Source organism: Gallinula chloropus (genome assembly GCF_964237585.1).
Source record: "Gallinula chloropus genome assembly, chromosome: 3".
Lineage (NCBI taxonomy): Eukaryota > Metazoa > Chordata > Aves > Gruiformes > Rallidae > Gallinula > Gallinula chloropus.
Window position 1 is genome coordinate 65102164 of NC_140087.1, and position 72089 is coordinate 65174252.

The 72089-nt window shown below is 47.0% G+C and overlaps 1 protein-coding gene across 1 annotated transcript; it reads right to left on the reverse strand.

The window, feature by feature from the left end:
- Positions 1-25799: 25799 nt before the first annotated feature.
- On the reverse strand, positions 25800-51287 carry DUSP10 (dual specificity phosphatase 10). The gene is made up of 4 exons (XM_084261312.1): positions 51200-51287; positions 48708-49553; positions 31293-31670; positions 25800-28126 (listed from the first exon to the last, which is right to left on the reverse strand). The coding sequence occupies exons 2-4, from the start codon at positions 49507-49509 to the stop codon at positions 27861-27863; spliced, it is 1446 nt and encodes a 481-aa protein (XP_084117438.1). The 5' UTR covers positions 49510-49553; positions 51200-51287; the 3' UTR covers positions 25800-27860.
- Positions 51288-72089: the final 20802 nt, after the last annotated feature.

Genomic DNA, 72089 nt, shown 5'->3' on the forward strand with positions numbered 1-72089 from the left:
CTAAATGTTTATATGAGACTGTACATCTCAAGGACTCTCACAGAGAAGGTATTGCAAAAGTTATCACTGACTGCCTCAATGACTGTAGAGTCAGTAAGTCATTCGAAGTTAAGCGTGAAATATTCAAACACATACCTTGTAGACAGCAGTCTCCTTAAAACATCAGCAAAGCAGGTTATGATAAAGATCACAGGAAGATAAATTTTCATAGAAAGGGTTGTCTTATTTAAGCACCAGACTAACAAAAAAATCAGAGGTGAGAGGGCTGGCAGAGAGATGGAAAGAAAGATCATGCCATTTTCTGAAGGACAAGTATGAGATGCAAAAAGAAAAAGTTCTAGGATAGCCCATAAGACTTCTGAAGGGACTTAGGCTGGCAAAGGCATTTATTATTGTCTCTAGTCTATTATAGTCCTTACTTTGATGATGAGTCACTTGATTTTGGAGCCTGAGAAAATGCTGCAGATATTTATCAATCCTTATCCATAATTGCTACTGTCCGTAACTGTGGTTAGTTTAAGGAAGGATGAATAAATTACCTTGAGGGAGGAAAAGGGCTCATCACCCATCCTTTGCAGGTGGACTAACTCTGAGAAAGGGAAATTGAAATGAAGATGCACTTAGCAACTCCAGACAAGCAATGCCTGGAATCAGGTTAGAATTGAGACCCAGAAAACATACAGAAACTAAAACAGGTAGGTGAGCATCTATCCTTCAAAAGTGCCCCAAGGGCATTGCCAAGACAATGTTGCCATTCCAGTGCTATGGGTTTGTATTTGGCAAATTAGTCCATGTTTCTTTGTTCACAGCAGCCCCATGTCCCAGCCACAGTTTGCCCCTCCTTGGGTCTGATTCTCTGCTGAAATAATTCAGTTGAGCATATGTCTTTGAGATGCTGCAGAAAATAAGAGATTAAAGCTATTGTATAATAGTAATCACTTAAAAAAATTGTCAGGATTGGTACTTGCCTCTGAAGAGATAATTGGAGATCTTAAAAATCAAGGCTTGCTTGACAGGAAAAGTGATCTAGAAAATGAAACTCTAATTGCTTTACTTCCTCATGTTGAAGGGAGAGCAGTGCCAATAAAGGCAGCCTTTTTAACATGCATAGACTTCATACATATATAGCTCTGCTGCTATAGATCGTGTATGAACACTTTGAACGTCAAGGGTAGAGTTTTCATGTACACACCTAGCCTACTGCATAAAAGACTCCTTGGACAGTGCAAACAAATTGAAAGGACAGAGCATATAAGTCACTGCCGATCTCCTCTTGCCCTATTAATTCAAGATTGCCCATCATGTTGATTTTTCTTTCAAAAAAGTGCATATACCTCCTATGTATTTTGTGTGCCTGGATATGCTGCTTCTCCTTGGCATGGTGAATGCCTGTTATTCCACTGTGAGTGATTTGCCGTGAAAGACCCAGCAGACATTTCTGTTGTCTGAAGGGGGAGACTCCTGCAAGAATCTTAGGCTTCCAGTCACCATTTCATAGTGGTGCTTCTGCTACATTTCAGAGATGAGGAAGTGCTAAATAATTTTTTAACAGACCTTGAGATGCAAAAGGTGATCAGCACAACTCTTCTCCAAGTTTTTGTGGAGCAACTCTCCCTGGTTTTGCTGCAAAACCAGAACAGCCACTGTCATACATCCATTGCGTATCCTCTGATAGTTCCAGTGAATTAACGGCCATTTTGGGCAATTGCAAATATGGCAGTAAGAAGGAAAAAAAAAAACCAAAAAAAAAGCAACAGCATGCATCTTTATATAAAGCTTCATTTAATGTCCTTTGAAATCAATGTAAAGTCTTGTATTGACGTCAGCCAGCTTTCAGTCAGACTCATACCACTGTAAATGTAAATTCAAGCTTTCCAGTAGTAGAACTTGAGTAATAAAACACATTTTTGATGTATTGAACAGTGCAATCAGCCTTTCCTTTGATCATCCACAGCAATCTTCTTCTGCGGGTTTTAAAGTGTGTCACAAAGGCAGGCAAGCATCATCAGCCCCAATTTGCAAGCGAGAAAGAAGAGGCAGGAGGAGACGAAATGATTAGCAAGGCTGTCTAATACATCAGTACAGAGATGAGAATATAGCACATGCTTCCCAACACCAAGATGGGGGTCTTATTTTATCTAGTAAGCCACACTGATAGAGGATCTAGTTTGTTACCGAGATATCAAAACAATCCTTCCTCTTTATCTTCCTAGGCAGAGCTTTCAGATGGAATGAGCTCCAAAGGCTTCTGACACAGATTCTGATCGATACAGAGGTTAAAAAAACCCACCCAACCAACTAAGCAAAAAAGACACCACCAAAGGTCATAACCAAAACTGAAATGGTGCAGAATCCCTATAAAACCTCACGTGACCTCTGCATGGTTCAAAATCAGGCTCAAGCCTGCAGTGAAGTTATGCATACAAGCCTTCCCTTTAACTAGACAAAGTTTCATGTGGGGCTATGATTTGGGTATCTCCTGGCTCCTTTCTCCTCCCTGGGATGGGCTTCCTGATAGGACAATGCTTTCCATGGCATATGGTGGTGTCTCTTCTTGCTGAACAGGTCATCTCCATGCCTCATTGCACATTCTCCTAAGAGGAGGTCGTCCCCACCATTCCAGCCAGCTGGAATTGCACCAGAAGTTAACTAGAAGTCAGAGAAGACAATTGCTCTGTGCCACCTCCTTCAACAGCTAGTGACTCCTCTGTGGTATTACCTGCATTATGCTCTACCCTTTGGGCACCAAAAACCTGCCATTGGACTAGTCAGCTGTGGCACTGCACAGCACCCCACGTTGGGGACCAACCTCAGGCTGCATGCCCACTAAGTGAGAAAAACACATAAATGACTAAAGAAAGGTAAAGAAAAAAAAAAGAGTCCAGCTTCACAATGGAAATTTTTCATGTTTTTGTGGTCAGGTGTGCGGACCTTGCCAGTGCCCAGGTGGAAAAAGGAGGAAAGCCCAATCAGTTTGTGTTAGGCCCAGCAATCATGTTACTATTCAGTTTAAAAAAATAAACAAAAAATTAGGTTAGTTCAAATAAAGCACCTATCTCATGCTTTACATGTCATTTCCCCTGCTCAAAACCTGAAGCACTGTCCTCCACCACTGTTGGTCATTTTCAAGTAGTTTGTCTTCCCTAAATTTCAGTGGGCATCCTGAGGGTAACAATATCAGATTGCTCACCAGAAGTCCTCATCGTTTATGCAGAGAAAAGCCCGGTCAATTAATCTGCCTCTATTTAAGCACAGAAGGGGAAGGGAAAGCAGAGATACAGAGTCACTCCAAAAGAACCTCTGTAAGGAAATGCTATTTTTAATGTAAAAGATTGGCTCACAGTGCAGTGTTCAAAGTCAGAAGGACTTCAGTCAGCCTTACTTCTGTTCCTGGAAAGGTTATGGAACAGCTTGTTCTGGATGCCATCACCAAGCAACTGGAAGAGAAGAAGGTCATGAGGTGTAGTCAGCATGGATTCACCAAGGGGAAATCGTGCTCGACCAATCTCATAGCCTTCTATGATCTCATCACCAGCTGGGTGGATGGAGGGAGAGCAGTGGATGTCATCTCCCTTGACTTCAGCAAGGCCTTTGATACTATCTCTGATGACATCCTGATAGCAAAGCTGAGACAGCATGGGATAGATGAGTGGACAGTGAGGTGGGTTGAGAACTGGCTGTTGGACCGAGCTCAGAGAGTGGTGATCAGTGGAGCAGAGTCTGTCTGGAGGCCTGTGACTAGCGGTGTTCCCCAGGGCTCAGTGTTGGGTCCAGTCCTGTTTAATATCTTCATTGATGACCTTGATGAGGGAATAGCATCCACCCTCAGCAAGTGCCAATGATACAAAGCTGGGAGGAGTGGCTGACATGCAGGAACACTGCGCTGCCATCCAGCGAGACCTGGACAGGCTGGAGAGCTGGGCAGGGAGAAAACAGATGAAATTCAACAAAAACAAGTGTAGAGTCTTGCACCTGGGAAGGAATAACCACTTGTATCAGTACAGGCTTGGGGATGACCTGCTGGAGAAGAGCTCTGTGGAGAAGGACCTGGGGATGACAGGTTGGCCATGAGCCAGCAGTGTGCACTGGTGGCAAAGAGAGCCAATGGGATCCTGGGATGCATCAGGAAGAGTGTGGCCAGCAAGTCTAAGGAGGTGATCCTCTCCTTCTACTCTGCCCTGGTCAGGCCCCACCTGGAGTATTGTGTCCAGTTCTGGGCTCCCTGGTATAAAAAAGACAGGGACCTCCTTGAGAGAGTCCAAAGAAGGGCTACAAAGATGAGTAAGGGCCTGGAACATCTCCTGGATTGGGAAAGGCTGAGTGAGCTGGGACTGTTCAGCCTAGAGGAAAGAAGACTAAGGGGGGACCTAATTAATGTTTATAAATATCTTAAGTATGGGATGCAGGGGGAATTGGCCAGCCCCTTTTCAGTGATCTGTGGAGACAGGACAAGGGGCAATGGCTGCAAGTTGGAGCACAGGAAGTTCCGCACCAACATGCGGAAGAACTTTCTCACAGTGAGGGCGACAGAGCCCTGGGACAGGCTGCCCAGGGAGGTGGTGGAGTCTCCTTCTCTGGAGATACTCAAGACCCGTCTGGACGCCTATCTGTGCAATATGAGCTAGAGAGCTGCTTTGGCAGGGGGGTTGGACCCAATGATCTCTTGAGGTCCCTTCTAACCCCTATGATTCTGTGATTCTGTGACTTAAAAACTATTTTCTATATCTGTTAGTAGAGCAGCCACAGTTAGGAAAGCTGGAGCCCACTGCTGCTCATGCATCAGCAACAAACCCGTTTATGTAAGCTGCCAAGTATTAATGCATACAAAAATTGCAGTGTGCACAGTCTGTAAACAGGCTGACAATGCCAGGGAGCTGGGGACACACACACACATGCACGTTTCACATCCTCTCCAAGAGTATGGGGAAACACCATGCACTGAACTACCTGAACTTTGCATTCAGAGATGCCTGCCTCCACAAGTCAAATCTGAAGCTGCCAGATAAATGTTCCCTCAGATGCATCTGTGCACATCGGGCTGACGTCTTGTGGCAGGTTTGGTTAGTCTCAAGCCCTTGCTCTTACCTATGCTTGCCCCTCACTCCCAGCCCTGGGAGAATGGTGGATGCAGGCAGCTATGTCATCACAGCCTGCCATGCTCAGGGTTGGAATAAAAGAGGGGCCCTTGCTTTAATCAGCTCCCGGATTAATTAGCATAATTCTGTCTTTTCTCACTTGGTGGTCTGCGTTGAACCCCTTTGATCGTGTCCCTTGCTGTGAGATGGAGGCAGCACCCTGAGCCCTCCTGTTATTCTCTTCTGTTTCTCTGCAAAAGTGCAGGTTGTGCTGGCAGATGTGGGGCACTGCCTCACTGCCTGCTGTGCATCACATCCCCTTCTAACGTTTCACACACAGATCCAGAAAGGGCAGTGCATTTGTGTGTCACGGGACATACACCACACAGCTAAGCTACCTTTACAGCCCCCCTCTGCAGCCATCTCTGTTTCTCTGGGGTGCTCTAACATTTAATCTTAAAATCCAGACCCTCTCCTTAGGTCTTTCCTGTTTATCCAGAGGGCCACTAACAATAGCTTTCCTCTTGTGCCAGAGGTAAACCTTTGGGTTAGGTTTTTGAGATGTGACTTGCCCATCTCAAGGCATCTCAGGTGGTTTGAAGACTTGGCTGGCAGCTTCACTGGCATGAAGTATGTAAAGATAGTATCCTGGATAAACCAGTTGGGTTGGCCATGTCTTTCCTAAGGAAGTCAAATTCTTAAACTGTTTTAGAGTCTGTTGAGAAGCAGCTAGCAAACTAACAAAGTCTGGGGAGCAGGGCCGTGTCCCTTTCTCGCTGGGTGGTGGTTATGGTGGTGATAGGGTCTGTTCACGCATCTCAGATGAGCAGTGTTTCCATTAAAAAGGGAATAAAAAACATCGGTATTTATTTGCAGGACCACTTTCATAAGAGCTGCCTGAAGCAGTATTAGGACTGTGTCTCTATGGAATTTGCTAATCATACATAAAATACATATGTCCTTCCTCTGGGACTCGTTAACAGGGCTCGGGGCAGATGGGGCTGAGATCGCACTTCTTGACGGCTATGCGGGAAAGGGAGCTTTGCCGGCTGGAAAGGCTCAAGAATCACTGCTGTAACAGGCTGTGATTTAATGCTAGGAAAAACTGCATCCCCTCAGTAAATGTACTCTGACTAGAACATATGTAAGTACACGCAGAAAAACCTTACTCATTCTTATGTCACTAATCCACACACCTCATAATTTGCACAGGGTAGGGGGGAGGAGAGGAGAATCAGCACGCTGCTGCTTGCCAGCCAAAGCATAACAATGATTTCTCACTATTCAGGCTTCAATAATTTTCTGCACAACAACAGTGGCGTATTTAATAATATAGACAAAACCATACACAGGCACCTGGAGGTATTTATTGCCTCTTTTTTATATCCACCATGGATAACTAGGTGTCTACTCACAGCCAGTGCTACACACTAATGGCCACAATGAAATGAAATGATACCAGTGGCTGTTATTTGGAGGCATCATCCCTCTTTTCCTATATGGCTGAAGGCCAAATATTTTGTGGATCAACATACAGCACCTTAATGCAGCGTGTCGTGGTTTCGCCCTGGCTGGAGGCCAGATGTCCACCAAAGTCAGTCTATTACTCCCCTTAGTTGGACAGGGGAGAAAATATACATATTAAGAGGCTCAGGAGTCAAAATAAGGACAGGTAGTGATCATTCTGTCATCAGTGATGTAGGCAAAACAGACTCAACACAAAGTGAAGAAGAGAAAAACTACTGTATTACACTACACTACAACTACAAAGAACAGTGAAGAAAACGGAGTTGAGAGCACAACAAACTTAACCAGATCCTAAAACACTTTCCCCCCACCATTCCCTTCTTAGCAGACTTTAGTCAGGATTATGCTCCCTTCTTCCCCTTGCTTGCAGTACAGGGGGGCAGGGACTGGGAAAAAATGGGGTTCTGGGTTACGTCTTCATGAGTTGTTTTCCTCTTTCAGAACTTAAAACACCTCTAACCGTGTCGTGTCCCACCTCCCCCCCCCCTGCCCCCAGCTCCCTTCTTAGCAGACTTCACTCTAGTCATGATTTCACTCCCTTCTTCCCCCCGATCACAGCACGGGGGGCAGGGACTGGGAGATGGGGGCTTCAGTCAGTCCCTTGCAAGTTGGTTCCCTTCTCGGGCGGGGAGGGGGGGAGCATTCATTCCACACCCTTCCCCTGCTGCACCATAGGGTCTCACCCGTAGGAGATGGTCCTCCACGAACTTCTCCAACTTGAGTCCTTTCCCCAGGGCTTTATCTATCACCAGCTGCCCTGGTGTGAATCACTACTATGGCAGGCAGTCATAAATCACAATGTCTCTCAGTCCCAGTCCCCTGTGGGGTCACCAGCCTCCCCCAGAAAACCTGTTCCAGTGCAAATCTCTCTCACTCGTCTCTGTGTCCCTGATTCTCCTCATGGCTGCAAGTGCTGGTAGGGGCTTGTTCACCGTGTCTTCTCTATGTCTCCACCTGCTCCATCCAGCGTGGAGCCCCTCCACAGGCTGCAGGTGGGGTCTTGGCCTTTTCCACGGGTTTCTACATGGGCTGCAGGGGCATCTTTCTCTCCGGCACCTGGGCCGCCTCCTCCCCTGCCCTGTTCCAGCCTTGGTGTCTACACAGCTCGTTACATCTTCTCGCTCCCTTCTCCGGTGGCAAAATGTAGCTGCTTCCGGGTTGTTTTCTCCTATATGTGATTCTCAGAGGCGCTTGACTATCTCTCAGGCTGCGACTTTGGCCTTGAATTGCTTGTTGTTTATAGTTTAGGCTGGCAGAAAACTGTAACTGCTGCTTAAAGAAACCATCTCAGCAGCACCATCTCACAAAACTGCAACAAGCGTCAGTCTTTCTTTGCATCCTTGTGCATTCTCTGTTCTTGGAAAGACAGTACAGTCATTGTTCTCTACAGTTTTCCATCCTTTCCTCTACCCACAAACACTTCAGAGCCACTGGGTAATTCAGTCACTGCTTTCTCATAGTCTGCTAAGAGAGCATGTTTTTAAACAAGGGGAGATAAGGAAAGAGCCTGTGAGGAGGTGAGGGAGTCCTCACATGCACAAAGTGCAGGGTCCCTTGATCAGCAGGAATACACACGCACCAAGCCCCCCACACCCCAACACACATCAGATCAACTGAGTCATAATGCAGGGACTTGGTGAGCTTCCACTTCATGAAGCAATAGATGTGTTTTTATCACCCACCAGCAGTACCCAAAAGAGCCTCTGCATAAACAGAAAAAGAAAATTAATTAGTTGCTAAACCTTTCCCAGGAACCACATTACCCTCAGACTCTCATCTCCTGGTTGCTGGCTTTGGGGTTCTTCTTAACAGCTCCCAGTTCTCTTGGTCCTCTTTCCCTGGGAACACTGCTTTTTCCATACACAGGCACATAAGTGTCAAGGCCAAATGGTAACATCCACTCTGTTCAAAATTACTGCTCTGCAAGTATACCATCATGCTATGAAAAAGTCCCAGGACCCACAAATCTGCCTCATTCCTCCTTAATTGGGCCCGGCAAGACTTTAGAACTGCAGATAGCAGGAAGGAACCAAACATACATACCCACTAAACAAACCCAAACAGAAACGTTTACTAAAAAAATTCCTAAATGTTCTTGCCCTTGGAAATTTTACTACTGAGTACCTTGTGGAAAGAAAAACATAATGTCCTGACCTCCCTGTCCCATCACTTTATGCTTGGAAGGAGAATCTCCTTGCCTCTTCAGCAAGGAGCAGCCAACCACCCAAATTTTGCTCTGTCAATCTCCTGCACCTGCAGCTCCCTCGAACCAACATTTGTCTCGCTCTACCCAGTAGCAGGAAATGGCTGATACCATCAGTTCCTACAGGACCTGGTCAGAGCAGCACCTTCATGCGGTGCAGGCATTGGCATGCTCATGTCTGGGAGACAGAGACAACTGTGGCACTGCAATTGGCAACAGCACCAAGCAAGATCTCCTCCCTCCAAGGGAAGTGGAAAAGGAAGATGAGGACTCCTCACTCTACACAAGATAAGCTTAGGAGAGCTTCAGCCTGCATGTTTACCCATTTGGTCTCCACAAAATTTGGATTCAGGATCACGAGAGCTTGCAGGAATGTCACCAGTGCTCATAGCTCTGGCTACCACAGCCAAAAGTTCACGTGTTGGAAGAGAACGAGCCATTTTGGAGACCCTCCTGAGGGAACCACCTCATTTGTTTTCTGAAAACAGGGCACCAGTGTATAGTCAAAACCCAAACCCACTTGTGGGTAGCCCACATCTTTCTGTCACAAACCTCTAAGCAAGCTGTGTCTCACCACTTCTGCTGCTTTAGCCATTTCTAGTAATGCAACCATGAAAACTGACACCAAGCTTCACATGTTGTACCCACACTGTAATTCACACTCTCCTGCAATCTTTGTCATGACATGATTTTTAGTCGCAATATTTTCATTCTATTACACCTAACTAGTTAAGACGAGACTTTATGAGACTGTACTTCACGCCAGTCGCTGGCTATTTAGTTTTATGAGACACACAGCATTTTATGAACTTTAATTCCTTTTTAATTTCATCTTTACACCAAGTTCATGCCACATTTATAGGAAAGGGCCATACTCCTGTGTACCCCTGAGGCTCCCTGCCTGTGGGCAGGCCCCTGAGATCAGGGGCCGTGCAGGAGCCACATCTCACCATCCTTACTTCACCGAGGTTCAAGTTAGGAGCCTCTGCAGACTTGCCACAGGGATGGGAAGCAAAGCACCTGGCGACACAGAGCTTGGTAGCTCAGCATTGGCACTTTGTAAGTGCATGAAATGGTGTGTCACCTTCCCGAGCACCTTCCTTTCTGAAGAAAAGGATCAGGAATGTCAGGACCTCTTAGAAAAGCTCGCTATCACCTTAGAATAAACCAGAAAAGCTATCACAGTTTTTGGCACAGACATTTTTGGGCTAGGTGCAGATGTTCCAGTCTCCAGATCATTTCTGAGGTCCTTTTTAAGTACCCTGTAATGATTGCGTCAAGCAATATATTTCCTCTGATGGAAACTGTCACTGCCAGCTGCCTATGCCCACTCCTCCCAGTCAATTAGAAAATGCTGTCTCTTGTGCAAGCCCAGTCCTAACCTCTGTCCTCTTAACCAAGTCCCCACCTCCGTGATCAGCCAGAGACAGATGTGGAGAGAGGCCTGTGGTTCTGCTTATTACCCAGAAAGCCACCTCTTTTTAAAAATGTCCTAAATTTCCTTCATCTAAGTTATTTAATTCAACACTTTCTCACCCCAAATTTTATGGCACTCCAACACCATTCATCCCTGCCTGGAGGCAATTACTACAGTGTGAATTCCTTTCAGGACTTATGGAAATACCTCCACAGACTCTGGCAGCGGACTTGTTTGTTATTTTTAAGCAACATTGATAGACTGCAAGTGACCACTGAGGCCGAGAGCGTTATCGCCCAAGAACTCCATCCAGGCTGGCAGCAGCACTATCTTAACTTTAAAATAAACAAAAGGAAAGGTAGCTCAGTTTCCCTCCCCGTGCAGAGGAACAAAGAACAGCAATGCCTCTAAATGACAACTATATGGACTGGGCTGCCACTCATTAAATCACTCACGTGGTTAAAAAAAGGGGTTTTAATGGAAGACTGCAGATCCCAACCTCCAACCGTGTTCTACCAGTGCTGACATCACAACTAATTGACGCATTTCACATATGCATCACAAGGAGACATGCCTTCATTCATAGACTTAGTGTGTCAGTTCACCTGTTAAGCAGATTTCTAGTGTTTGGGGAAAATAAAGCTTGAGTTTAGTATCCTATGCTTCATGCTATCTCATTCCATTTCAAAACATAGCAGTATTTAAGTAGCCTAAAACTCTTTGGTACCAGCTGAGAATCTACACCACCAGGTGTGTAAGAACAGTAGTTTCTGAAGACAAAGAATAATTTTATTTGCATTTTACCAACGGAAACAGCATTTTACCCAGCAAAAGCTGGGACTCAGAAGATACATTGTAATGCTATCAGAGCTCATCTCATGCTAAATTGGAGCTAAATTCATGGAATCCTGAAAAGGGTGAGGGTAATGTCAGAGACAATCCTGATGTAACGTCCATATCAACCTCTCCCACTCTACTCTGCCCTTGTGAGGCACCATCTGGAGTACTGTGTCCAGATCTGGGGCCCCCAATACAATAAAGATGTGGAACTGTTGGAGAGGGTTTAGAGGAGGCCACAAAAATCATTAGAGGGCTGGAGCACCTCCCCTACGAAGAGAGGCTGAGGGAGCTGGGCTTGTTCAGCCTGGAGAAGAGAAGGCTGCAGGGGGACATCATTGCAGCCTTCCAGTACCTGAAGTTACTTTTAAAAAGGATACATAATGGTGGGACAAGGGGGAATGGACTAAAGCTTAAGGAGGGAAGGTTTAGATTGGATATTAGGGGGAATTTCTTCACAGAGAGAATGGTGAGGTTCTGGAACAGGCAGCCCAGAGAGGAGGTGGATGCCCCATCCTTGGAGGTGTTCGAGGCCAGGTTGGATGGTGTCCTGGGCAACCCTGTGTAGATCCAGGCCCAGATGTTGGTGTCCCTGCCTCTGGCAGGGGGGTTGGAACTCTATGATCCTTGGGGCCCTTCCAACCCAGACCATTCTGTGATTCTATGATATGCCACAGATCTGTCTCAGCTTTTGGAAGATACCTGGCTGGACTGGATTTGAGAAGTGACCTTGCAATGTGGATTTAACCCATCACCCTTCTGCTGAGCCAGCTGATCACCAGAAGCTACAGAGCTAACACTCAAACTCAAAGCCAAATTAGTTTCTTAAGCAGAAACTTAAAGTCCATGCTGTCCATTAGGAAGGGAGGAGATCACAGGAACACACTGCTTCAGAAATTGAATTTGTCGTGTTGGAGTAGCTTAGAAGCAAGGAATGAAATTAACTTCCAAGTCAGAAAGAAGTAAACCTAAGATATTCACTGAAATTTCAAAATTCAGTGTTGCTATTGGGATCATAATGCAGTAAGAACATAAAAACCTCAACACAGTTAAGGTAAAAAGAAAAAAGATGTAAAGTACATTAATAAAATAATTACATTAAATAATTATCCCCTTATTTGCATTCAAAAAATCCTTTAAAGGATTACTGAATAAGCTTGAAATAAAGTTAGTCAATCAACCGGCTAATATGTGGTTAGGATGACAGAAAGCAGGCTAGCTAATTGTTTGTGCAAGGTTATTTCTGTAGCATTCAACCTCAGGGTCAGTTAAGGAGAAGATGATGAAGGAGCAAAGCTGTGAAAGAGCAAAACAAACAGCACAAACTACCAGTTGTGGGAGAAATGTGCTCTGGGTGGACTAGGGTGGGTCACTACAACCCACCAAGCTGGTGCTAAACATGATAAAGTTTGAAAAATTTGATTTATAAGTAGCAGCTTGCAAATAGCTACACAGATTTTGGCATGAAGTGCCAAAATTAGTGAGTAATTTTAAAAGTATGGGTACATAGAGGCAGATTTATTTTGTAATTGCTCCAACACCATGGTTTTGATAACTAAATTGGAATTTGAACTCTCGCCGTCTTATTTTCTAGGTTAGAGTGGGGCTGATAAGGAAGAAAATAGGACCACCTTTTCCGAGAAATATTGCATTCTGTCTGGAACAGGGAAATTGAGCGTTCAAAACATAATTAGAGGAGGGGGATATCTGGGGGCGTGGTGGTGGTGCAAGGGAGGGGAAAGGGGAAGGGGAGGGAATCTTTCTTGACAAATTATCTCTAAGTTTTCGTGTACAGAACACAACCAGAGCCTGAAGAGAGGAGCAACAGGAACCATGTGGGTGGAAGGAGCACCAAAGCCTCTGACTGCTTGAGAGCTTTGGGTAGTGTTCACAGGGCTTTTCAGATCAGCAGTTTGACAGGGTTTCACTTGGCAGAAGCTTAGAAACTTCAGGGACTTCAGCGCCTAGGTAGTAAAAAGGAAAATAAAATACTTGAAAGGAGCTTTGCAAGTCACCTGTCACCTGGAGGACACAGGGCTGTAAATGTAGAAGCACCAGAGTGTTTCAGCTACATCACTTCCCACCACTGAGATTTCCAGAGACCTGAGGATGCTCACGCTCACTTCACTGGGTCACCATCCCAACACATAGGATACCTCAGCCGCATTCATCTTCCCCGGTTTCTGAGCTTGTGTTTGCTCAGCTATGCCACACTAAAAATTTGGACAAGCCTAACTGTGGTCTTCCAAGAAACCACACATGTCTTTCTCAAGCCCACTGTTCCAAAACATGGAGAAGATGCGACAGCACAAAATACTTCCTTAAAAACTTATTCAAGCTGCTAATTGCAAGGATGATTTTGAGGAAATTAGATCGCTAATTTTGTGATCACAGGTCTGTAAAAACTTTGCTAGCGACTTTTAAAAAAATACAATGAACTTCTGGAAAAATAATCCAGAGGTGGCAATCCTAGTTACATCCATGCAAATCCAAAATAAGACATGAAATTCTGAAATTTACATTTTAATAGAGGAGTGTTGCTGGAAATGTATTTCAAATTATGCCTTTTACCCCACTGGTGAAATGAAGTGTGAAATAAAACTAATGCCCCTGGTAGCCACCCTGTGAACAACGTGCAGATGCTTTTAAAGGAAATAAGAGGCAAATTACCAAAGGAAGAATACATATCATATATACATATACCTGAATTATTAAGATATTAAAGTCGCTTTTTGGCATACTCTGCTTGCTTCTAAATAAACCTCAGATGGCAGCTTTGCCACAGGACTAGTTTCATCAGAATTATGAACCATTTTGTTCTTTTCAGCACATTTTCAGCTAATTTTCTTACATTGTGTGGCAGGCCTTTGTACCAGCTTTTACTGCTTGTTCTCTTTTATCACAGAGAAGCCAACTTTAACATGTTGCTTTCTTCCTTTCTCAATTTCCTTGGCTACACTAAACATCAAACCTCCTTTAATTTGGCACGAATCATCCCTAGCCTTTCGCCGCATCTCTGAATGACCTGGAACAATTATGCATAAAGTCATGGGGGACATATATCTGGGAAGGCGACAGGAAAGTTCTCCCCCCCTCTCCAGATTAATTAAATACTCTGAATTATAAAAGTCATGTTTAGCCTCTATCTCTAGACTGGTATTAAAACACACCTTGATTTCCTACTAGCATCTTGCAGTAGGAAAAATATGCTTTCCCTCAAGCTGGGAACAAGCTCGGCCCTTGAGGCACAAGGCTGTAGGCACAGCCAAGCACAGGAAAGCAGAGCTGAGCAAGTCAGTCATGGGCAACAGGAGGTCCTTCACTTTCAAGCATCTGAACTTTGATACCCTCTGCTTCTCAAATTGCTCTTTGGCAATTCAAAGCACCATATTGACTTCAGTTGCATAATGTTGTTTCTCAAACATATTAATGTTCCTGCTCACGTTAATAAGCATTCCTACCTCATTACCACAGGCAGCATCAAATGGTCTTCATGGTGAATTCACGGTGAATCCAAAGTGCATAGGCATTTGCTTCGCAGGTGACACCTCCTACTTCAGGTCCTCTAACCTAACTTCTTCCATCCACAGTCTCTGTGAAGAGCCCTGAGCCATAAGCAGTTCCTTCCTTTTGTTTTAGAGGTGACAAAGCTGAGGATATGAATTAAGATCACACTTCAGCACAGAAACACTGGCCTGCCCAGAAAGAGGACCAGAAACAAGGAAACCTCCCCTGATATAGCTGTCAGGTGAGACCCTGGGTCAGGGAGATCAGTTCCTGCTGTGCACGGGCTGGTGGCTTGCCTTGGGTCAGGATGTGCTCCAGAAAAGGCCTGAAGGAGCTCACCTCCCTTGGAATGGTGTTGCAGTTTTGTGAGATGGTGCTGCTGAGACGGTTTCTTTAAGCAGCAGTTACAGTTTTCTGCCAGCCTAAACTATAAACAACGAGCAATTCAAGGCCAAAGTCGCAGCCTGAGAGATAGTCAAGCGCCTCTGAGAATCACATATAGTAGAAAACAACCTGGAAGCAGCTGCATTTTGCCACCGGAGAAGGGAGCGAGAAGATGTAACGAGCTGTGCAGACACCAAGGCTGGAACAGGGCAGGGGAGGAGGCGACCCAGGTGCCGGAGAAAAAGATGCCCCTGCAGCCTGTGGAGAAACCCGTGGAAAAGGCCAAGACCCCACCTTCAGCCCGTGGATGGGCTCCATCCTGAATAGAGAAGGTGGAGACATAGAGAAGACGCGGTGACCCTACGCCGGAACAAGCCCCTGCCAGCACTTGCAGCCATGAGGAGAATCAGGGACACAGAGACAAGTGAGAGAGAGATTTGCACTGGAACAGGTTTTCTGGGGGAGGCTGGTGACCCCACAGGGGATTGGGACTGAGAGACATTGTGATTTATGACTGCCTGCCATAGTAGTGATTCATGCCAGGGCAGCTGGTGAATAGATAAAGCCCTGGGGAAAGGACTCAAGTTGGAGAAGTTCGTGGAGGACCATCTCCTACGGGTGAGACCCTATGGTGCAGCAGGGGAAGGGTGTGGAATGAATGCTCCCCCCCTCCCCGGCCAAGAGGGAACCAACTTGCAAGGGACTGACTGAAGCCCCCATCTCCCAGTCCCTGCCCACTGTACTGCGAGTAGGGGGAAGAAGGGAGTGAAATCATGACTAGAGCGAAGTCTGCTAAGAAGGGAGCTGGGGGGGAGGTTAGAGGTGTCTTAAGATCTGGAAAAGGAAAACAGCTCATGAAGAAGTAACCGAGAACCCCATTTTTTCCCAGTCCCTGCCCCCTGTATTGCGAGCAGGGGGAAGAAGGGAGCAAGATCATGGCTAAAGGGAAGTCTGCTTAGAATGGAGGGGTGGGGGGAAGGTTCCACCGAGAACCCCATCTTCCCCAGTCCCTGCCCCCCTGTACTGTGAGCGGGGGGGGGAAAGGGAGCATAATCCTGACTAAAGTCTGCTAAGAAGGGAATGGTGGGGGGAAAGTGTTTTAGGATCTGGTTACGTTTGTTTTAAGATCTGGTTGTGGTCTCAACTCCGGTTTCTTCACTGTTCTCTGTAGTTGTAGTGTAGTGTAATAGAGTAGTTTTTCTCTTCTTCACTTTGTGTTGAGTCTGTTTTGCCCACGTCAATGACAGAATGATCTCTCCCTGTCTTTATTCTGACTCCTGAGCCTCTTAATATATATTTTCTCCCCTGTCCAACTAAGAAGGGGAGTAATAGACTGAATTTGGTGGGCTAAACCAGCCAGGGCTCCAGCCAGGGCTAAACCACAACAAATGGAAACATGGCATCGCCACAGCAACACCCACATAGTTCGTTCTTGACATTGACTTGGAGTTGACAGTTTCCAGTTGACAGTTTCCATGCTGGACTGGGCCCTCGCATGGAAATCCAACACTGAATGCTCAGCTCAAACGTGTGCCCAGTGTCAATAGCAAAGCTAGAGTAGCACTTCCCAAGGCTACAAACATCAAACTTCTGTAAGGTCTTCTTCTACTGCTTTCAGGGTATCGAGTGAAGGCTTTTCCCAGTAACCTTAGCCGCATGCTTCTAGTCTGATTGCTCCAAAGGGGAGCAGGCAAACAAACATTAGGAAGGAAGAAAGAAAAAAATATCAGCCTAGAGTATCTTTTTAGAAACCATCATGTAGAAGGAAAGCTTCATTTCCCTCTAAGTCTGCCAGGCTGAAGAGACTGACATGGTAGTTTGGGAAAGCTGGAAACCCTGAGGAGCCCCTGTAAGTCAGTATTTTTTAAGATCGCTCATGAATGTAAGATTAACTTCATTATTTTCTATAAAGAGAATTTCACCTTCAGATTAAGACCCAATTCAGGGATACATGTTTATTTGCCCCCCTCAATGCATTGCAGTCTCATAGGCTTGGCAGAACAAATACATTGTCAACGCCTACCCTCCAGGCAAGACACAGCAGCCTTGCAAGTGCCATCAGCAATTGGCACGGACATCTCCTTTCCTCAAACCTAGCCCCATACAGTCTGGTTTATCAGGAGCTAGGAGGCCATGCTGCAGAACAAACTGCCCAAAGACAATGCAAACCAGACACAGAAGCTTCTTGCTGCTTTCTCTCTCCCAACAAAGCCAGGTTGGACCCTGCTCCTACCTGGCTTCAGCCATGAGCAAACTCTCAGGCTCACCTGGAAGAGCAGTAGCCATATTTCTCAATGGCAGCACACCGTTCTGACATCATTGAGCTGGGTCACACTCCTGGCACAGGCAGTAAAGGCAGTGAAGGCAGGCACAGTGCACCAGCGGTCCTACTGGTGACCCACACAGACCCCACACCAGTCCCTGGAGAGGCATCTTCACAGCCTCAGGGTGCTTTGAAGTCTGTAAAATGACAAGGTAGTCAGGCAAAGCTCTCTCTGCTCATATTTACTCTCTGGGATTATTGTCCTCTGGGAAATACCAGCATTCCTTGCTGGAAGAAACACCATCATTTCAAAAACAGCCTGCAATGAGCTGTTTAAGAAATGGTTTGTTTACAGATGACCAAAAAGGTTTGTCAAAAATCAAAGCACTTCTTTCCAACAGCAACCTGATTCTGTTTTAGATACGCATTCAGAAGATGAAGTCTTTTTGGAGCGAGCAATTGAGCGATTTCATTGCTAATAAGGTCACAGTGACACAATGACCTTATCAAAAGCGTTCCTTTCCAATTATTTTCTAAACAAAAACCTTATTAGAATTACATATTCTGTGCAATGCTTCACTGTTAATGAAATGAGTAATTTTCATAAAGAAAATGAAATTATTTTCATTTTCCTAATGAATACAATCAAAATGTCTTATTCTAGAAATTCTCATCAGTTCAATTGAAAAGAGAATTACGTGAGAACACAATGGAAATAGAGGAAAACCGCTTCAGATGAGTGCAGAGGGATGCTCAGCCTCGATACCCACCCAGCACAGAAAATTTTAGCCACTAATTAGCTAAGTTCAGCACAGTTCAACAACTGAAACCTGAGCCTCCTCACCATAAGCTCAAGGAAGCTGCAGTGAGACTAAGAGAGCCAGCGGGTGATGACAAAGTGCCCCACTCTGTGAGGCAACAGAATTTAACCTTCATGGTGAAAGGGTTTCAGAGAAGCCAAGATGGTTCTCAGATGTGCAAAGGTGCCAATGGGCCGGATGTCCACTCTTGTCCCCCAGCATCAGGATGCTAGTTGGACAACCAACTGTCCTTGACTCACCAGGATGCAGGTAGGCCCAGGCCCTTCCTGGGAAGCTGAAAACTCCGGGAGGACTCTGAAACCCTTGGACAAACACACAATGTCTCCATTGCCTTATGCAGGTATCCAATCTCAATCCAGCTTTCCCCACTGCACAGAGTGGGGACTAAGGTGAACTTTTGGCCATGCCCTTTCAATCAGGGTCACTGTTTCCATCTCTCTAAATGAGGCCAAAGATATTGGAACAAAATCTTTTGGTTTGCTCCAGCCCAGCTCCCAGGACCCGTTTCTTTCCCTGGATATCTATTCATCTCAAGAGGTCCAGCTACCAGCTGACAGAGGTGGTGTTCCTGATTCTCCACCACTCCGGAGAGATCCAGCATTGTCTCTCAAAGCCCAGTTTTCTCTGCATGTGTCTTGCTCTGCTTCTCAGCATCTCTCACAGATGGTACTTTTCAGCAAGGTGACGATGCTTTTTCCATCCTCCAATCATTAAAAGCCTGAATTTTTTTCACCTTAGAAGTGAAAAAAAAAGAAGCAGAGAGAAATGCCATCTCCAGCTGAAACAGAAAGGAGAATTTTAATAGGCAATCATTATTCTGTGGGAGTAGACCATGTGCCTGGAGTGCTACTGAAGGCATCTGGCAGACAGAAACATAGAACAGGAGTTATTAAAGAAGCAAAAATGCTGTAGTATATTTCCTTGGGATCTTAGGATGACCCAGAAATCCTTTTGCCCAGTTTCTCCATACACGACCCTTACTCTGACATTGCACCAAGTCATGGTTCTTCTGCTTCCTCGTGTACAACACACGTGCAGCCATCCCAGCAAAAACAAGGCAAAGGCAGCAGGAGTTTACTTAATTCCCAGGGGTTTATCTAGCCATATCCAGCCCAGTCATCCCAGGAATTTGGCTGGGAGGGATATTAGGTCCAGCGTACCGGGATTGAATGACTCACAAGAAGCAGCTCTTTGGGAGGTGATGAGTGGGAAGGCTCAGCTCAGCAGAAGCCCATCTAGAACCAGGCTAGTGCTGATGAAGCTGCTGCAGCTGGCTGCCAGCATTCAGCCCTTCTCATGGCACCAGGCTGTGCCATAAGAGGCTGCTGTCCAGCCATTCAGATTTCCCAGCTGATATGCACAGGTAAAATGAAGAAAATGGCTTTCAGCAGGTGCTGGCCTGACTGAAAACTGAATCCCCTACCTGCACAATACCTGGTGACCTGCATGTCATATGGGTGCAGAAGACTAAATCCCCGTTTAGCAGCCAAAACAGCGGTACTGTCACACCCGTGCCTGCCCTGCTGCTTGTGGTCTCTGTCTTTGCACGACTCTCCTCTGCCCTGTGACACCAGGTAGGCAGCACTCCACATCTCCTGAGGTGCTGCTCAGCCTCTGCCCCGAGCCGGAACATTTCCTGAGCCACCCTCTGACCCCAGCCTTGGCTTTCTCATCCCTGTAGTGCTTGACTCCAGGCTCCGGCCATGGGGATTTCAGGATGACTGCAACAACACCAAGCACTATTAAAGATTCAGGTTCAGCTTTCAAGAGTGGCTCAAACCATCTCCAGAGAAAACTTCTGCAAACATGGCTCAGACTGAGGATGCTGAAGAAAGCAAGAAAGCCCAGACTTGGCTTGTTAGCAGTGCTCCTTACAGCCCCTGGAGAAGCTTTGCAGGTGTCCAAGAAGAAAGGAGAAAAAGAGAAGGGAGAAGCACGATAGCATGGGCCCTTCACCCGCCAGCTCCCTCCCTCTGAATTACGTCCTCTTGCTTATAAAGCAGAGGCTGTGGCAGCGTAAAGCCATGCCAGCCGTGTCCATGGCTGGTGGCGCCAGGGAGCAGTTTCCACCACACAGACACTCCTGCTGCACAGCTGACAGCTGCTGTCACGAGCAGCAGTCCTGCCACCCCGCGAGCAAGCAGAGACGCTGGTGTGAAGGTTCACAGCTCAGCAGCATGACCACCTACGCCACGGGACCTGTCAAACCGGCGCTCTTGCTCAGTCTAAAGCCAGGGTTGCACCAACACCCGTGTGCATCCCAGCACTCTCCCAAAATGCTGCAAAGCCCCTCACCCCTGGATCATCTCTGCTGCGGAAAGGCAGCCCAGGCATGTCAAAGTCCCTTCAGCAGTGTGCTGGGAGCTTGACTTTTCCAAATACGTTGAAAAGAGGCAGCCAGGGCTGGATGCAGGTTTGCTGAGATCAGGGTTATTCTGGTGCAGACAGGCTATGTGCTGCTGATAGGGAGGATTAATGAGCCCGGCTGCTCATCCGTTGCAATTAGAAACAACACTACAACTGTTTTGGTGCCATTTCTCTGCAGAGTACTCAAACAGTTTATCGGGCCCTTCCATATCGCTGTGTCATCGCTGCTCTGTTAAATATAGGCGGGTGAAGTGCTGTACGCACGCATCGCTCTTCATTCAGGGCTCAGGTGCAGGGGCTGTGTGCATGCACAGCAGTAGCAGGGGGTTAGTGAATGGCACTAATAGGATTTCAGTATCACTTTGTTGAAGCTAAAATTGCTCTGGTATTTGCAGCGCATGTAGGACAGCCAGACATAAATGAGGGACCTAATTTGCTCTGGCTTCAAGGAGAAGGCACTCAGCATCTTGAAGCCATAGCTAATCACCACATTTATCAGTAACCAGGTAAAGCTCATTGCTTTGCTCTGCAACCATGGACATCCCCCTCATCTGCCCCAGCTGCAAAATGGGAGGGACAACACCCATCTAGAGGATGAAGTCTTCCCTTTTGCTTCCACAGCACTATTTACAGGCGTGGGTGATTCTTCAGTGCAGGAAGGACTCCAAAAGAAACCAAATCCTGTCTTATAGACAACATCCTATGTTTCACACAGGTCCTATAGAGCTGTGAAAGTTTAATCTGCCTAGAGTCCCTGACAAAGGCTGCGTATTCATGACTGTGCACTGAATCCTCAACACACATTGGAAATCCAGAATAGGAACTGGGCTCTCATTTCAAGCTTCTGAAGACTTACAGAAGCTACCTAGTCAGGAGTTCAGCCAAGTCAGCTGGCAGCAGCATCCCACCCAGTGGACTTGAGTTTCCCTTTGGGGAACCGCCACAGACCCCAGTCCAGAAAAGCCAAGCCCAGAAGGGATTTTCTATGAGTTGCACTCTAGCAGGATCAACAGCTGAAGCACAGCTGGACTCCATGACATGGCCCAACAGTTGTCGCAGCCCCTTGCCACTCAAGGAGCGCAGCTGAAAAGCGAGGAGGGTTTTGAGGAGCACAAAACATCAGTGTGCTCCTCAGCAGACTTTTGCTTCTTGTTAGAAAAAAAAGTTCCTACAAGCTGCTCTCAATAACTGCAGTAATCTGGTCCCGGGTGTCAGAGTATTGCAGGACAGAGCAAAGCAACATGGGGTGGATTCACAGCACCACATGGAAACTGGATGCCTTGGAGAAGCTTTTCCAATGGATGTGAGCATGGCAAAGCTTTGGTCAGGATTGTCAGACCTAGTTCAGACCTCTGAAAACATCAATGGCTCCAAGCAAGCTGCTCAGCCCAGCTCCAATCTCTCACCTTTTTTCTTGCCAGCATCCTCTTCCATCACCCCAGGAGACTTTAACAAAAGCCCAGAACATGCCCTTGGGGAAGCCACTGCCTATGCCTCTGGCTAGACATTTTGTACCTGCGTGCATCCTGGAACAGAGAGAGAAATCTTACGGATGCAGCAGTGCTCTGTGCAGGATTCCTGCATCACACAAACCTCTGTTTGCCCTTACAGCGACTTACTAATCTGCTCTACAGTGTGATCTCCTTTAAATGCTCCACTGGCATCTGCCAGAAGCGCAACTTGATACAAACCCCCAAGTGTCAGACAGCTTCTTCATCTTTCCATGACAAATAAATCTTCATAATAAATCCACGCTCTCCAGTGTCACTTCTGATGTACAGACAGTCAGAGAAGCCGAGGCACAGAGGTTTGAAGACAAGGCAGAGTGAGATTGCATTTAACCTCTGGTTTCGTGCTCTCTATCTATCAGAAATCATTCGTTACATGCTTTAACTTTATGCCCCAATTCATGTTAGGGTTTCTGTAAAGTGTGCCTGTGCAGCACTGAACTCCCCTCTTCCAGACACAGCCACTTTTACCCCCAGGAATAAAACTTCAGGTTGTTTTCCCTTGTAACTGAAATGAGCCCAGCCCTGAGGTAGGAGCTCCCAGGCTTCTGCCCTTATTCTGGCAAACTCCCATCACAGTCCGGGAACACACCAAATGCACAGAGGTGTCTCACTGTGGAGGATTTAAGCCAGACTGGATCTGACCAAATTCCACAGCAACTCAGACAGCTTCTGGGGCAAAGGGCCATGTCTCTACCTACGTGAGGATTCTGGCCCCACAAAGAGCAGATCGGTCGCCGGGACACCGGCGGGATTTCTGGATGTGCACAAGGTACATGGTGCTATAGGTCACTGCACGCCTGACAGACCTCCCCACCTCAAGCAGCACCAGCCAGGTACTGGGGTGCTACTTAGCAGGTTATCTGCAAAATGCAGTTTTGTCATCCCAATAACGCCCCTCATTGCTAGTGACAAGGTGGTTGCAAGCAGGAATAGCTGCAGGAGAAGGTCTCAGGCTCTGGTCTCCCTAAGAGAGATGCTGCCTGGATAATATCCAAATCAAACCATGAGCCCATCAGGGTGGCTGAAAACATTCTCCCTCCTGCAGTACACCTTGAAAATGACTGGCTTTAAATTTTTTTTCCTCTAATCTGAGGAATGACAGGGTTGGAAAGGATCATATAATATCTCAAGTTGGAAGGGACCCATAGGGATCATCGAGTCCAACCCCCTGCTCCTTTCAGGACTACCTAAAAATAAATCATATGATTACAAGTATTATCCAGATGCTCCTTAAGATGCAGAGGACATCTAAAGTGAGGCAAGAAAGGAGCCTGCTCCTCCAGCTCATGCTCCACTGCAACAAGAGTCCCACAGAGGGAGCAGAGATAGCGGGAGAAAGAAACCCCTCCACAAAAGGAGGGCCTGATGTCGCACCCAGCAGCGGGGGTATGCCAGGGACCAGTGGCAGCATGCTCAGGGGAGAACCAAAGGCTCTAATTATCAGCTGCTGATGTCAGGCTGTGCTCAAACCATCTGAAACCTGCTCATCAGTAACCTCCTCTGCCATACCTGTAGGAGCAGTAGGCGAACATGCCACAGTAAAGCAGGTACCTGCTAAGAAGGCAGCCATCAACCACTTGTTACCTCTCCTTGATTACCTCCTTAACTCAGTCAAGAGATAGCATGCTTTATTTTTGCCCTCCTTACTGAATCAGCATCTTGAGTTCCCAGAGCTTTCCCTGCTGCTGGTAGTGCACATGCTGGGAACCAGCTCCACCACAGCCAAGCGGGACCTGAGGCCAAAATGCTCACAGTCAGCTCAGCACTTTCCCACACCCCTTGTGGCTCCAATCTCAGGTCTTGTCAGCTCCTGTGTGTGCTCTGGAACACACCTTCCAACAAGGAGCCATCAGAAGATCTTGTGACCATAAGGTAACAATGCACATCCTACACAATCGCTTCATCTTGCAACACTCCTAGCCTTTATCTGTCTGAGCAGGAGAGGGAACTTTGCTGCATCCTTCTCCTAAGGACGTTGCACGTTGTGGAAGGTAAAGTCATAGGAAGCCTCAGAAAGTCAACTGCCAAGACAAAAAGGGGGGTTTGGTTCAGACTCCCGTGTGACCCAGAGGTACAGAGCATACAAGATACTTAGCACGGGAAGTTAAACATTCTCTTGCCTCTCAAAGTCCAACCTTAAACCAGGATAGCTTGCAAGATCAATGAATAGAATGGTTTCAGCCTTACTAGAGATTTAACAGCAGGTCTTAACCACCCTCACACGACCATCGCCCACTGCTCTGCAGAGTTCCCAGTGTGTAAAGAGAAAGTAAATTCACAACCAGGAGTGGCACTTGCTTCAAACACCCTGCCCTGCTTCACCAGTTGGGTATTGGGGGCCTGCTCACAAGGCTGTGGTCTCCAGGGCAATGCTTTTGGAAACAAGCATTCAGGGCTCCTCTCCACTCTCCCAAAGGGGAGAAGTGGAAAACGATTCTGGAGGTAAGGAATTTTCCAAAACGAAACCTGTTAGCATACCTCGTGCATGAGCACCCAATGCTGGCGCTGAGTGGGGAAAAGCAGGTCCTGTCCTCACTGACACCCCTCTGGCCTTGCTTCCTCCTAGAAATGTGGGGAAAATCTCTTACTTCTTTGACTAGGAGCATGCGATGCTCAGACAGGGTCTTTCTACTGATACACAGGCATGTATTTGCAGTACATCACAGTCACTACTGGGAAAGGAGCCATCTCCAGCACACATGCACACAGGCAGGGCTCCCAGGTGGTCTAACCTTCACTGAATTTCTCCCACCCTCAGGCACAAAGATCTCAGGTTATCACATGCTAGCTCTGATAAATTCTGCCTGAAAAACAGTCAGCATTTCTCCCCAGCCCTTTCCTGGGCTGCCATTTCCCTGTGTTTTCTCCAGTGGGACATCATTCTCCTGAGCTCCTCTCCTCCAGCCCAGCTCCAGTCGCCTCTGAGGGAATGGGTTCCCAACAGAGGATGGGTTTGATCCAGCCCCTCTCCACTACCAACAGACTCAGAGCAAACCTTCCTCACTCACAACCTCCTGTTGCCTTGCCCCATCTTGATCCCACTGGAGCACAAAACCAAGGACCGCTTCTTACTGTGACAAGCAGAAAGGCTGACAGGGTTTCTGCAGCAGGGTATGAGCCTTCCAAACCCCACACAGCTCAGCCTTCCCAAGGCAAAGGGATCAGATCCTCTCCTGCCAGTAACTCACAGAGGGCAGTGAGAGCTATTCTTTGGCTTGAATGGGAACAAAATACAAGAACTTACATGGCTGCAAACTGGATCCTGATCCTAGGCAGTGTATGGCAGCCAAGGCTGAAGCAGGGAGGACACTGGCAGACCCTTCCTCCTGCTAGGGATGTTCCTATCAGGCAGTTAAGAGGGAAAACCAATTTTGAGTTTAGTCCTCCTTACCCTTGCAGTGGGAGAGCTGTGTCCCTAGTAGGCAGCCCCCACACCCCCCCACTGAATAACTCATTTTCTTAGCAGAGCATCAGCGTGGTTACATCCTGTTTACAGCCACAAACAGGCTGCAAGGACGAACTCTTCAGCCAGCACTCAGCCCTGTTGCTGTCTTTGCTTCTCCAGCAAGGAACAAAGAGGTATTCCAACCTCCTCCCTGTTACCTAATGTCCTGCACCTGCAGCTCATGGAGAACAGCTGGAAGAGGTAGAGCCTGAACACACAGAAAGGAGACCACCTTTGCTAAGAGACTTTCTGGACCTCTCTGCTAGGAGTCCTCCTGAAGCATGAAAGCTCCTGACCAGCAAACAGTGACTTCTCTGTCCAGCCACTCTCTCCTTTGTCCCTGGAGCAGTCACAGCCTGAGAAGTTCTGCCTGCCAAGGGTGTCTCAGCAAAGGAACAATATTGAGCATAGAAAAGAAAAAAAAAATTTAACAAAAAATCCATTCCAGTAGAAAAATAATTTAATAAAGGGATAAGTTTCAAGAAAATAGCTGTATAGTAACAACATTTTAAGTAAAATGTCCACAAAAATATACATGTCTAATGTGATTATACATAAGTTTTCCGACAGGTCCCGTTTTAAACTTGGTTCAGTCCATCTGGGTTTTCACCTAGAAAAAACCTTCACTGCTACCAGACTTCCTGGGATATATCAGTTTGCACAAAAGAATCATACAAGAAATGGTTTCTACCTCATTTTAGGCTCACATAAATAAACTTTAGAGTTGGTAACAGTTCAGAAGAGATCAGGTTATACCATAGCATTAAATAAAAATTAAAAAAAAAGTAAATAGCAAGCAAGCAAGCAGAAGTCAGTTGCCTAAGGGACACAGTCAGGCAGAAACATCAGGCCTACAATACACACCACACTGAACACTGACACAGCTGGAACAGGAGGGGGATGAAGGAAAGATGGTCAAGTGAGAGAGGAAAAAGCTGGGGAGGAAAATTCCCGGGATTAGTGGAACTGCTAAAGGAGTGGGCTGTAGGGAAGCCAGGGAAAAGCACACAGGAGAGCAATGTATTTCTAGAAACTGGTCAGCTTCGTAACATAGAGGATAAGCTCATTGCGGAAAGAAGATAAGCAATCAGGGGAGTGTATTTATTTCTTATTTTTTCCAAATAGCTACTGAGCTGCAGAAGTAACAATCGTGTCCCAAAGAGCCCATGCCAACAGCACCAATGCAGCTGAACAGCTTCAGAGCTGATGCAATTCCAGGAGAGAAAAATCCAGTTACAGAAATCAAAGGAGGCAAGGATACAGTAGAAAAGAAAAGGTGTCCCACCAGCATAAGAAAGGAACGAAACACCAAAGAGGAAATGCCAAACAAGACATATCAGGTTTGTCAAAGGGAGACAGTCACCGCAACGAAACACAGACAGGATAAACCAAAAGAACAAAAACCCATCCCACAGAAAGAAACTGCTAAAGAAATAAAAGGACACACAGTTTCCAAAAGATTTGTTTTATAATCAAATTATCTTTTTTTTTTTTTACATAGACAACTGAAACACACCAATATTTTGTGTGAAAAATATTTTAAAATTAACTTTGCTCGTTCTTGATTTTTGTACATTCTGATATACATATGTAACAAGGTTGATGGCACTGTAACCAGGATCAAAATCATACAAAGGAACGAAATAATTGCTCTCATTTATTCTTTCTGAACCAAGACGGCTGCCGTTGCACTATTAGACTTTTAAAATTATTATTATTATTATTTAGGGAACAGCCAACTCTAATCAGTTTGAACACTCAAAACAAACCCCAACTTATTATTGCACAGGAAGCCAGTGAAGGCATATGGCATAGAATGATCAAAGTCCCTTGACTGCTAAAACCTTACACCCAAAAATAGAAAAATAGAACTGGAACATGAAACACGCCAAATACACTTTTTTTTTTTCCTTCTTTAGTTTGAGTCAGGAGTGTGAAAAGTGCCTTGCAGCCTTTTTAAGCTGCTCCGATTTCCTTTGCATCGGTGAGTGTTTAAGCTAGGTTATCTTCAGCAAAGCCTCTGCAGAACGAAGGCCCTTATGTTTGTCTCAGGGAGGGGTTTTTTTCAGCTTTGTTTTGGCTGTTTTGTGTTTCTTCTTCAGCTTAGGTCTCTTCAGTCTATGAACCTGCACAGACTACTTAGCCATGAACTCTTTGAGTAGCTGGAAAGGAACGAAAAAATAAAAATAAGCCAAACATATCTTCTTGTTTTAAGTACTCCTTTTGCTCTGAAGCCTTCCTGCTCTGCCAGCATCTGTGAAAGAAATCACAACAGCATCCCAAACATGGTGAAGTTCTTGGATCTCTTTAAAAAAAAAGAAAACAAAACAAAAAACAACCTTTCCTTACAAAAAAAGGGGTTTTATTCACAAAAAAAAAATTGCCACAACCCCCCCCTTGAAAGCTAAAAAGAAAAACCCACAACAACCCACCCCTCAACTGCCCCACATCAGGTGAAGAATAGGTTAACCCCTTTGTTGACCGCCTCCTCGCAGCTTTGCCATCACACAACAGTTTCTACGCCGATCAGCTTTGGTGTGAGGATGCGAGGCGTAACGCCATTGTTTAGATCTTCTTCAAACTCCAGTAACTGCCCCATAAAGTTAAGGTTGGGGGAAATGATTGGTCGTTTGCCTTTTACAAATTTATAGGCATCCGTCATGGTCATGCGTGTGTGCTTCATTAAGTATGCGATAACTATGGTGGCAGATCGGGAGACACCAGCCTGGCAGTGGATGAGGAGGCCTTTTCCACACTGATGAGCTTCCTCTGCAAGAGACAGAAGAAAGGTTTTTACCAGATTGTAAATGAGGAAAAGCTCCGTGCAATTAAGAGCAACTTAATGAGAAAAGTATTTGGTTACAAGCACAGGGGTATCTCCTCCCCATGCCCCCCAGCCCATCTTCCTTCAGGGTTTCAGTGTTACTGCATGTGAAACACACGGGCCGGTCTGACATCAAAATCTTCACGTTCACCATTCTCTCTACTAGGTGAACATGACAGAGACATTGGCTGCGCTGCACCCCCATGCTGGCAGAGAGCATTTATTCAGGAGGTCGAAGCCCATGATGAAGCAGCTCAGGCTCCACCTCCATGCTGGCATCTCAACTGCCTGGTCTTTCCAAGAAGGACACCACCCTTTCAAAACACAGGTATTTTGAGGTTCAATTTGTAACATCTGTTTTGACACCCTATTTTTTTGAGGCTTTCACACAGGTACTTTAGAAGTGAGCTTCAACAGGGCACTCTCCTGCCGTGTCTCTGCAAAAGCAGAAGCTGGGTCTGGTTTACACCTCAACAAGACTTCAGAGGTAGGAGACCTCAAATTCCATCTTCCTCACTGCCTGCATACCAAGCCCTGGGTGTTCTGACTCTGTCACCTTCAGCAGTATGAAGAGAGGGCATTTGGCACCCCTGTCTCTCCAGAATTTGAGCACAGCATCGCATTCTACTTGAACACTACCTCTCCACAAAAACTCACTGGAAGCAAAAAGGGAAAGAACAAGGTGGGGAGGGAGGGAAATAGGAGGGAAATGACAATACAGAGTCAGACACACTCTCCACTAGATGCATCACTTCGATGCAGGATTTAGTGAGGACAAAGCCCCTGGAACCACATGGCAATTGGACAAAAGAAAGAGGAGAGTCACTAACATACCACCCTCATTACCACAGCTTGCTTTCAAAAACAAGGAGATAAAACTTTCAAGATGTGACACTTCAGTCTATTTCTTTTTGTTTTGATCCACAAGAGGAACATGAATCTAGTTCGCAAGTTCTGGCATTAATCCAGCCCCACAAACAGTATGCTTGGACATGCAGGGTAGGACAAACCTGTATTGTGAAAGCATAAGTGAAGCCAACTTCCCTCCAGACATTTTTATCAGTTCGCCTTTCAGAAAGCTGAATCCCTCTAGTGTCTTTTGAGACACTTTCCCAGAGAGTTTTTGATGATTTCACTTCCTATGGCTTTAGTCTTAGCTAAACCTAGGTATGGTTGTGGTTTGGGTTTTTTTTCCCCAAAACATATTTAAAGAAACATAGGCCAATGATCTGTTGTTTAAACATTTCTAAGTCTTCTCAAATGCAATTTAAAATTGACCCTGAGGAAGGGAAAACTCTGACTAGTTACTTCTCCAGCTGGTTAAATCTGCTATGGAGGAAAAACTCTCAGTGGAGAAATATTTATTGAAAACAAAGGCAGACCCTCAAGCAGCAATTATTAAAAAGGAAAGTAAAATGTGTTTTGAAACACTTTCTAAACCTCCTCAAAGCAAGGGTTCTTTCTCTGCCCTTGGTAAGGTCATCAGCCAAACATCATCGTTTAGTGGTTTCGAGAGCTCTAATGCTGCAGTTCACAGGGATGCTGGGTGCAGGAATTTCCCTCCTACCTCAGAGCTTTGCAGTTTCTTTCTGTAAGCTTAGCTTATTGCATCTCCCCATCTTACTGAATTAGAATTTTAAGGTTTTGATGGATTTCTTGGCCCAGCTTTTCTTCCCAAAGGACCAAAGCATTGTCCCCTCTCCCCTGCCCTCAGAGAGGCTTTCCCTTCACCCAAGAAGGTGCATTTGCCTTCTAATGCATGTAGCAATCAGCAGCTCTGGAAGCTGACAGCACTAATGGTAAAGCCAAAGTTTGGTTAGGAATATTGGGGAAAATGTTGGTTTCAGTAGAGATCCTCTGGTCCTCTACATTGCAGAGGACAAGCCCAAGGGCTCCTGGTAGGTCTCAGTGGTTAAACTCAAGCTTTAATGCTGCACAGTCCATCCAAACTGCAATGTAAGCAGCGATTTGCCTATTCACCTTCACTAAAGCAGCATCACTACCAACCACATGAATCAGCACACAGTGACCCCCCACAGGCTGAAACGCAGCCAGACGGGGCCAAAGAGTGCTCTGCTTCAGAGACACAAGCCCCTGCTCAGACATATGGCAGGGGCAGATGGGCTCAGAAGAATACGCTGAGCTTGGAGCTCCTGCTCTGGGTCCCGATTCTCGCTGCGCCCAAGACCACCTAAACAGAGCCAGCACAAGCAGACTTGAGTTTCCAGAGTCAAATACCCACCGCCCTGACTCAAGGGCTGTAGCCACTGAATGCCGGAGGGCAGGGACAACAACAGTTCTGAGCCCATTTCAGCATGGGGTCACAGAGGGGCAAAGGAAGATCCTTAGAAGCTGTTGATATCATGTGCTGATGTTCTCACTGAGCAGCCCTGTTTCAAGAGAATCACAGAATTCTCTTCTCAGAGGCCATCTGGCTTTTGTCTAGGTTACCAGAACCAAATGCACCCCTAAACTGGGGTGAATGTTGTGCTGCGTGGATTGGAGCGAGGTTCAGAGCAACGTGGGTGATGTTGCTGGGATATTTCTTCAGCCATCTCCCTAACAAGCCTCACATCTGCAGTAACCTCTCACACAGTGCATAGGGTTTAGTGGCTTATTAATACAGGTTTTCATCACAATCTACTCATTCACATATACACTCTTAAGTTATAAATCCTATGTTAGAATGAGTGAAATAGGAAAACTCATCATTTTTTCTCATGAAATTAAGTTAGGGAAGACCCAGCCACCATTAAGGACAGTTACTATGAAGAACTGGCTGGAAGCCAGTAGGGAAGCTCAGACTGCAAACGAATCAAGATGAGGGGATAAGAAAAGTCCCAGTTTTCTGGGGTTTCCTGAATTTGGAAGCCTGGAGGCAGGCATCACTATGAACAGATAAAAACTGTACCCCCAGGTTGCTTAGCTGAATATGCCAGAGATGAGTATGAGAATAAATGTGAGGTGCTCAGCATTTCTGACAACTAAACAAAAGTAACCATGGCCTTATGCAGCCTTCAGGGTAGTTTGCAAAGCAGAAAACTCACTCTAGATTCTTACAACAGGTAAAAAAAAACAACCCAAGGAGTATTTCCAGTCAAGGGTAATTACCGATGAACTCAAAAGCCTCTTCAAAATACTGCCTGAGATTCTGCTTGTTGCTGTCAGTGGCCGGGAGCCGCTTGTAGTTGAACATGCCTTTCTCGTAATGGTAGAGGGGTAGGTGGGTGGTCACATTAATTACGTAGCCTATGTTCATCCTCTGCATTTTCTCCAAGTCCTGAGCATCATGCTCATTTCCGAGGAAGAGGAAGGGCAGGATGGGGGTGAGCTCAGCATTCTCGATGTCTGGTGTGGTAGGGATGGACTGAGGTAGCGTGGGGGGCACAGTGGATGCGCCACCCCCTCCTCCCCCCTCTGGGCACTCTTGCAGCTGGAGGGAGTTATCGCAGAGGTTTTCATGGTTCTGCTTGAAACCGCTGAGTCCTCCTGAGAAGAGAGACCAAGGAGATACTGTGGTTAGACACCCCATGGGCAGTAACGCTTCAGACCCACCTTTCTTCAGAGCAAATGCTGGGGCCACCAGCACTGTAGCTGGCTCTGTTGTTCCCACCTGGTGACCAATGCTGGTTGGAGCTGCCAATGGCAGGGGTGGCATGAACCAGCATCATGCATCGCCCTCCTTTCCACAAGGCTGATGGAGCCAAGGAACAGGCTTACAGACAAACGCATCACTGTGCTGGGGAGAGGAGGCAAAGGGAGGCAGCAGGGAAAAACACAACCCCAAAAACAAACCACCAAAAGGTATTTTTTCCAAGAAGGAAAACATTGACAAAACTGCAAGCAACCAGGCCAGCAGCAAACCAAAGTAAAGGCCAGCTGGGACTGTATTTTAGCTTTACCTCCATTTCTGTGGCTGAACGAAAAACCGCTCCTCATAACCTAATAGAGACTGAGGTGCTGGCTTCACATGTGGCAAACAGCTCTCCCAGTTCTGCCCCCATGGCCTGAAAATATCTAGCAAGTTATTTTTAGTACTTTAATATGGATTGGAAAATGGATTTGATGGGGGGGATGGTGAAGTCACTTTTTAGGCTCATGCCTCCCTGGCTCTGGTGCACATCTTGCTGGTGTTTTAAAGCAACATTTTCCCTTTTTTGCTGTTTTTTGTTTTGTGGGGTTTTTTTTTTTCTCCTTTTTTTCCTTCTCCAGGAGGGCGGCTCCGCAGAACTGGACCAAGAAAAGCAGACCTTCTTTCTACACCTCATTTGGCAATTACATCAGCCCTAGGCTCCCCACCTGCCTGGTTTCCATAGCGATTACACAAAGCACACAATGACATCAGCTGGCATGACATCAGCTCTTTGAGCGCAAACAATACAAGAAGAACTACTTTGTGTAAGGCCTTTGGTAGGAGGCAGCATTCCTGGGAGCCGCTGATGTAATGCTAACAGGTGGCTCCTCCAAAAGAAAAAGGCGGAAAGAAGGGAAATGCAGTGATATATATCCCCCCCCTCCTCGCCTCACCCACAAACACGCAGGTTTATGTTGTACCAGGATGCCTGGAGTCATGCACCGCATTGAGACAGGCCAAGTGTTCAGCTCAATTGCACTTTGTGAAGTGCAAGCCAAAAAAACAAAGCCCTGACAAGGGTGGAGGGGGTAAAGCTACGCTGAAGTTACTAGAAAGAGCTACAAGAGCCAAAATAAATGCTGAGTGTCACCATCCAAATAATGTTATTTTTGATAGAAAAGGGAAAAAAAAAGTTCTTTGTCTTTTCTGTGCTCTAGCAAAGGGAGGTTTTAAAGCAAAACACACTGTCTCATGGGCTCTGGATTAGACATGAAGGGCTTACTTAGGTGCCTACATCTTGAGTGCTACAACTCCAAACGTCCACATGCCTGCCTGGAGAGTGCCACCCACCCATGGATCACTTCTGTGCCCCACACACCACTCAATGGGCATGAGGCATCCTGACCAGGTTACAGCTACCCAAGCCCCTCTAATACAAGTGCTCTTTTTGATGACCAGACTTCTGTCCTTTACACACTACTAGTCACTCATTTCCCCAGAAATCCTCGAACTACCCACAAAACAAGAGTGTTTCCCCCAATTCTAAAGTTTGCTTGTCTTCAGCTGCCTCTGCAATTTACAGGACTCAGAGCAAACAGACCTGCCTTAAAAATCTCTATCAAACTTGTTACAACAATAACCAGAGCATGCTGGGATTCCCCCAAAACCCACTGAAAACTAAGTTGCTTTAGTGACTCCAAAGCCAGCTCTCCTGCAGCCTTCTGGGAGTACACAGGTGGAGGTAGGATCCCATTGCTTCATCACACAAGTGCAGACGCACTGATGGTGTTGAAGACACCATCTTCCTTCACCAGCCACCTTGTAAGAGCAGAGCTGGAGAATCTAGAGCAAGGTCCTTGCTCCCCACCTGTGTCCTTGCTGGGCCTCTGCTTGCCCTGTGGGCCAGAGGACATTATTACACCTCTTACCAACTCTTCCTCGGTGCAAACTCTGGTACAGCAGAGGAGAACAGGAGACCATTACATTGCACAGAGCTCCTCTGTTACCAGTGTACCCAGAAGAGATCAAGAGGTGCAAGACAATCCCCATCCAGCAGAGCATCAGGCCAAAGGAAGTCAGCCCCAAAACAGGACATGTTGAAGTTGCCTGAACAAGTAGAATAGCCCAACATACAATAGCTTTGCCCACAATTTCTATCCTGACATTGACCAGTGAAGAGGTCACCCTTCCTAATGTCAGTCCACATATCCCCTCTCTCCTTGTTCTCCTCCCCGAAGTGGATAGGGACTTAAAAGAAGTCAGCTCAAGCAATATTTAGAGTACCAGAACCAAGCAGTTCTCATAGTAAGTGTCCTTGAAATCACACATTGCTGGGGAGAGGATTGCAAACCTGAACTGTCTCAGACACCTGAGCAAGGGAGGGCTGGACAAGACCACTGGTATCCAGAAAGTATGCAGCCACAGAGGGAAGCTGAACTCTAAAGCCAACAGCAGGACCTTAGCTCGGCTCTGAACTGCCATACAATCCAAAACAGGATCCCAGCGCCACTCTCACCACACATAACCCTTGCTTCTAGCTGATCTATGAGGCACTAGCGCAATTTAAGTGGAGTTCATGCATGTATAACATCAAGTTTTTTAATAAAGCTTATGAGACTACTTCCCAGAAGGTCCAAAGCTCATTAAGACCAGTCAGAAAGAATCAAAGAGTGACAACTTTACTCATGAAGGTAATACCTTACAACATGCAAGGTATTCTAGGGCATCCATGTTCTTTTGTCAAGCAGCCATTTCAGCATCTAAAGCCTTCATGAAGTTGGGGACAGGAGCGAAAGAGGTTGTAACCAGAGGCGGCCAACACGTTGCTACTGCAAGTCTGCCCCAAAAGTTGATTCACTAAACTCAGCAAGGACCAAGACACACAACTGCCACTGACAGCAACTACAGGTGAGGAAGCTTGAGGTATGGACGCAGAGACTTTGCTAGTGGCTGTAAGAACCATTTTGTAGCTGAAGCTGCGCAAGCCTTCCCACACCCAGGGCCTGAAGGAAGTGTCACAGGGTGCAGCAATATGGAGCGTAGAGAGGCAACTCACTAGCACAAGAAGTATGCTATAATTTAAAAACAGCTTTTCAGCTGCAACTTGCAATACACAAAAAGCCTTCATCATATACACGCAGCCTAAGCAAAGAAGCAATATCACATATCCACCAGGAAAGACCACTAGCATGCATAGCAGGGCAGTGTGAACACAGCCACAAAGCCTAGGCTTAAGCTTTGGTGACAAGCCAGAATGCCAGCAGCTAGAAAAGCCACCAATGTCCACCTCTGCAGAACACCATGCTTGTATCCTGTCTCTTCTAGCTTTGAAGATGCCCAACAGCTTTAATAACCAAAGTAGAACTGAAAGCCTGAGCTGCCCAGCCACTTAGACACAGACCGTGTGCAGACATGGAGAATATACCAAATGCTTTTGTGCTCACTTAGCTCCAAAACAGCTGCTGGGCAGGTTTTCGGGGGACCGATCATACCCAAATCCAAACGAAGGTGGACATGCACAGATGCCTAGCACACTGGGGTGGGAACCCAAGGTATTTCTTCCATGAAGAGATGAATCAATGAAGGGCAACCCTTCACGGCAGGTGGCCTTGCCTGCTGTCCAGCGGAACACAAGACCAAGGACTACTGCTTGCCACTCATGCAAAAGCCAGATATTTCTGTAGTTATCACCACATGACATCTTCCAGCATCCTGCCCTGCCAGAACAGTTCGCAAGAGACAGACTTTTGATTGTCCAAGGCCTCAAAACTTTTAGGAAGTCTCCATAAATGCTCCAGCTATTCAAACTTGTTTGTTCACGTTCTTTGCTGCCACCTGCCCATAAACGTATTGCTTAATGCTCCTTAAAATCCCCCGCTGAGCAGTGCCTGGAGAGCAGCTGCCTGCAGATTTCCCAGCTTCAAAACCACACAGGAGCCCAGGGCTCGCACCAGCACAGGTGAGCGGCTGGACAGGAGCCAGTGCAGCTCCAAACAAACTAAAAGGGGGAGGAAAAAAAAAAAAAAAAAAAAAAAGAGCAGCATGGTCCTTGCATAAAAGCCATGCCAAATGTGGCGCCTGTCATTTACCATCAGAAGAGGGCACATACTTCCTGTGCCTGTTTCGCACTGTACAAAGTGAGGCAACCAGCTTTTACAAGGGACCACAGCCTTGCAACCTAAACAATCTTCAAAGGAAGCACGAACAAACCTTACCTGCACAGATCTGTAAGTGATCAAGCATTAAAGTACAAGGAGTAGAGCAACACCTGCCCCCCTTCTCTAAACCGTCTTTGGCACCACTGCTGCACTAGGGCTGTGGGACTATATACAAACTAGGATGTGGGGTTACAATATGTTTTGGTAGACGTAGAATATGTTTCCTATGTGGAAAAAGGCATTTATCTCACAGGAGGAGGAGTAAGTCACCTGGTTCCTCCTATAGTGAGAGAGCTCGGAGAGACAGTTACCGTGAAATACCCTCACCATAAAGCAATACCTCTGCATTACCTCATCGCCAGGGCCATACTTTGTTCCAAGCATGGCAGGTACTGGGTGTTCCCACTACGATTACAAACAGGAACATATTTTTATACATGACAGACTGCAGATGCAGAATCCACATTTAGACTGAACACATGGTCCCGGGAGACAAACAGACCTTTTATACAGCTTTCAAAGCTGTCCAGGCGGATCTCTGGATCCACTCATCCTCGATTGCAATACCACAAAGCCATCTCAAAAAAAAAAAAAAGAAAAAAAAAAGAATAAAACCAACACACACACACACCACCAGAGCAGAAATCCCAGGATTCTGTGAAGTAGCAGCAGAAAAGAGTAGCTGGTCTTTAACTACCCCTACTCTTGACTTGCTGGGCTCCTGGGGCAGAGGGAGCAGCAGAAAATTCAGCAATACTGGGGTGCTGAAAAGCCTCCCTTGCTCAGGCACAAAGTCAAGTTTTAAAACACCCATTCAGCATGCAGACTGTCAGTACCAGCACGGCAAAGTGAGCCCCTGAGGCTGTATTTGAGCGTGTTTAAGGTCAAAATGTTACAGCTATCACTTGGGGGGCAGGATGGAGACATTCAAACAATTGGTGTATATCTGTTTAAGATGACGCTTTGAATTTGTGCAAGTACAGCCTGTTCCTTTAAACCTGTGACCTCATTTATTTACATTACAGCAGAAAAGCACTGCCAGAAGCAACAGCTGATGACAGTCTCATGTATTTTTCCACTAAGACAACAATTAAATCGCTCCTATGTTATTAATGAACAGATAACTTTTTGTCAAGTTGATTCAAAGTGCAGGATGCCTCAAGGTTAAGCAAATGTGATGCCAGCATATAAAAATAGAGGCCAGGTACCGCCAGCTGCTTCACCCACATGGTGCTGCATCCCTTCCCCACCCAGGCAGGGGTGGGGGGTCAGCACCCCAGTGCCATCTGGGATGCCAGGAGGTGCTGCTGCAGGGTAGCACACTGGTGCTGAGCCACTGCCACCGCTTCACTGCCTGTGTCAGGGCTGCTCCTGTACCACAGCAGGGCATGCCACAGCCTGTGGCACCATGCTCAAGCAGAATGCATTTCCCTTTGAGCACCGTGCTCGCTTCTTTCTCCTTACCATTACATATTCCTCCCCTTTGGATCAAGCTACAGTCCCTACTGGCTTCAGCAGGTAGGTAGCATTGTTTTCCTTGTGTTAAACTCAGCCAGCTTCATCCCTCTGTAAACCTATCATGTGAAGGTTATCTGGAGACACTGGCCTGTCCCCAGGACACAGGTCTATGGTAGAAGTGCTTTCTCATGCAAAGGGAGCCAGTAAGCCCTGGCACAGAGGAACTCCAAGGGACGGACGCCACTCCCCCACTCAACACCAGTTCACTCTGAGCAGCAAATCCATCACAGCTTGCTTGCTTCCACCATGGAAAAAACCTGAAAACACACCCTGTACAGGCTGAAGCAGAATCCAGACAGCATAGCCTGAATCCACTCCCAGGATGTGGACAACCACCCAAACCATCTCTTCACACCACTGACCAGCACAGCTACATCTGCAGGCATTAATGGCTACACATAACTCCTGTATCTGGGCCATAACCAAACCAAAGGCCTACTGCTTTATCTCCAACACCACCAGGTGACACAAGGAGTAAAAGCAGGAGAAAAGCACCTAACACTCCATACTACTTCTGCTGTACTCAGCCTCAAGCAGGGGTAGGCCTACCAGGTACACAAGGTAGCTAGCACACAGGACATGGATGCACTGGGATGCACCCATAGGGCATAGAGCAAAAACCACCTTGCAGTGGAAGCTCTAGCCATCACGCTTTCCCCCAGCCTCTGCTGACACCATTTTAACCATGGCAAAAATGGTTTACAGTGTGTACTGGGACTCATTCTCTGCGCATCCTGAGGTACTGAAAGAAGGCACGCCCAAATTTCCTAAACAAAAGACACTTTTCTCATTCAAGCAGGGCTCTGCTTGCTGCAGCAAAGAACTGTGTTTCTTGCACTTCTAGAGGAACAGGGCTAATCCAAGCAAGTTAAAGAGTAGGAACACTCCTACAACACGACAGATGTCCTTCTCCTCAACACAGCTGCTGCTGAGCAGCACCTGGGGCTTGCCCTCACTGCTGTAGAAAGCTCAACACAGTTCAAAATACTGTTTGGCCCACAGAGCAGGAAGCTGAGATGAGAAAGGTGAGGGGCAGGGACCTATCAAACCACACTCACATGTGACACTAGGAGTTAATCCTTTGATTTCAAAGAAATTGTGGTTTGCATCTTCCTCCCCCTGCCCCAGTTTGTTTTTAATACACTGGAGGGAGATTTACATGAGGCCAAGCCCACAACAGAGGGGAGCCCACCTTTCTGCAGTGCAAGGAGGTTCAAAAGACCCATCACAGGGTCTCCTTCCCTGTCACCCACACAGCATTCAGCATCAGCCTTGCCACAAAAGATTAAATCATAAACAAACAAAAAGGTAAAGTAAACATAGTTCATAGAGCAGCTTCCACCTCATACACTCAATCTAATCTGGTCTCTCCCTCTAATCAAGGTGCTAACGGCACTTCAAAAAGAGGCAAAACCTTGTGTTCCAGAGAACTTGCAAGGTCAGGTTTTTTCCATGTGGGATCTATCCCAAGAGGTCATTCTGTAGACAGATTCTGGCCTGGAGGAGTTACAAAGGCAACCTTGACAGAACAGTTTTGAGGTCCCTTTAGAAGTTAAAAGCGTGACACCAGATAAAGAGGAAAGGTTTCCCCTTAGCACTGAGGCACACACACATCTGCATGTTAATTATAACTTCATCTCACTGCAGCTCACAGCCTCACCACAGCACATCCTCTCCCACTGGCCTTTGCAGTACCCGGTCTCATCTACTTCTACTTTGTGCTCTGACACCAGGCAAAGTGCAGGAGAGGCCACTGACAGCCCCTTCGCAGGCCAGGCTGTAACAGAGGCGCTGATTCTGCCCAGCTCCCCATGCCTTACCACCACCTGCTCCCAACCACACTGTCATCCACAATGCCTACCACACCTCCACACAGCTTGCTTCTTTTCTTTCTACCATCAGCTCTCACCCCTTTGCTTTTCTTCTTCTAAGGACCACTAGACCATACAAATTTGTAGAAACAATGATTTTTAAATTATTTTTTTTTTTTACCTACTAGGGAACCTTTCTTGGTATTGAAGTTGTTTTTTTCTCATTCCATCCCCCCTTTTCCTTCTGGGACCCTAAGTTTTGAGCACAGGCCACTCATGCAAGTCACACACCTCCCTTCCCAGCTTTAGTCACCAGCTCCTCCAAGAGATGCCACTAACACTTCCTGACATTACTCACCACTCATCCAGAAGCCACTATGAATACTTCTGGACTGTATCTTTGGTTTCAGGACAATGGTTCCAGCTTTGTAACTAGAAATCCCCTTATGCCAAGTGAGTGTGGAGTCTGCCCATTTGAAAGAAGAAAAAAAATATAAAAAAAATAGAAGAGTATTCACAGAAAAAGAATCCACACGACAGCATCCCTCAAAGCACTGAGTTATCCTCAGGGAGCAGTCAGGAAGGTGAAGGAGGAGAAGGCCTGCTCTCAATTTTGGTGTAAAGTTTAAGCTACGCAAGAACATAATTAGGGGTAAGACAAGAAACCCTACATCCCAAACACACCACAGTGACGATGCTGCAGCGACAGACAAGGATCAGACTTGCCCTCCCCAGAGGGCAAGCATTTATAGCAGAAACTCAAAATTAGACACGTTACAACTTCTCATAGCAAAAGCATGCGTTCCCGTGGGGAAGCAGGCTAACATGAAGTCCAATTAAATAATCACTGGAAATGTCAGCATAAACCCTGAAGGGATACATACTTCTACTGTGAAATGCTCCCACTGGAAATCATATTAACAAAAAGGTCATCAAGAGATGCTAAGGCTATGTACAAGAGAGGCAGGGGAAGTGAGGGGGGAGGGAACAGAGACTATTTTAATGCAATAAAGATACCACAAATAGTTTTATATTGACAGAGAGACCAAGCTCTTTGCACAGACAGGAAGGGGTCAAATAGACCAGATTTGCCAAAAATGCTAGATTTTGTTTGTTTTGCTTTTTAAACCTATTACCCATTCTCTCCCTGCCCATCACCATGTGCATCCCTCAAGCAACTGGCCATCTTGGCCTGGAGACAGCCGTCACGATCACACACCAGTGTGAGGCAAGGGCTTTGGCTCAGCACATCTGAAGAGGCAGCAGGGCCCCAACACTGTGTCAGACATCTGTAATCCTGGGCGCGTAGGAGTGGACGTTTCTGTTTAATACACATGTTTTAGAGAACACTGACATTCTCGTGGTTCAGCCATCCATTTATTCACTTTACCCTTTTAAGGGCAACCTCTTCAGGACAACTTTCTAACGACAGAGCAGGCTGCTTTGTTTCTCCCGAGGATGAACAAAGGCTCTTTTCCAGTCCAAAGCACTGTTCCTCCACAGCAGAAACACCAGTAACAACCACACTAGTATGAAAGGAAAACTGCATGCTCCTATGCCACACCTGTCACCTGAGTCAGTAGCGCCACGCATTCCTGCTGGACCTGAACTCTTTGAAGTGAAGAGTTTCTATCCTTTTGGTTAGAAATAGTAATAATAATACCTGGCTCTGATTTTACACTTTCTAGCATGGTATTTCAATGTGCATGAAGAAAATCCAGCCAAAATAAAAGGTGGTGTCTTGAATATCCCAGTGCCGCATTGTCCAAAAATAAAAGTAGCAAAGTACTGGAACTAGCAGGCTGCAAGCCAGACCCAACACTGACACAAAATTCAGCACCAGCCCTGCCACCACTTAAATCCCAATTCTAATGGTCAGGGAGGCAAGACTAAAACCTAAAGAAACCCCAAAGGCTAAGAGAAAGAGGGCCCAGCCTGTATCCCTATACTTCAGAGTCAAAAGACTACAGACAACAAAATCAGACATTAACAAAATCCAGAGCTAAACATCCAGCAAATGAGGAAACCTCAGCCAGATCACAACTAAGCCTGGTCTCCTGGGCTCCACAGGTGAGTTAACACCAGCACTTCCCAGGAAGCCTAAGGACTGTGTTATCCCTCAACAGAGATGCCATTCTGCCTCACAAGACTAACACAAACACCTATGAACCCAAGATTAACCACATGTTAAACGATCACATCAAGTTGGGTTTGTACCTAAAACATGCCAGCAAATTTTAATCATCAGCAAAAGACCTATTGTTAGGTTCCATGAACTGAATAGACTCCCAGTATCGCAACAGGGATTAGAACCCATCACCAACACCATCAACTGCTCTAACAGCAGCTTTTGCTTTAGAGCATTATTGGTCAAATGCTTCCAGAAAGCTTCACATCACACTTCTGCACAATGAGCTGGAGACAACCCATTTGACCGACACGACAGAAACCTTTGGAAGTTACATTCTATCTTCCAAATGTCTTTAAGCCACTGTGAAAAGAAAAATATGGTAATTTACGTGTGGATGAGGAATAACATTTGTTGCTCTCTATTATCATTAATTAAAAGCTGTTGTTCTCTGTTACAGGAAATCACTTTGGAATTAACCCAGGCATGTTGTATGCTCTTTAAAGCTAAGACTAAAAGAATTGGGACCAACATGTTCACATTACCTTTCTCTTTTTAAAATCACAGCCGTTATCTTGGCAACAGAGCCCTGCATACCTGCAAAGCAGCGGCCACACTAGTAGGAGCAGTGGGTCTCAAGCTCTCCCACCCCTGAGCACACTCACGTCTCCCCAGACGAAGGTGATTACAGACTTACAGTCACCCCAACTGCACTAACCCCCGACCCCTCTGATGGGGACAGCCCAGTGCAGGGACACGCCAGCTGGCTGGACCCCAGCCAAGGGAGCTGTGGGTGCTGTTGAGCTAGACAAGCTGAGTGTTGCCCCAAGCAGCAGCAATCAGAGGCTTTTTCCCTCAGGAGAAGAGGGAGCAGGTGGCACCTGGCCCTACAAGGTCCCAGTCGCTCCCCATACACACTTGCTGGCTCAGGTCTCTCTGCACACAGTCCTCCAGAAGTTGTGACATGTTCTTAGGAGGACCAGAAGAACATAAGCTTATGCCCCTTCTGACTCTTGGTCTCTTCACTGGAAGGAGAGCTCGCTCTAAGGCAGCAGCAACCAGCTCTCCCAAGCAGAGAAAGACATGAAAACGAACCTTGAATTTTTAAAGGAACAAAAATTCACTGGAGGTAAGTAAGAACCTACCTTTTATCACTTTAGCAAAACGCACTGTTAAGGGAGAAGGGGATGTCTGCAGTCCTCTCTCCAGCTTTCCACAACAGGCAGCTGTGTTGTTGAAGGGCACCACTGTGATGGTGGGTGAACCTGGGTCAGCCACATTTAACACAGATGGCAACGAGATGAGCTCAGCATTACAAGTGGTGCAAAGGAAAGATAAAGAACACTTGGACAGATTAAAGCAACTTTTCCAAGGCCTCACAAACAAGTCTGTTACATGTGCTGAGTCAGAGTGGGAGAATGACCATCGCACAGCCTTGACTGTAGCTCTCCTGGCCCCAAGACTGCCCTGCTACCTAGGCACAGAATTACCCCTCTAGCCAGATTATCCCCTTTTTGCACCACAAGACACATGTACTTTCCATCTCCACCCCCTTTTCTTTCAGTCCCTAAAATGCTGCTGTACAGTTCCACAGCAGATTCAAAGACCACCTTTCTGGAAGACCACATGCTCCAAGGGGATCCAACATCTTTCAGAGCTGGGTAGGACGCACCAAAACAGCCTCCAATGGGTTGAGATGCTTCTGGTCACGAGGTTGCCTTAATCATAGATCTTAAGCGCAACAAAGAGCTTCCTGTACTAAAAAAATCATAAGGCATTAAAAAGCCCAGTGAATTCATTACTAGAGCATCCATCAGCCACTCAGCACAGAGACTGCAAGTGCCTCAAGACTTTCCATGCCTTCTGCTCACAGCAGCCCCCATTCTGCCTCCACCTGGGATGCGTTAAGAGGCACAGCAATTTGTGAGCTTTACTATCATAGCCATCCACATCCCTCTATGAAGACCAGTTGAAAGGCAGCCACTTGGAAGACTTCCAGCTAAAGCAGAAACAAGCACAATCAATGCTCAACCCATTGAGCTCTTTGCTACCTTCAACTTTCAGGGGAGGAGAGGAAGGTGACAGCCATGATATCTGCCACTCTTCTTTAAGCCCCAGCTTACAAACACCACAGTGATAACAAGAGCTTCAATAAGAGTTTCTTTTACAGTACAGGGACATTAAAAAAAAAACCAAAATGCTATCTGAAGAGGGATTCAGGTGAGAAACAAAGCTCCAAGCAAACAACTGCTCATGGTAATTCAGGCCAGCCTTATGATTTTCGTAGCCAGCACTCTCCCAGGCCCATAAGAGACTTCCCAACAAGGCCAAGGCACCATGCTTAATCTTATCTTACACACAAAGGGACAATGCATTAGGTCATCTTCATAGATTGCCATAACCTATTTCTTTATACAGCATGATTTCTATAGCCCTGCAAGCCCCTGCTGAATATTTGAGACCTGTTTCCATCCTGGTTGTCTGGTGAACACACAAACCAGAAATGTTAGGACTGTGTGCATGCCATTCCTACTTGTGACTTTTCTTCAGAGTTGCTTGCACAAATAAAAAGTCTAATTATAACGTTGCTTTTCAAGGAGTAAAGAAACAGTTGTAGTCTAAAGACAAGCTACTGATCCCCCACTCTCAGTGCATCATAAAGCTGAGGTCATATCACTAAAAAGCTTTGTGCTCCTAAGCATAGTAAAGACATTGGCTGCTGCTTTGGAAGGAAGCCTACCCATGTATAGGTTGAAAAAAAATCCCCAAACCACCTTTCTGTATTAGTTAACACTCAGACACCACTCAAACCTCAGACACAGCTACCCCTCTACTCTGAGCCTCTCCAGAAGGTTGTGCTCACTGTGAGAATAAAAAGCCAGAAGAGAAGGCATACCAACAAGCAACTCAAGGATTTCAACAGTGGAGTGTCTCATCTCCAGCACATAAGGCATTCAGCTAATTATAACTCAACTTCTGCATACCAGAAACATAACAAGGGGTATCCCCCCAGTTTAAACGAAGCTGGAGCCAGATGTTTCTTTACAAGGATCAGAGGTATTTGCCTAATTTAACAGTTTGCTTCTAGAGTCTCAGTTTGGTTTCCACAGGTATGAGAAGCTAGAGAGCTAAAAAAAGTCCTTCTAGTTCCAAAGACAGGTAAAACATGACAGGTAGAACACGACTGGTAGCATGCAAGCCAGCATGTCGAACTGTGAGATGCCATCACCTGGGAGGAAATGCTACACTTTCTGTTACTGTTGAACAGGCAAAGTTTAGAGCTACACGCCTCTGCAAAAGCCTCCCCTCAAAGTACAGGCAGAACCATGGTCTCCAATCACTCTATTGCCCCAATTTTTCTGCACGCAAGACATAGATAACACCACCAATTTTCAAGTCTTATGGCCAATAAGATCATCTATTTCAGTGGAGAAAGAGATACCTTCAGCTCTAGCACTCCAAGTCTGAAAACCAAAGGTGAAATCTCAGCTCTCATAGAACCAGCAAAAGTTTTTTTCCCAGTGACTGATGGGGCCAGACTTATTCTGCGACAGAGACACAACATGCTTTAGTTTTAAACACATTGGACACTGCACATGCATTACTTAACACGTAAAAACACACATTTCCCCATTACAGCCATGGCCTAATAATTATTCAGTGGAGATCTCTGATGTAAGTGCCAGGCACCTGCTTTGTTGGTCATCTGGATTTGTTGACCATTACATCAAGTTTTACTCTCAAATACACTCACACAGTGTAATTCCACTGGGATTTAAAGTAACACCAACACTGTTAAATTATAGAATCAATAATAATAAATTTCTTTGCTACAGATTCTGACCAGGTCGTGTATTCCAAAGGCAGTTGATCATCGTATTTTATATGAACACAGAACAGCATAAACCAGATACTTATTCCTATAAAAAATAGGCCTCTCAGTCTCTCTGTAGTTGTTTCAACATCACAGATATGTGACTTCCATGTGGTGAGAGATCTGAAGCTATTCTTAGACTGTGGCAGAAAGCATGAAGTGGTTTGCTGGCAGGTCTTGTACTCCCCCCTATAACAAGCGAGAGGCCTTTCATTTATTTCCCTGTTAGTTGAGCAGTGAGAATACTGAAAACCAGAGCATATGTAAGTTCCTCAAACTAGGAACAAGAACAGAAGCAACCGGTTGCTACTGCCACCAACTAATTCCTCCCCACCCCCTGCAGCAGTCCAGCCATCACTTTACAGCATGCAAAGGAAAAAAATATTTATTCAACAGATTATGTTTTGCACCTCTGCTTTTGAATTTGGTGTCTCCCTGCAGTCAAACGCTGAAGCCTTTGAAAACTAAAGACAAGACTTGAGCAGGTTCACAAGGCTCCTGCTTCTGAGGCTCAGAGGCAGAGGAGAAAGGGCAGGATGAAGACGAGACTGCTAGACACCAGCCAGGAAGACAAAGGCAACTCCTCTTGCGTTAAAAGCTGTTGAAATGAGTTGGCACAGATGCTTCTATTCTTCATTTCATTTGTAGATTTAATTTAACTTGGAAAAAGAGATGCTTAACTCCAAACCTAAGCGTTTTATTCTGGGTAAAATAATACTTCTCATCTGAATGCAAATTAATTTCCCACTACCTATTTTTAGGTCCCAGTGCAAACTCAAGCATGCAGACCCCCAAGACTTCAGGCCACTTTCACTGCAAGCCAAGGCACTCAAGGAAGGTAAGAGAGGAAGGTCAGGGCTGCTGAGCCAGCCTAGGGCCACACCACCCCAATTCAGCAACAGCTTTGACATCGGCCTCAGGCATAAGGGACACTGGGCTCACATCACTGTTTTTTCTTCCCCTCCTTCCCAATGTTAATAATTTTTAAAATCCACAAAAAGGGAGGCCTTCGGGTTTCAATAAGCCTGTGGTATCATGGTCTACAGTATGAAGGTGTTTGGGTATAGGGGGAAAACCCGACTTCTTCCTATTTTGTAGGCAAGTAGTCTGAGCAGCAGCTTCAGTCCTGAGAGCTTAGCTTGCTAGAACACATGTAGAACATGATTTTTTAATGATTTGTGTAAAATTAACGGGTTTATGCCTGTCTCAAGCACTGTCGGATAGTGTGAACAGAGTACACAAGTCTTTGCTTAAAGAACTCGATATAACACTTTCATCTTTTTATGACAAAAAAATGCTCTGTATTAAAAGGAAGCAGTAAAGAGAGGTACAGACAAGATGGGAGGAACAGAGGCCTTAAAATTCCCCCCATACCACAACACGCACCAGGCCCCGGTGCTCTTTTGTCACAGTGCTAGTTTATACACTGGTCTGCTACATAAAAAGAGGTGGCATAATTTATTTTTAAGCTTGAGCCTAATAAGGTGCCCCATACATATATTTATCTATAGATCATAGCCTGGCCTTTGGAAACAGCACAGTTTCTCTGCTGCTTAAAAAGACTCCAGTACCTAAAACCTAAATACAGGCAGGGCCACATTGTTACCCCAGGGCGCCATAGGCCAAAACTGTAACTCAACCCACATCTTTGCCGATCGGATTTGCCCTACAACACAGAGTGCAACGGGGCTGCAGGCTGACAGGCAGCACCAAACATGGAGAAGGTGGCACCGGATCAGGGGGACATAAACTTGGACAGCCAGGCTAGCAACCAGTGTTTGCAAACACAACACCGGGGATCAGATGGGCCAGCAATAAATTAGGACTGGATTGCAGCGACCAAGAGAGGCTGCTGGAAATAAGAAACAGAGGCACAGAGGGCTCACCAGCTTTACCCCCAGTTTCATTTCGATGCCTGGACCCAGGGGCATGCGTGCACCGGCTCCCAGGCTGGTGAGCCATGATGGAAAAAACGCTGACAAGTGAAACTAAATAACAAATTCTTCCAGCAGTGCTTCTCCTGCTCAGAAACTTAACCGCAGCCCTCCTAACTGCAGCTTTATTGCATGCTTGACATCATTCGACCCCAGTTCAAGGCCCACTTCAAAGGAGGGGAGAGGAGTTAAAGTGATGGGGGAAAGCTCCTTCCTACAGACTTCACCAGGTGAGGTGTGCTCTGGCTGAGCCCATGAAGCAAATGTTTTGGGCTTCCTCCGTTCTCTAGCACAATTCTAGACGGGCTGACAGAACAGTCTGGGGAGAGAACTTCTGCTAAGCTGGTCTTTGAAGCAGATGCTAACATTTCTCAGTGGTTGGAAACTAAAAGCAGACCAAACAGTCCCACAAGCACGCAGTTACACCCAATGCAGCACCCAGAGGCACCTCCAAAACATGCCTTTTTTTTTAAAAAAAAAAAGTTAGATAAAGGGCATTGTCACAGCACAAGAAATCAAAAAAAGCACACTGGGAACCTGTAGCAAGTATCAAATTAAAGCCAGCATGACCATACACTTGCTGGGAGCAGGAAGAGAGTTCAGTAGACAGGCAAATCGAGTGAATACATACAGTAAGAGCTAACCAACAAATCCTTCCACAGTTTCTCAGTGCCACTGCCCATCTCTGCCAACCATGCCTACAAAAATTGCATAAACACCCAGAGGAAAGGAAGTTCAATCTAGAAGGCAGCACGTTATCAGTAGGAGCTGCAGAATCAAGCTAAGAAAGGGAAGTGTCCTTGGACACTGCCTTAATTGGCAGGGCTCTTTTACCCCAGAGCATTAAGGGACAGACCAAACACCACATCAATCCAGAAGCCTTTACAGGAAAACTATACACATATATAAGCATGTATACATGTAAACACAACATTTTCAGATCGCTTTTTAGAAAAAGTATTTCCTTTGTACATTATTTTTGCCCCATACCACCAAAACAAGGTTTGACAGCCCCTCAGGTATTGCTGACTGCTCCATGATGCAATGCCTCAGACTAAGTGGCCTCCCTTGTTATTCCTCCTCCTTTCCTCTACTCTCTCTCACTGCTTATCTCCAGCACCTACGAGTTCAGTTTTATATGGACTAAAATAAGGCTGCTAAGTAAAGGTCAGTCTGATGAGCTAAAAGAGAAGTATACCCTTCTGGACCTCTGCCCCTTGGGCTATAAATAGTCAGCGCAAGCACTGGGGGAAATTCTTTGTCTGCAGACAGACACCAGGAAGCACATTTCCTTCTCCTTCCAGTTCCCACCCTCTCCACTACCCAAGGAGAATGCTCTGAAAAAAGCAAGCATCTCCCGCTACATTCATGGAAGACACTTGCTTTGCCATCAATGATGACTCAAGGCACACAGGCCCTCCTAGAAATAAACAAACACTTTGAAAAAACAACCATCAGCAAAGCTGAGGGCAGAATACACACACTGCAAACAAAACCAGGAGGTTACACACGATCAGAGAGGAGGATTACCTTTTAGGACTAGGGGTTCCTTGCCTTCTCGCTTGAGTGACTCCAGCACTATGTGGAGTGGCTGGGAAGGCATTACTCTGCTTGGCTCATTAGTATTCTCATCATAAACTATTATTTCTTTAGAAAAGATCCTCTTGAAGGAATCCTTGCCTTCCCGGCACGAAATCAAGTCTAAGACAGTGATCTTGCCCTGCTGGAGTCTTCTCCGACTGATCTTGTCAGAACAGTTAATGTGGACAGCCCCTTGAATGTGGCTCTTATTATACTCCATGAACGGCCTGCAGTCAATGATGACAGGCCCTTGGTTCTGTTGGTGGCTCTTGCTGCATTTGGTCATCTTCTTCGCCAGGTCATTGGGGTAAATGATTTTGATGCTGGCAAGTTGCTTGGTGGTGCCTGAGACCGGGCTCCCCACCCCGCCCAGTGGGCTCAAGCTGCCAGCGTTCTCATTGCTGTTGACCATTTGGTTGGCAGGGCAGGTGGTGGAGGCTCCGACGTTGGCACTGCTGGTGCTCGCTTGAGTTTGGGCCTGAGCGTCCTTGTCGTATGTTGCCACAGTGCAGCAACTGGCACTGCTGCATCCACAACTCAGGGAGCGTGCAGAGCCGTTAGATGAGGGCATATACGTGAGATTAGCAGTCTTTAGGGACACGACAGCTGCGCCAAGCAGACTGGAGTGGCTCTCGCTGGCAGAAGAGGCAGATTCAAGATAGCTAGAGTCTAAACAAAGGTTGAGATCCTGAGGTCTCACAGGCCTCGAAAGTGCCACTACTACCCTGTCGTCTAAAGGAGATGGAGGCATGAGGAGGCTGACCACTAGCAAGTTAAGAAGAACTCAAGATCACCCTGCAAAAGAAAAAAAAGGAAGAGGAAACGGGAAGAAAGAGATGATGAAAACAGGTCATAAAATCATGTAAGCCTATAGGTACAACTACTTACTTTGCCAACACCCGTTACCCACAGGTAACAACCCCTTCTGACACTTATCAGCTCACAGTAGTTGCTAAAAACAAACCAAGAAAATCTTTTCCAATCCTTTAGCACGTACTTCAGCTATCTGCATGCGTACACATGGCACGCAGAATACGTGGACCAGCCTGGGCTGTTCATATACCCAGGAGGAAGCATTTGTCTATATGCAGCCGGTGCTGAGCTATTCTGAAACCCCTGGCTGCAACGCGTGCAGCTGATAACGACAAAGAGGCAGAATCTCTTGTTCCTACTGCTCAGTGCAAGGGTCTGACTCTGCTACTGGGAGGAACCCACAAGGGTTGAATGTGTCAGTGGCAATATGCAACTTTTCCAGCAAGCTAGAATAAAATTAGCTCGTGAATAAATTCTCTGAGACAGTTAGAAACTTGAAGACAAGAAGCTAAACAACCTCCCCCCCCCCCCCAACCCAAACGGAAAAAACAAGCCACATAAAGCTAAGCAGAAGGCAGGAAAATTAGGTTTGGAGATCTTTACAGAAATTAAGCATGCGCTTTGCACTTCCATCCCACCCAGTTAGGCTGATCCAGCCCCTGTTAAGTCCCCAGCTCCAGGCCCAGGAAGGCTGCTGCTCTCCAGCAGCTCCAGAGACAGAAGTTCCCTCCTCCTCCCCAGCGCGTTTCACAACTTCTAGAAAGAGCCGTCCCCTCTGCCCCAGCCAAGGTCACAGCCTGCCCAACCCTCGGCTTGCCATGGGCTAAGGGACGGCAGACAGGATCAGGAAAACCCGCTTTCCACTCGGGAAGGGAGAGACAAAAACAAGAGCGAAACGACCTAAGAGAGCCCCGAGACTGCCTTTTCTCCTCAGCAACTTTGGGAGCAGCTGCAGCTCTCGCTGGAAAATGCATCGTGACAGCAACTTCACAAACTCCATCCGACGAGCCCCCAAACACCGACTCATCCCTCCAGCCAGCACCGCACCGGGCCCATCGATAAGCGGCACGGAGATGCCCCATCCCGAATAGCGAGACCTCCTACCGGGGCGGCCAACCAGACGTTCCCCCCACCCCCCTCCAGACACTGGAGGAGACAGCTCCGCGGGCAGCTCCGGAGGAAGGGAAGGTGCCGCGACCCACCCGCTCGGTGACGGCGGACGTCCCGGGGCCGAGGGGAGCGACGCGGCTCGCCCGGGAGGCTTTCCAGCCTACTCTTTCCTTCTTTCCCAAACCTCCCCTCGTCCCTCTCGCTGCTCAGGAGAAGGACGAGCGAGCCCCGGGCGCCCCCGCCTCCTCAACTTAAAAAACCTGAATAAAGGCGGGAGGCAGCGCGGCCCCTGCGCCCGGGGACGGGAAACAAGGAACGAGCCGGCGAGAAGTAGAAGAACGAAGTTTGACCCCCTCAAGCGCAGGGACCGGTAGCCGCCGCTGCCACCCCGCGCGGCTGACCAGGCCGGGCCGAAGAGAGCCGAGGCTCTCTGCCGCAGCAGCTGCGTCCGGGCTCGCCCGGCCCCCCGCGATGAGACGAAACGCCGCACCCGGGCACCGCTCCTCGCCCGCACTCACCGGCGCGGCGCGCTCCGGCCCGGTGCGTCGCGGCCCCGCGCGGCCGCCGCTACGTCTCGCGCCCGCTGCCGCGCACGCCAGCGTCCCGCACACCGCCCGCACCATCCTCGTTACTTTCTCTTTTGCTACCGCGTAAATGTACGGCTCGGCAGGGGCGGGGCGAGGCGGGAGGCGACGGGCGGCTTCACCGGCCAATGGCGACGCGGCGGCGGGCGGCGGGGCGGGACTGAAGGCGCGGCCGGCCCGCCGGGCGCCGGGGAGGTGATGTCATCGGCAGCCAATCCGGAGGGCGCGGCGCCGGCCCCGCGCCCCGGGGCAGCAGCTGCTCCCCGTTGACAGGCGGAGGCGGCCGGGTCGCGCGCCCCCCGCGGCAGCGCCCCCCGTAGGACGGGGGCGGCTGGGGCGCCGGAGGGGCTGGAAGCGGCCGGGTCGTCAATCAAACGGGCCCGCCGCCTGAGCGAGATGGCAAAGGCCCGGCGATCGAACGCCCCGAATCCGCGACCTCGCAAGCCGCGAGCACCCCAGTACCCCTGGCCGGCCATCTCCTGCGCCGCGCCGCCGCCTCGGGGAGCTGCACCCCGAGGGGATGTGCTGCCGCCCCGTCACCGCCGCACCTCACGCTGCCGCTGGAGCAAAGCCAGCCGACGGAGCGCCACTGCCAGCGCCTGTCGCGTCCACAGGCAGAGCGACCGCACAACCCACGGGGAAAGCGCCGGCAAGACAAGCGACTTCCTTCAGAGTAGAGCGGGGGGCAAAAGCAGAATCCCCCTCACCCTCGCTCCTGGGGGGCAGTGGGGCGGCACTGCGTGGCCTCCCCATGGCTTCTAAGCCAGTTCCATGGCGTACGAGTGGCATCAAATCAAGGTGCCTGGCTACCTTTTAGATGCTTTTCTGACCGCTCCTCTTCTAACAGAAACGAGCCCACGCAAAGTGCCTTGAGTAGACAAACAGCAACTTTCCCGTGGCAGCTGGGAGTCGTGGGGAAAGCGGACGGACGGTGTCCCCCACACGCGAGGCCTGTGGATCTACCTGCCTGCCCTCTGTGTTGGAACATGGATCCGGTTGCTCCATGTTAACACAAATTCAGACCAAAGCCAGGTTCTGGCATACTGCCAGCCCACACCTGTCCCGCAAAGACCGTGTGTGTCCGGAGCACTGTGTGCATCCAGATTAGCCTGGACTCCTCCAGTGTAAAAAGGAAAGGGATGCAGGCCTGGAGAGAAGAATTTAGGGAGCAGTTACAAGGACAGGTATGAATCCCTTTCGGTCAGGCCTTGATGTGGGTGAAATAACGAGCTCTCTCACTCTCGCTGCCAGTGCACTACAAGGCAAAAGGTGAAAATTGATTTTTGAGCCCTACGGATTTACTCATCAAACACTAGAAGGTTACCTGTCAGCAGCATGAGATTTTTGCAGTCCTTCCTTCCCCACTGTGCAATCCATGTCAGCAACCACATCTCACCATGTATCAACCCACCAAGTCAGAGACAGAGAAAAGTGGCATTGCCAGAATGATGCATCCTACCATGTCTTCCCTGACAGAGGTAGTGCCAGAGAGTGTCACCTGCCACCATGAATTCAAACCCTTTGAGCTAGAGGAGGAAAGGTGAAGTTAGAGCAGATAAAATGCTGTCAATATGGTAACATTGAACCTAAATTAGCCCCCAAAGATTTTGATTCTGGTGTGTACGTGAAGAACTTATTTTTCAACTGGGATTTTCCAATTGAACTACCAATCCAACTGGTAATGTTACTAAAACCAGTGTCAAATGCAGTAATATCAGCATTCAGCATTAAACAGGTAACGGGATTTCAGAAGCATGGGATACTTGATTTTTTTCATGAGTAGTTCAGACTTAAACCATAAGTTGAGTCGTTACCCTCACAGTCATCCCTGAAATAACTCCCCTAAATGGTCCTCACAGGACAGTGACTCACTCAGCACAAACTCAGGCTTTTGGTTTCCAGCCCCACGATACCACAGTAGGGCACCAGTTCTCCCACGCACCGGAGAGGAAAGCAGAACCAGGGGAATGCTCTTGCATGCAACAGCTTCACCTCCAGCAATCTGGTCCCACTGAGAGCAAACCTGTGGGCAAAGACTTTGAGCAAGTCACTCACGCAGCGCCTTCATCCTCACACCAGGAAAAAGTGCAGTCTAAAGCTATTACTTTCTGAGGGCTTATAAAATGTTAGTCACCATGATAACCAGTGTAAAGGCAATTCGGGCTTCTAATACTGGTGCGTGATTGCTGTGTTAGCAGCTACCCTCTACAATCAGACAGGAAGAGATGAATGGAGAAATGCACTGGTCTCAGAGTCTCTCCACAAACACGGTCCAGTGTCAGCGTGAGACACCACTGTAGCTTTGTTATGCTAGTCCTCTTTGTCCGTAGCCTTGCTGTGGTTGGCGCCAGGCTCACCATAGTGAGGAGGATTAGCTCATGCTTTCCTCAAAACCGCCCATTCAAGCCATGCTCAAGCTTGGGGATGGAGCTCTCTGTGGGCTTGGGCTCGATTCACTGCCTGAAATGATCCTTCCAACCAGGGGAGCTGGAAACTGTGTTTCTATGTTTGGGCATCCTCCCAAAGCTAGACGCGTTCTAAAGCAAACACTTCCTAGAAAACACTTGGAAGCATTGATCTAGCTACCTTTTACTTTCTGACCAAATTTCTCCGTGCTAACAAAGTGTGCCAAGGAAATGTTTTGTGACTTCTTTATGGAGGAGCTCACGCCGCAGAAGAGCCGTGCAGAGCAGCAAGCACTGCTCCCTCCTGAAGGATACTCGGCCTCTGCCAAGTTTTCTTACAATACAAAGGAAGACCAAATGTAATTTTGTCTCATATTTGTCTTTATATTTTTTTCTAAGAATGTTAACTGTAAGTGGTTATTCGTCCCTGGTTTCAGAGGATTTCCTACAGAACTCTTACTGACTTCATCCTTAATATGTTTTATTAGCCTATGACATAACACTGGCCTTTTTCCTGCTCTCAGAAACCACAATCCACTGTGATTTATTTTTTTTCTAAGCATGTTCAATGAGCAGCTTTCTAAATGCAATTGCTTTCTGTAATTCAACACCCATAAGAGACACCACTTATCTATCCCCTAACAATGAAACTTCTATTTTCTGAAAAAAACACACAAGAATTCTTACTATGCAAGCTGGCAGATTTCAGTTAAATTCACACTTCCAGCAGTAGCAGCGCACAAGATCCTGACATTCCTTTCCAGCAAACACCTTTGCCATCACAGTGGACTTGTAGATGCATATTTGTAGAGAACCACAGGAAGACAAAGTGAAATCATGTCAGAACTGAGGCAAATCCTCACCAGCTCTCGCAGTATACTAATTGCGTCAAATCAAATCAAACCCCTCCAACCTCACAGAAAGGGTAAAGATTGCTAAAAACACATGCTGAATATTGAACAGATGTGGAAACGAAGCCATCAAAATTCCCACCAATGACACAGACAACCCTTAGGTGCTCTCAAACTAAAGAATTCCTTGTTATATAAAGATTCTTTACACACCAACCATTCTTACCTTCTGCTCTACAGTCAGGGAGCTTTCCTCTTGTTTGGGATTGAAAAAAAAAGAGTAATTACCTTCACTGACACAGCCATGTACAGCACCTGCCCTTGTGTCTGAGCAGAGAGGAAGGTCTGATGCCCTGTTCCCCCCCTAATATTCGTGTCTCCTCCAAAATGATGTGTGAGGACAGGATGTGACCTGATGTACGAGATGGTACATCCCTCTGCCCTGAGCACAACACACATACCTCCTGTACGACAGCAGGGCCGGGCACTCCTGTGTCCGCTGCTGTCAATGTGCACCCTCCGGGTGGTAGGATCATTTCGGGTTTAGGAGCAGAATAACAAGCAAGTTATTCTGCAAAGGTCTATGTAAAGACAGTGAAGGTCCCTCCTGAGATTGAGATTTAAACAGAGCAAAGTAGTCCCCCATTTTACCAGCAGAAATGGGAATCAAGAGGTTGAATGACCTGCCCAAAGCTACACAACAGCTTACTTAGATGGTGGAGCAGAAAATAGGGAAACCTGGGGAAACCCTCATGGTATTAAAATTGCCAGCCAGTATCTCGCATTCCAGTAAGCATCACATGAACTGGCTAAAAGCAAAACTTCTACGTGTTCACTACTTAAGTTTGCCCATTAGGGTTTTTAAGCACTTTGATTCTTGATGGGTTTGAATACACTGCATGGCACCCTCCTTTGTCCTCATTAGGAATGTCAGTTCATTACAGTGGCAGAGCTGAGAAACCATTTGATTTAGTTTCTGTCAGCCTTTTGCAAGAAATGACACCCCTTTTTTCTTTTTTGATGACTCTTTTCAACTCACCTTTCTCAACAAAATATGAACTTCCCTCTGAACTGAGCCTCTAGTATGAGAAGAAACATAACCCCTTGGTAGGTAAACAGTTCATCTTGTAATGAAGGGTGTGGGTTTAAAACTGCACACAAAATGAGTTTATCAACAAAATGAGATCCAGCATCGAGATGTATCCTCGTTACTCCTGTTTGCTTTTTGTGGCTCATCTTCACTGCAGAAGCTGCTATGAAATGACCCGGGGAAAAATTAAAACAAAATAGCTATGGCAATGTAATGCTAGGTTTTTCTGCAGCCTAAGTGGGTTTGGTAAGCCATGGGTGATGCCAGGTGTCCCTTCCCTGGGCATGCCGTGGGACCATTCAGGCAAGGAACTCATGGCAGCAAGCAGCATCACTCTGTGCCCTCCTGGTGCTTGGAGGCTAATCTGGGCTAGAGACACCCCTGCAAGCAGCCCGAGCTGCTGCAGATGAGATGGATTAGGTTGAACAGCACCTGAAGCAGGGCACAAGCTAAGCCAGGGGAATTTGCCTCCAGCAGCCCCATGAGCATCATGATGACCCTTCTGCAGTCAAACCATGGGAACAGCTGTGTGCTGGGGGAGTGGGAAGTGGTTCAACACCTTTAAGACATGGTGCTCGAGTGAGAAGATGATCTGTGCTTGCAACCTCCTTTATGCAATTTCATTAAACGTATGCAGCTACAGATTGACATTTTGATTCCTCTGCAGGACATTTACCCAGGGCTTCAGAACAAACATACTTCCGCTTAGCCAGCTCTGTGTGCCACCTTTAAAGCAGCAGGGGAATGATTAAATAGGAGTTTGCCTCAGTAAAGTCAGCTAGTTTTTCAAACCTGCCTGGGTCCAACTTGCTCATTTGTATTTACGCTTCTCCAAGCTTCTCTGGCTGTGGCCTAGCCAGGAACCTCAGCAGGACAGACACAGCTGTTACTATTTTTTTACAGTCCTTTTATGATTCCCCTGTTTAAGCAGCAGCTGTTTAGGTGAGCACACAGTCACTGACCGCACCAGGGGACAAGTACTGTAGGGGGCAAAACAGGCTCTGATCCCAGGAAGTCTTCAGGGGTGCTCCTGGAGCCCCCACACCACCAGCATGACCCAACACCTGGAGCACATAAAGAGGAAGGGACAGGTGGCACATCTGTGCCACACAGGAGGGGACATGAGGGCCAGGGAGGGAAAGAGTGTGCAAAGAAAAAGGGAACTGCTTTCTGAACATCTTTATTTATAAACCGTGTTCAGGCCAGACACGGTCTTACTTCCCTTTCTTAGAGATTTGGTGAGATCCCTCACTCTCTGTCTCTTAGGAGAGCCAAAGGGGAAGACACTGTTCATGGGGAGCAGAGCTAGGAAGCAAGAGAGCTGGAAAAAGTCCATTTGGAGTCACTCGTATAGCTCTGTTCAGTAGTTTGGGGTCATAAAGGCTCCTGGCTTTAAAAAGAGATCAGGCAAGGTGAATTACACAGATTAGCTCTATCGGAAAATATGTGTGTGGATAGTTGCTGCCCTGACAATAGCTGTGAGCCGAGAAGGCTGTAGCACTATTGACAGCCAGCCGGGCCTAATGCTGCTCTCCATCAGACGCAAACCGCCATATCAGCTCAGCAAGAGCAAACTCTGCCTTTCATTGCGCTGGCACAAGGTCTCCTTCCCAGAGGCAAATATCTGATTATCCTGTCCTGGCAGCCTCGGAACTGCAGATGGACACGTACGGGGTAGGCAAGGGCACGTCGCAGCTGACACAATAGGACAGGGACTTTTGAGGGTCCTTCCAGGCCCCCAGCTGAGAGATGGTGTAGGTGTGCTCCTTTGCAAAGCCGAGTGAGACCAAGTCCTTTCCTTCTCATGCTGAGGAGGGCAGCTGCAGCCTTCCAGAAGGGATAGCTCATGCCTTCTCTGTGCTCTCCCTCCTGGTTTTTCTTTCACTGGTAGATGAGGTCCTCCCTCCTGACCCACAAAAAGTGACAATACTCTGTCTTGTGTATTTCTCCCTCCACCCCCATAAACAAAAGGGGAAGCAGGATGGGAATATGACCTTTATAGCTTATCTGCATTTGAAAGTGTGACAGAACAGTTCTTCGGAGATACTTGGTTCAACTGCTGCTGTAGCTGCTTCAGCAGCAGCCCCCATATACCCCCTCTTTGGGAAGGGCAGCTCCTGTCTTACATGGGAAGGTTCTCATCTTCCAGAACAAGCTTCCACATCAGACTTTCCACATGGACTGCAGTTTTGGTCCTGCTCAGCTGCAAACAGCAGCCAGGTACTGAGGGTCAGGGGTGTGAAAAAGCCTGATGAAGCCCCACTAGGCAGCAGATGCGTGTCTGTAGGAGACCTGAGCTCCCATCAGCCCCGCTCACTGCTATTAGCAGCCTGACTACTGGGCGACAAATCGCAGCCCGGATAACCAGCACTATCAGTCCTGCTTCATGAGCAACTTTTTAACCCAGCGTTTTGTGTCTGCGGCACCTTTGGCTGCTGCTCCTGTCTTGCTGCCTGCTCTGCTCCAGTCCACGTATGCACGCATGCATGTGGTGTGGGGAAGTCATCCCACTGGGACAGGAACCAGCAGAAAAGGCACAAATCCTGCTTCCTCTACATCTCCTTGCACAAAGCCAGTCCTTGAATATGTACCTGATGCTTGTACCAAAACATCAGTGAGGCAGCAGCGAGCAGCTGCTGGGGTTGTGCCCAGTGGTACGGAGCAGAATATCTTTACCAGCAAAGCACCACCCATGCAGGGTACCCATCAGCTCAGGTCTGCTGCTCAGAGATGGCCCAAGCCTTTCTCAGGACGTGAACAATGCAGCCCACTTGCCTGCTTCAGCAGAGAGAAGGACCTGGGAATCCCAGCCCTCCCTCCAGCCCAAGGGAGATGAGGGAACAAAGGACATGTGCAAGTAGGCTTGCGGGCAGGTGGCAAGGTGAAGCATGTCAGCTCTCAGCGGTGCTGCGCTCTGGCATTTGCAGGTATTTCAGAGAAAACTAAAGGAACTGCCATAAAACCAATCCAAATGTTTGTCCTAAGAGAATATCCTGATGTGTTTGCAGCAGAGGCTTTGTATTGTAAACCGCTGCTCATTTAGCTTAGCATTCAGGGCCCATTTCCACCCCACCCCATGTCTGTCTGTATTAGGCAGAGATGGCAACGTTTCACCTCCAACGGAAAGAGCATCGGTACTTCTTGGCAGCGGGCAGGGGAGGCTCTGTGTAGAGCCACAGTTTAACAGTCTAACGGGTGTGCAGACTCAAACCTGGACACTTTTGCTCAGCCAGACTAGATGGTTCAGCCCAACACCTCCTTTGGTGTGGCCACCAGCAGAAGGGAAGAGCAGGTCCTCTTCTGACCCCTGTACCTTCTGTGTGGCCACACCAATGACTGGATGGATCCAACGCCTGAACCTCACAGACCCTCTCTGAGAGCCAGAATCTTATTTCTTGGGGTACATTTTCAAACAGCATTTCTTCTCCTGCCTGGGCTTCAAGCAACTTCCCCTCCATGGGATAAACAGCCTCTTCCTTGGCTTGATTACAGCAATCCTAAAATTGGAACTGAGAAGTTATCAGGAAGAAAGAGCTGGGATCTTATTGAGATCAACTCTATTTCTGTCACATTGACTGGAATAGGCAATTGACCTTGTTCTACTTAGGACTACCACAGCACAAGTCCCAGCTTGCTTTATCACTGGTGCAAGGTGAGCAGGTACAGCAGCGGCTCCTCAGCACCAATCCCATGCCTCCCACCATGTGGTCACCTCCATGCAGCCACAGGCAGGGAGGCAACAGGGAAAGTGAAATCCGTTTTAATGGGCTCCAATTTTTCTTCTCATTAGCCAACGAGCAAAGTGCTGCGAATCACTGTGTCCTTCCTCCTGCACTTCCCCAAGGCGGTGAGCAATAATTACACTGTCTCCTGACAACAAACCAGTTTAGCTACAGAGGGTGCTTTCTTTGCCAGTCTATTGTACCAAAAGCCAACAAGCCCTGTGTGGGTTTACACAGCTTTCACTGAAGAGACTTTCCCTTGGAAAGTTATGACAGTTTGAATCAAAGGCACCTCTAGCCTCCACAGAGCCACCCTCTGACCAGAAAACCCCTCCTTTGCTTCCTTCTGCTCTCACAGGGTTCCACAGTGCACCAAGGTGTGGTGCAGGTGAGGCAATGAGATGCAGGATACCAACGCGCAGGTTGCTGCTGCCAAGTTCTTTCCTTGGGAGGTCACCAACACTTTTAGTTTTGCATGATGCACTGGTCTTGATGAGCCTCTATAAAGGGCATTACTCTAAGGGGAACTGCACGTCCTCTTGCCATGGTTCACATCTCCTCTTCCTTTGTGGGGTGAATATATTAAACCCACCAAGACATAAGGGAAGAACATTGAGGGTTAAAGGTGGTAGGAGAAACATACAGATTGACTTGGCTCTGACAGGGTGAGCCTGTCTCTGTGGTTCATGCTCACAAAAGAGCAGACAGCCTACGCTCTTACCACATAAAGCTGAGCAGGTCATTCAGGTAACAGAGCAGGGGGACAGTATAAACAGCCAATTGGTATCATCAGTGCTTCAATTGAAACAATTTTTAAAGCAAATCCTGCTCAGTTGACTCATGGGATTGAAGGACTTCCTAAGGGACTTCTACCACTCTTGGCAGAAGGAAAACAGCATGATGTAATCAAAGGAGAAGAGGAAGCCCACTTGTGAGGGTATGGCAAGTAAATATATATGGCTGTAAATACACATCTTGTGCAAAATGCTTAATAGAAGGTAGATTACCCACGCCTGTGTTACGCTGGCTGCTCCTGATAGGAAATCGCCATGCCCTTCTCATATATATGAGGCATAAAAAATAAAACCAAGTTTATTAAGGGTTAATATGAATGTCCCAGGCATTTCTTACAACTTCTGTATCCAATGCTGATGATCCCACAGCTGATGGATTGTGAAACCACAATGCAGGGACTCACACAACAGATGTCAGCAGTGAAGATCACACATTATGGGTTTGCTTCCCCAACCCACTGTGGATTATCACAACACCTACTATCTACTTAGATACCTCCTTGAGAGATTAATTTGTTGGTTGGACCAGTAGTCATTTTTCCCCCTGCTACCTGATGAAAGCAATTTGGCAAGCAGCCAACAAATGACCAGTCCCTTTTCTTACTCCAGTCTGATCTCTGTACCTCTCCTGACCTCTAATGAGCTCCTTCAGTCTTCACATGTATTCTGTTCTCATGAGGCAGCCACATGGCTGCTCCTGAGCTGGCTGTAAGATCCCTGCCAGCAAACAGTGGTCCTGCCTCCACATCTCAGAAGCAGTTCACTCTGCAGCCAGTACAACATAGTAGAAAGACATCTCTTAGTGAGATGTTCCTTTTGTAGTTCTGGGCTACAGTTTTCCTCTGGATATGGTAGTCTCTCAAGCACAGCTGTAGCTCCACTTCAGTGTCTGCTGGTGGTTTTGGTCACCTGAGCCTTTGTTTCTCTGTTCAGCAGCAAACTATAGATAATTGGGAACTGGATGGGCAAGCTCGCACCCCCTTTTGCTTTCTCAAAGCAGCTCCTGAACTGATACGCACGGTGGGACTGGCTGTCATTGCTGCAATGATCATTAGCATGCTCCATTACTCCACCATGGTGGCATTTTACAGGTGATCCCTGTAATTCAAGGAATATCCTTTCAGCTCTGGCTGTAAAGTCACTACAGATGAAAACAGTGGTAGACCAGTCCTCCACAGCTGAGTCAGTGCTGCCTACACCACCCACATGGCACCAACAGCACCAAGCCCCAGGCTGGCCTCCTTCCTCACCACCGAAGAACAGTTTAGGGTGAGCTCACAGCAATGTACCTTCTATCCTGTTGTCAGCAAGTTCACCAGTGCTCTGTGCCACCTGCATGAGATGAGGTGAAAAGGACATGGCACTTTGCAAGCCATTCATATGGTAATATACCCAGAAAGGGTATAGGATGGGATGAGGGTGTGTGGTGGCTTAGAGATCCCAGGTGGCTTAAAAACAGTCTGTTTAGGACATAAAAGAGGGATGGACAAGCTGACACAGAAGGAAGAATCCAGTCCATCAGCCCCAACATCGAATCAGTAAGGACATGCCAGGACACACATCAGAATTTCAGCCCTATGTGGAGACTGCTTCAGCAGCAACACAGTGAGACAGGATGATGGCATCAACAATGCCTGGGTGTTCTTCACCATTGTTTCCAAATTCTGCTCCTTTTCCTAAAGCCCTGCTTAATTTTGCTTTTATGAGTGTGCTAGAACGCTGCTTCTCCTTCTCCAAAATAAGGCCGTTAATTACCGTGATGTAATAATAAAGGTACAGTAAAGTTGCAGGACTTTGTATGCTATTTATGAGGTGGTGACTCAGCCTTAAAATGCTGCAGAAGCCAGTGTAAGTGGCTGTAACCTAGCAGGAGAGAAAGGTTTTGATATCAGTGTCAAGTAAAACAATCACCTGTACAGCAGGACAGAGCACTGTGCAAATATTTCCAAGCTGTGCTAGTCATTCTTGCTGCATCAGGCAAGTCAAGCGGATTTCCTCAAAAACGAGATGGATTTTTCCTAGGCAAGCGAGTGCATTTACTATTAGTCTGATTAAAGGAGTTTTCAAATATGACTAATCCCATCTGGCCAGCTAGAAAGTAAATAATGGCTTTTTCTACCCCGTCAGATGCAGCGGTACTACAGCAAACACTGTCACTCCAGGTACCACATGGGTCTGCTCTGAGCCCTGTCACGGGAGTTTCATTCAGGATTTTAGTCCTCTTCCTTTCTAGGCAGCCATGCCATTCAGATGAGACACCCAAACCACCCAGATGAGGCACGGGTGATTGCTGCCTAAATTAGATGCCACCCCCGGATCACTCCATTGCTCTGAGTCACCCCCCTGGTCGCTGCTTATCACAGGAGATCTAAGAGGAGATGCCAAAGTCAACAGTGCGAGTAATTACTCACAGTTTTAATCGAAGGAGTGTAATAATAAAAAGTGATCATATAATGAAGCAGAAGATTCTTTCTTAATGAGCGTTAAGTCATGGTCACACAGCCCCCATGGGAGCTGTGAGTAGATTATGGTCTTCAGGTGGGGCAACAGATGTGGGTCTGCTGAGCCCATGGCCATTATGGGATTAATGTTCAGCAAGGAGCAGTACTATCCCTGCACTCAGTCTGCAAGAGAAAACTCTCTCTCACCATCTCCCCTGATCCCTTTTGGCTCTTCCCCTTCCCAAAGAGGGCATTATGCCCTTCATCTGGTGCATGATATCCCTGGTCCCCTCCACATCCTGGCCCCATTCTGCTTTGCTGCTCAGCCAGGGAAAATCCAACCAATAAGCAGCAGTCAGGCACGTGCAGTGTTTCAGAAACACCACAGAAAATCACTAAGGAAGAACAATTTTTCCAAGAGATCTTTCCAGAGGCACTGCAGTAGACATACGCATTGACAACAGCGGCTACCAGATCCCCACATGTCTGTACAGGCACAACACATGTTCAGGAAGATTTATCTTCTCTGCTTCTTCACTTCCTACAGCACAGAGTGACCTCTTCAGAAACAAGTACTCCAAAGGGACCTTTCCCATTTTAACACTGAGGATGTACTTCCCTGCTCTCATAGGCAGCCTGTAGCACAATTCAGCCGTACTGCCCAGGGGCTGCTGGGGGAAAGGGATGGGAACTGGGGTCTCATTACTCTTTTAAAGGCACACATTATCGACTACACAGGTTCCAGAAAATTAAAAAAAAAAGTAAAGGATTGAAGCTTATGGTTTGCATTACCTTGAAAAAAAATAAATTAAAATACCCTTCTGGTGCCGTAGCCAAACAGTGGCCAGCAAAGGTCAGAACTCAGCCCAGCAGCGTGTCCAGAAGGACCAGCAGTCACAGCTGAGTACGCCAGTGTGCTTGTGTGCTGTTCTCACTGGCATACATGGAGAAGCTCTGGAGCTTCTATACACTCAGCCATACATCTGCCTGCACATTTTGAGGACAAGGAACAAGCTCCTGGTCCACACCTGGATAATTTCCTTTGTAGCTCCGTGCCCCGTACCTGCAAACTGCATGCTTAAGTCTGTGCCTGCAGCTAACAGATGGGGACAAATCTGTTCACTATAAATTTTGCCAAGAATGGGAGACCTATGCTACAGAAAATATACCTTGTGTGTGTTCGCTGTTAGAGATGAGCAACTCAGAATCAGCTTTTAGCCCCGAACTAATTTTAATGGCTGAACCATACACACTCAAATAACAGTGTGGTGGAAATCATCACAAGCCCTTATCTACAGCAGCTCTGGCTGGCTGCTGCTTGGATGCTGTTTCTCACTCCTAACATGTTTTTATTTTTCTCAAGAGTCTTTGCCTGTCACCCAGTTATCTTCAGGAAGGCAGAATAGGGATGGAGAAACACCTAGCAAAATTGTTTCGGACCCATGGAGACTCTGATAATGAATCACCAAAGCTTTTCCTGCCAGCAAACACATTTCTAATCCCAAGCACAGCCTGAGCACTGCCTCTCCTCTGCCCTTGGCCTCCTGTAGCTCTCTTATCAAGGCATCAAGACCAGGTGAGAAAAGGGGTCCTGCAGTTCCCCTCATTGGCCCCCTCCCGACTCTTGGATCACGCCTTCATTCCCAGGAGAGGCTGGGCAGGGAGAAACTCAGCTTCCAGTGAAGGAAATAGCAATGTTCCCACCTACAGATTTAACAAAGTCAGCACCCCTTTGGCTTTTGATTTAGATACCACCTACATCTCCCTACACTGCCTGTGATTAGCACTAATTGTAAATGCCAGGGGAGTGAGCAACGTCCTCTGTGTTAAACACAGAGCAAAGGCAAACAATTAGTGCACAATACACAAGTAAGGAATTGCTTCATCAGGCGAAGGATGTATGCATCTGCCACAACAGTGACAAACAACAGGTCTCTTCATCTGTTCCACTCATTGCTGCAAATATAAGTCATCTCTCTTCCACAGCGTTTCTTAAAAGCCTGCATTGTATTATAGAATTAATTATACATCCTTTCCAAATAGCTGAAGTAAAAGCTTAGCAGGACATTTGTGTGATCTTATGGTTATTTCATTCATGACTAACATTTTTCTGGCAAACTTTATGTAAATAAAATGTGAGCATAAGCTCAGGAGAGTGATGGGGGCTCCCAAGCATCTGCCATCACAACTGGATCAATGTCCCACAGCCGGGGAACAGCAGGGACCTTGAGCTGCTTCTCAGAGGACTGGGACATGCACATTCCAAAGAAACAAGTATCAGGAAGAGCTCAGAAATTTTAATTTAAACTACAAACTTTGGTGTGAGAATCTTAGTGCAGATTTGGGGAGGGAGCTGGGAGAGGAAGGGAAAAGGAGGCTGTTTTTCATTTGATTGCTTGTTCAGCCCATTATAAAGGAAAAGTTTTGCAAAATTCAAGCCTAGGTCAGTGTAGGATTTGAGAACATGCATGGGTAAGCAGCTGGGAGGCTTTGTTTTGATTTTTTTTTTTCCCCTTGATATTGCTGTCTTCATTGCTACATTTGCTGAGGTCAGTATATAAAATGGAGCCTGCAGGTAAAAAGGTGATAAAGACAACTTTTCTCCTTGACAATGTCATACCCTCAGACTTCCCAGCCATAGAATTTGGTGAGGTCTGAAAGACTGTGCATATTAAATAGTTTCAGTTTACATAGTATGCATAGGTGTATTCACACACACACACACAACGTGCCTTTGGTGATTCCCTCCATGCTATACACACAAATTGGTGGTGTGGGCCATCCCAGCAACCCACCTAGCCTGACATCAAGCCTCTGAGAGCAGAGATTCAGTGAAAGATGGAATGAATCCCTCAGTGGACAACCAAGAAACCACTACAATACCCAAGCCTTGGCAAATACTCCTGAAGACAAGAGTTGCTAGTGCTTTTGATTCCTTCTAACAGATGTTAGGAGCAGTCTCATGAGCCCTCTAAGTGTTTAATTCACTCTCTTAATCCCTGCTTGCCTGTTAACCTCAAGACTCTCTCTAAAAGGAATTTCCACGTGTTAATTATGTATTGTGTAAAACAGAGTTATTACTCCTCACACACTTGCTGCCTCCTAATTTTTCTGGGATACTCTCACACTGCCAGAAGCACCATAAAAATATGGTGACCTAACTTCCCCAATTCACATGCTAGTTTGCAAAGCAAAAAGGGCTGCGATGTGATTATGTCAGGTGGTTGCAGCGAGCTGTTCCTACTCTTTTGGTATGAACTTTCCCATTACAGAAGCCTTCCTGCTCCCCTGTGATTTTACTCCCCTGATAATGAAAAAAATGCCTGAGAGAAGAGTCACATTTGATCCCAATGATGACCTCACTCATCTTCATCAAGGGACAATGTTTCACAATTTGCAGTCGTTCACTGCCTGTGATGACAGGAGTCAACCGGTCATGATCAGACCTTCACAGTACAGGAAACACTTTAAAGGAACACCGTTCTCATCAAGCTATGGAAAAGGGAAACAAAAGCTGATTCATGAGGTTTACAAGTTTAGAAATCAAAACTAACAGAGAGTTGGTATCTGGAAAGGCAGCAGGGCATATAAAAAAGAAGAGAATGAATTTGGCAACTACCCTCCCACCTGCATGCAGCTCACTCCCTACCAGGTCACAGAGAGGGGATTTACTTTTGCAAGGGAATTATGTGTAACCCTTGTAGGGGACAGAAGAGAGATTTTTGCCAAAAAGCCACCACCAATAGAAGGTATAACATCTATGCAGGGTTTTCACGGAGCCATTGCTTAACAGCAGTTGGGTGAATGTGCTATAAAGCATGGCCATACGCTATGAATGCTGCACAGGACTCAAGAGATTGCACAAGCAAGACTTTTCAGGCTGCAAAACTCCTTTGTGGCAGTACAGCACCACAGCTCCATAATCCACTGGATCTTGGTAGGTGCTATGCTGAAATACGCATTCCCAGGAAAGATATGTGTTCCTTAACTTTTCAACTCAGATCTACCCTACCAAATCTGCTGGTTTATTTTTGTTTTTCCCTGAAGATACCTATTTGTTGGTAGAAAAACAAAAGGTTCACACACTTTTTCTATACCGACAGACAACTTTTTCCAGGCTTGCTGCCTGGATGCCAGAGGAGTTACCACTGAGGATGTAACTCCAGGCATTGCCATGCCAAGTCCTGCAGAGTTGGAGGAGCGTGACAACCCATCACTAATGAAGTATCTTTAAAGTACTGCACACCCACCATACAGTAGGAAGACAGTAAGTCTTAGGACAGTTGTGGGCAAGTGTTGCCAAGTGTCTTGGACTGCTCCTTTCTGCACAGACATCAGGAGCTAAGTATTACTGCACATTTAAAAGCCTTTTTGCCTCCCAGTTTCTTCGGTACATCATTTTGCAGAGTTCTCTGGAGAATCCAATTCCACCTAGCTGTGTGCAACATGGTAAAACTCAACTGCCTGAGAGCTGGTGTGGTATTAGAGGGAGAGGTCTCTGTACATAGTGAAATACCCATACTCCCGCAATATATAGACTTTTCATAAATCAGTGCATTAAAAGTAACAACAACTCATGTCAGCATAAGATACAATAAACTATGTTAAGAGTCCTACAGCCCACTTTAGTCACTACACATAGCCCATTTGAAAAATTGGTGTGAGTAATTTGGAGTGGAAACCTGAAAAAAATGAGTAATGAAGGACAGCAGTAACAATGTCCCCTGTCACACTGGTCAGAGTACCTCTAATGACACCAAGGGCCTTTTGCCTTTTAGTGCCACTTGAGGCTCATGCCCTTAATTACAAGAAGATGGTGTAAACTATCAAGAAATCCCTTCACTAATCCCAAAGAAGGGCAGATATTTTGCCATTACTACCAGACCCAGTAGTAAAAATCTGCTGATTGAAGACTTGACTCCTCTGCCACAGCAGGCCAGATCTGCAGCCAGCACTGGTGGGCACAACAGTACCAGCCTATTCAGCTGCTGATCCAGGCTGAAGGTGATGACAGAACCATTGCCTCCAGTTTACAAGTGTCATTAATACATGCCCAGTATATGTGTATCCTGAGAAGAAAAGACCTGGGAAATAATTACAAAGTCCATGTGGCAGCTCTGTCCCACCTAAGCTTTCTGCTACAGCTAATGTGAATCAGAAAGCGTGACAAGGGCTCCGAGTCAACCAGAGGAGTGAGCTGTACCTGCAACCACTGCCACAGCCCATCCTTATCTGGGGGGTATGAATAAAGCTGCCTACAAAGCTCGAGAATTTTCGCTGTGCTTCCTCATGCCTCACAAACCAGACATGTGGTGCTTGCATCATGCAGGATTTTGCCACATAGTCCCACCTCTATTCAGAGTCCCAGCTGGAATAAAACCCCTGCCACTCCCACAACACCTCCCCAATGCACTCCTGGACATGGGACACCATGTGCCCAAGCCACCCTGGCCTGAGCGGTCAGGGGAAACTTGAGGAAGGTTCACCTTTGAAGGGAACAACCTCCCAGTCTGTAACATGTCTGGAGAAGGAGCCCAGTTAGTCAAGAAAGCAAGTGAGAGGCAGGAGGTGCACGTGGACACATCTCTCATCATACTTTCCATAGCATGTACGTTAGCTCCCTCATTCAGCTGACTTTCCCCAAGACAGGCCTTCACAGCAGCATAAACAGGGATGGCTGCATTTGTAGGCAGCGACTCTGCACCCATTTATTTTCTGGTGAGGATTTGACCCCTTTCTATTTATCCATTTCAAGGGCTGTGTTTTCACACCAGCACTTCAGTCACCCTCTTCATGCCAGCATCCAGCAATCATGAGCAAGGACACCCAAATAAGACGGCAATAAAAGGAAGAAATCTATTTCAAAAGAGAAAGAAGAAAAAACATTCCCCACACACTCCAGTTGCGTCTTTAAGCAATCAAGACACCTCTGAATCCAAAAAACTCACTTTTTGTGATCCAGAAGCCATGAAATACAACCTAACCAAATAGATGCTGTGAAGTCTACATAGGGCTTCCACTTTGTGTCATTCTTCTTGGAAAATCCCCAGTAGCTGCAGATGAACTCAGCCTCTGAAAATCCCCTGCTTGTTCAATCCTTTTTGTCTATGGACAAAACCTGAGTTGGTGCTTTACTCTCCTACACGGGTACCACAAAGCCAATTTTGCATGAACATTTGGAAAAGAAGGGAGGCAGAGGCTATTTTCGGCCACTCAGATAAGGAAAGATAAAGAATTAGACACACCTCAGCTGGCATTTTTTGTCCTGCCAGGGGCAGCCGACAGATCAGGTTGAAGAGGCAGCAGGCAGGACAATCTTGTATATCAAACCCAGCTCTTCCCCATGCTCCCAGCCCTTCTATGGCCCGAGCCATGATGAGGGGACATATCCTTACCACAGGGACCACTTTGAGTGCTTCACTGCAAAGAGGTGGCCTGAACCAGCATCATGCTGGCAGTATTTGGGCTAGCTAGAAACCCTCCAAGGCCTGGGGTGACCAAGTTTTTCCTGGGTTACCTGGTAGCTCTGGCCACCGAGTGAACACCATGGTCATTCACAGACCACAGCAGCTTTAAAAACTATCGGCAAAACTCAGGGATAGTTGAAGTCTCTGACAAATGCCTCACTTCCCCCCACCAAGCAGACCTTGGCACAAAGAAGAGCTTGGCCAGATAAATTAAGGGCTTCCCTTCAATGAAATCAATGCTGGCAGCCACAATGGAGCATATTTGAGGGCAGACACGTGGCTGGCACCACACAGCATTAATGTGTTAGCCTTCAGCAGTGAGGAGAGCTGCCTCCTCTCTTCACAAAGAGTTAAAGCAATGTGATCTCATGCGTGGAGGGGGTGACCCAGTGTGGTGCCGAAAACCAGGTCCCTGCTGCCAGCTTGAAGCAACCCCATGTGAGGCACCCAACTCTTCCTTGGTCAACTTTCTACAGAAGTGGATCTGCAGGAAGCTTTCACATCACAGTTGCTAATGGGACACAAGAGGAAGCAATTTTCACTTAGACCAATGTCATGGCTCATTTACCAAAACTGGAGGAGAAGTAATATTTCTGTGGTCCACTACAAGGAGCCACACCACCGTCTCTTCTCTTGTTACCCCATCAGAAATGGAAACTGAAAAAAGCTGAAATACCCCAACAACTGCTGACCCATAGCCTCATGCAGTCACATCCACAGACTCAAGGGCTCACAAACTGCTGAGGTCAGGATGAGAGTCTCCCTCCAAATCCCAGGGAGGAAAGCTGCGCAAGAACCCAGTAGCCTTGCTGCGTGATGGGGTGAATGCAATCTTCTTGGGGACTACACCATGCTGCCACATTTTTGCACTTTGTCCGCCACTCTCCAAGCTCTTTCTAAGCCTCAACTCCTTGAACTATTTAATCCTTTGATAAGATAGGCTATTACAGTCACTCCCATTCTAGAGGGAGAAAAGGGGACAAAAATGGGAAGCATAAGTCCATGACTGTGGAAATGGTCTCTGCTGGCCTGAGCTTGACCTTAGCTGCAAATCCAACCTTCCTCTTTCCTTGTGTGTGTCCTACAGGTCTGAGCTTGGATGTCTAAAAGTTAAGCAAAAATGAAAGGAGATTGTGGTCCTGTAAGTCGAGCAGAAAGAGGAAGCTAACACAGACAATGCTTTCATTAAATGAGCTCTAGATCAGACCAAATTCTGCACCACATGGGCCCCTGAATAGCACCACTTCCTTTAACAGCACTGTGTCAGGCAGCAAATAACACTGGCTGATCACTTATTAGCCATTTAGCAACTAATTAAGAGGCAGGTAAAAGGGGTAAACTCTGAACAAGGAAGTTCACAAGCAGTGGGACACACCTGCAGCTGGCTCTGGCTGGTGTGCCTGTCCCCAGGGGCCTGTCTCTAATACCACAACCACACAGCCATGACCTCACTGATTTTGGTGATTCAGTTGGCATCTATGGGGGCTACTCGGTGCAGCCACCTGTTCACAGCAGGGCTTGCCTTAAAGATGCAGCTAAGCTGGAATCCAGACCCTACTGCTCAGCTTATCTACGGATTTTTAGAAGTTACAGAGGAGAAGAGGGAGGGGGGAGGCAATTCCCAATCTGCTGCAGGGACTTCCAGGTAGCCTCTTCCCTGCCCTGGGAGGGATGTGATGAAACATTTGTGCTGTACAGCTGTTTCCTGCTGAGTTGCTGCATGCACAGTCAGTGCTGTGTAAAACCCACCACCGCAGCATCCCAAATCTGGGTCAGCATCTTGACGCACCCCGTGGAAACTAATCACCCCTCCCTCTGCCCTGTCCCTGGCTGGGGTACGCACTGGGATTGTCTCTTCTTTATATCCCCCCATCTGACAGGGATTTTAATCCACTAGCTTTCACCCCAAGAACACACCCACCTACTCTTTTTTGGACACATGTCCAAATGCCTTTCAAGCCCCCAGCAGAGCGGACATTTTGAGCAGGTGAAATGCAAAAGAAAACCCACATGGAACAATGCGCCTTGCAGCTGACATCTCAAGTGAACAAAATCATGGCATGCCCCAGATTTGCTGCAACTGCCCTGGGAAAGGTTTTTCAGAAGCTACTCTTGTGCGAGCGCTTCTGCTGCTCTGCATTCATTAAAATCTCCTCCTGATCTCCAGTGAATATTTGCCCAAGGCCCACAGCCCATGTCTTAAATTTGACATGAGACTGGAAGACCCTGATAAAGGAAGACACGAGATAGCAGCGGCAAGAGATACCAAAGGTCAGAGTTGAAATGTACTGCAGGTCCAAGCAGATTTAGCCACCTCATTTTCAGCTGGTCCCCACTGGCAGGCCACACTTCCCCCCCAGATACTACAGACAGAAAACATACACAAGCTACAGCATCCATGGGGCAAGGTCCAGCACAGAGCTGAGACCCGGCTTCAGCTGTGCCTGCCCTGTAGCAGCCTGTGGGAGGACGTGCTGCAGCAGTGCATCCGCATCCGACATCAGGCAGTGGCAGAGCCATCCTTACTCCCTGCCTCTGGGATTGGGAGATGAAGCACTTATCTCCTGGCTGATGGGCTGGCTTATATCTAAACCATCTAACAGTTGGGGAAGGGCCTGAAATCTTTTCACCTAACAGGGTTCACAGGTTGGTTTTCAGCTCACAGCCATTCCCACCTCTTGCCTCCCTGCTCTGTATCACAGATATCAGTTGGTGGGCCACCACCTCCCTGCCCTTACCAGCTGCATCCTGCCTGACTGGGAAACACAAGCAGCTATCCCTTTGATCCTTCTGAGCTAATTAAGCCTTGATGTAACAAGAAAGGAAGGCAATACAGGGGGAAAACTGTATCTTGTTCCTCATTATCCCAGAGAAGATGAAGTTGTCCTCCAAACTCACCACTTCAGGGGGGGGAAAAAAAAAAGGTATTGAAAAGACCTCCACTTAAATCAAGGTAGGGAGAAGTCTGGAGATCTTTCTTGGCAAGGTACTAGCAGACAAGAGTCCAAGAATTGTATGCAAAAGTGAATTTCTGCGTTTGGCTGGTTTGATATT

Excerpts from the sequence above, each read along its gene's own strand:
- DUSP10 (XM_084261312.1), bottom strand. The coding sequence starts at position 49,509 with ATGCCTCCATCTCCTTTAGACGACAGGGTAGTAGTGGCACTTTCGAGG. Across the intron at positions 31,671-48,707 it reads GGAACCCCTAGTCCTAAAAG|GAGGACTCAGCGGTTTCAAG; the intron begins GTAATCCTCCTC and ends CTCTCTTCTCAG. Across the intron at positions 28,127-31,292 it reads AGAGGCTTTTGAGTTCATCG|AGGAAGCTCATCAGTGTGGA; the intron begins GTAATTACCCTT and ends TGTCTCTTGCAG.